At 37.7% G+C, this 67,226-nt stretch overlaps 2 protein-coding genes across 2 annotated transcripts; both read left to right on the forward strand.

The window, feature by feature from the left end:
• Nucleotides 1–4,281: 4,281 nt before the first annotated feature.
• On the forward strand, nucleotides 4,282–20,050 carry AMBN (ameloblastin). The gene is made up of 13 exons (XM_019025138.4): nucleotides 4,282–4,971; nucleotides 5,932–6,000; nucleotides 9,727–9,777; nucleotides 11,108–11,155; nucleotides 12,288–12,398; nucleotides 14,164–14,400; nucleotides 15,392–15,430; nucleotides 15,565–15,603; nucleotides 15,735–15,773; nucleotides 16,023–16,082; nucleotides 16,179–16,223; nucleotides 16,645–16,689; nucleotides 18,947–20,050. The coding sequence occupies exons 1-13, from the start codon at nucleotides 4,957–4,959 to the stop codon at nucleotides 19,490–19,492; spliced, it is 1,344 nt and encodes a 447-aa protein (XP_018880683.1). The 5' UTR covers nucleotides 4,282–4,956; the 3' UTR covers nucleotides 19,493–20,050.
• Nucleotides 20,051–41,473: 21,423 nt separating this feature from the next.
• Nucleotides 41,474–57,988, forward strand: ENAM (enamelin). The gene is made up of 8 exons (XM_019025629.4): nucleotides 41,474–41,527; nucleotides 43,612–43,680; nucleotides 43,791–43,835; nucleotides 44,588–44,629; nucleotides 46,242–46,502; nucleotides 47,766–47,828; nucleotides 49,739–49,792; nucleotides 53,949–57,988. The coding sequence occupies exons 1-8, from the start codon at nucleotides 41,474–41,476 to the stop codon at nucleotides 56,787–56,789; spliced, it is 3,429 nt and encodes a 1,142-aa protein (XP_018881174.3). The 3' UTR covers nucleotides 56,790–57,988.
• The last annotated feature ends 9,238 nt before the right edge of the window (nucleotides 57,989–67,226 follow it).

The raw sequence follows: 67,226 nt of genomic DNA on the forward strand, positions 1-67,226 counted from the left end.
ACATACAAAGTAAATATTAAAGATCTTTAATGAGCAAACTGTCATAATGAAGTGATGAATGACACATAGTTGGAATTCGGAGAAGGGAAAAATCACAGTGGAGTGGAAAGTAGGGGAAGGAGTCACAGAAGAGGTCAAATTTGACTGGGACTTTGCAAAACAAGTTGTAAACAGGCAAGAAAAAAGTCTAGACAAAACCCTCATGTTCATTGCAGTATTATTTACAAAAGCCAAGATATGGAAATGACCCAAATGTCCACCAACAGATAAATGGATGAAGAAAATGGGAAATATACATACAATGGAATATTATTCAGCCTTAGAAAGAAGAAAGTCCTGTCATTTGTGACAATGTGGATGAACCCAGAAGACATTATGCCAGGTGAAATAAGCCAGTCACAAAAGGACAGATACTGCATGATTCCACCTACATGAGGTATCTAAAATAGCCAGACTCACAGAAGCAAAGAATAGTGGTTGCCAGAGGCTGAGGGGAGGGAGAAATGGAGAATTGTTCTTCAATGAGTATAAAATTTCTGTTATGCAAGATGAATAAGTTCTAGAGATCTGCTGTACAATATGCCCATAGTTAACAATACTATATTGTGCACTTAAAAATCTGTTAAGAGGACAGATTTCTTGTTCAATGTTCTTACTACTTAATAAAAAAGCACACATACAAAAGAACACAACGAAATTTTTGGAGGTAATGCATATGTTTATTACCTTAGTTGTAATGCTGATATCAAGGGTATATGCATATGTCTAAACTCATCAAGATGTATACATTAAATATGTGCAATTATTGTATATCAATTATACCTCAATAAAGCTGAGAAAGTATTTTAATATGAAGCAGATTTTTAGCCTTCATATTTCATTTCCACAAGAATGATAATAACTCATGATCACTGAACATTTCCTGGCTACCAGCTAGTGTGCTAAGCACCTTATATTTCGTATTTAAATTAAATTAATGCTGACCTATGGTAGACCACATTTCACAGATAAAAATGTTATATGAGCTTGGGCACAGTGGCTCATGCCTGTAATCCCAGCACATTGGGAGGCCGAGGTGGGTGGATCACCTGAGGTCAGCAGTTCGTGACCAGCCAGGCCAACATGGTGAAACCTCGTCTCTACTAAAAATACAAAAAATTAGCTGGGCATGGTGGTGGATGCCTGTAATCTCAGCTACTCGACAGCCTGAGACAGAAGACTCACTTGAACCCAGGAGGTGAAGGTTGCAGTGAGCCAAGACTCCGTCTCTCTCTCTCTCTCTCTCTCTCTCTCTATATATATATATTAAAAATGTGTATATATATAAAACATGTATATATACACACATATATAAAATACATGTGTGTATATATACATATATAAAACATACTATATATACACATATATATAAAATATATACATATATACATATATAACATATATGTTATATATGTTATGTATGTATATGTTATATATTATGTATGTTATATATTATGTATATATACTCACATATATAAAATATGTGTGAGTATATATACATATATAAAATATACTATATATACACGTATATATAAAATATATATACATATATACATATATAACATATATACATATATACACATATATACATACATATATACTATATATAAAATATATGTGTGTGTATACATATATATAAAATATATGTATATATATAAAGTGAAAACATGGAGGCCAGGTGCAGTGGCTCATGCCTGTAATCCCAACACTTTGGGAGGCCAAGGTGGGCAGATCGCTTGAGGCTAGGAGTTACAGACCAGCCTGCCCAACATGGTGAAACCCTGTCTCTACTAAAAATACAAAAATTATCTGGGTGTGGCGGCGCGTGCCCTTAGTCCCAGCTACTCGGGAGGCTGAGGCATGAGAATTGCAGGAACCTGGGAAGCGGAGGTTGCAGTGAGCCAAGATCGTGCCACTGCATTCCAGCCTGGATGACAGAGTGAGACTCTGTCTCAAAAAAATTAAAAAAAAAAAACTACATGAAGATTATATAGTGGCTCACTCAATGTCATATGACCAGTGAGTATTACAGAGGGGATTTAAACAGCTGTGCTCTCAACCACTTTACTAACATATTCTGCCAGATCTTGTTGCTCTAAATTTTTCATTGTAACTTTTTCTATGGCCTATGTCTCTTCATGTGTCTCACATCTTTTGTCACTTTGAGATTTTTTTTATTTTGCTGTACTCCGGACACAAGTATTTTCTTATAACTGACTGACTCTCTGATTCTTCTTCATACAGGTATGGTCTTGGCCAACATAACATGGTTTCCATCAGCTATGGTAATTTCCTTATATCTATAATCACTGTCAGAAACTCATTCATACATTCATACTAATTTCCAGATTTCATTGTAATAGAAAAATTTTTTGTAGGATATATTAGTATTACATTTACCAACTTTCCCAGTAACATACATCCCATAAAATCTGACAAAAAACTGTTTATTAGCTGAAAAAATGAAACCAACTCCAACTGATTACAATCATTATTACAATATGAATGCACACTGTCTCATGCAAAGTGGGAAACAAGATTGGAAAGAGGAACTGAAATGTTCAATCGACTGTCTAGTTACAGAGGGTGAACTTTATGACAGCCTTAGAGATCCTTACATAGTTTTTGAGTGGGGCAGTGAAATGCCAAAACCAGTATTTTAGGAAGATCAGTCTAGTTAGTGTTGGTGTGCAGGATATTGGAGGAGAAATAAACTACCAGATAAACATCTGGAAGTTAATAAGCCAGAATGGAGTGTGACATTTAAAAAAGGAAGAAGCAACAGTGCGTATGATATATTGGATATTTGGCTCAAAAGCAAAGCAGAACATAAGAATCCTACCAAAACATCGTTATTAGTGTGTCATGATCACGCTTATAAACTTTACAAGACACACACATACACACTATTTGCCAGTTTTTTAGCCAACTAGGAAGCTCGTTCCTATGGATTCAGCATCAACTTCCACAGAGAAAATGTCCTCCATCAGGTCCCTCCTCTACCTCCTTGGAGCTTATGAACCTACCTGCCAGCACTCCTCCTCCTCCAGCACACACACACACACACACACACACACACACACACACACACAGTGTTCTTGTGGTCTCATATTTCATGTAGTTTCTCCTACCAAAAGGACAATCAACTCATTCATTCAGCACCCAATAAATGGCAGCTGCTGCATCTTCACCATCTCACCAATCTTTAAGACAACCTCAGGCTGGGCGTGGTGGCTCACGCCTGTAATCCCAGCACTTTGGGAGGCCAACGCAGGAGGATCACCTGAGGTCGGTAGTTTCAGACCAACCTGGCCAACATGGGGAAACCCTGTCTCTACTAAAAATACAAAAAAAGTTAGCCGGGCATGGTGGCGCAGGCCTGTAATCGTAGCTGCTCAGGAGGCTGAGGCAGTAGAGTCGCCTGAACCCAGGAGGCGGAGGTTGTAGTGAGCTGAGATCACACCACTGCACTCCAGCCTGGGCAACAGAGCGAGACTCCGTCTCAAAAAAAAAAAAAAAAAGACAAGCTTGTGGTCATTAATTATTATCCTTACATAACAGAAGAAGGAACTGGGGCTCAAAAGAGATTAAGGGACTGCATCAAGCACCAGAGACAGCATGCAAAAATAATACTTTTCATTTCAATAACATTTTGCTGTTTGCAAAACACATTCACATTCTTCATTTCTTTGCATCCTAAAGATAATTCTGGTATCAGTGGAACACAGAGGTTTTCAGGAGCAGCTTCTAAGATAACATTATTTGAAGCTGTTAGGCCTACATTTGGGTATAGATACAGCTTTCTCTCAAAATACCAGCTTCCTCAATGTTCCCTGTAATTGACAAGATCCCTACTTCCCTAAAGAGTGTACTGACTCATCCCTTCTTCAGAACTAATCTTAAATGCTTATCCCTACCATATCTGAAATCACAACTTTGGAAAGACAAGGATGGGCAGAGAAGTAACAAAAGCGGCTAATATTCAATCCACATCCAAGATATTATCTGTTCACGGAGAAAAACCAATCTGTGTTGACGTTAACCTTTTAAGTGATCGAAATATGTCTTATTAACCTGGCTTGATACTAATGCCTGGAAATGTGTCTATCTGAAGAGTGAACTGACACTTGTGCCCATTGATTTGGTTCATAGAGAATGTTCTGATTTACGTCCCCGTCCCCACAGATTTTTTTTAAAATGCACCAAACGTTTACCTGAAGTAAACCTGATTCTTGCAGAGGGTCCACCTGTAGTTTCTTACAAAAGCTTGGCTATCTCTAATCAATTATCTCCAGATATGAAAATATCTAGGACATTCAAGGAAGAAATCACACACATTAATTATCCATCTAACATTTTAGTGTTTTCTTTTAAACTCTGTGTGTGCTGGGGGGAAGGACAGTAGTTACTTTTACTACAACAAACAGGAGGGTGAAAATCTGAAGAATGGTAGCATTGGGTCACTAGCTTTATCTGCAGATAAAACCAGCACAAAACAGATAATGGCTTGTTTTGCACCTATTTTACATATATTTTCCCCAGCTCACCAAAATAATTGTCTTCAGAGCCTATGTCCGTTATTCCTTTACTGCCTTCCCTGCTATCAAGTTCTCTGAATAAGTACAGGGGCTGCAGTACAATTAAAAATAATGAGACCCTACTGGGCCAATGTCCCTGCATGCAATAAAAGGGTGTGGACTAATTGCAGGAGCAGAGATTCCCGCCCCCACTCCCCCCCGCCACCCCCCGCCATTTTGCTTCACTTTGATTGGTGGATTGACACTTTAAATAAAGGTTTCTAATCTTCCCTGAATGAGAAGTACAGAGCAAGTCCCACGCACAGTCCTGAAAAAAATTTTAATCTTCTTTTCTTAGAACTATCTTGGTTGGCATCATCAGGCCCTGAGAGCACAGTGCATGTCAGCATCTAAGGTAAAATGGGATTTTATGATTTCCATGTGTTTCCTGTAAATTCTTTTTTTCCTATCTCCAGACAGCTTTTATAAAGAGGATTTATCTTCATTTGTCACCAGTAGCTGAATTATTGCTTGTTGTAATCCATTAGCATGTCCCAGAGATGACATGCCTAACACCTATTCAACTAACAAAAAAAAAAAAAGACTTTTATCTATAGATTGTGATTTTTTTTACTATTTTTGATTATAGTGCCTAATTTTTTTTAATATTAGAAGATGAGTAAATTTCTAGGCTATTCAGATCTCTATTCATGTAAGAATAAAGAGCTTTTTGAATTTATAGAATAAATTTTAAAAGATAATTCATTTTAGGAAGAGGAAAGCTAAATTTGAGACATATTTTCCACTAACATCAAAGGAAATTAAGATAGCCAATTTACTCTCATTTGAAAAGAAAAATTTTGGCATGGTTACGTAGATTACCTAAACATGCAATGATGTACCCTCTATTCCTGCAAATAAAGGTTTGTTATAAAATGACTGTTAGTTGCATTATATTTCACATGCATTTCAAAATGTGTCCCAAAGGGTAAGCAAAGTATAAACTTCTGTGAATAATACCTTATAGACCAATATTTTACTTAGTGGGAAGGATTTTTAAATTCATAATTCACTTTATGAAATGAAATATATCACTTAAAGAATATCGATGGAGGTTGTTCCTACATACTTATTTAGGCTGTAGATCCATTTAAAACGTGCTTAGATATTTTTTAATTGCTTGTTAATTTATTTCAGAAACTACTACATACAAATCAGTTGTTTAGTAACATTTAGTTTTTGTTTTTGTTCTTCTAACCTTTATCCCGGTTGTTTTTGTAAGAGCAGAGACTCAGGCTCATTTTCAAAAATTGTCTTTTAACCATTCTGAATAAAAATTCATCTGATTTAATTCTCCAACTTAATTATGTTTTAGATTCCACTTTTCAAAATGAAGGACCTGATACTGATCCTATGCCTCCTGGAAATGAGTTTTGCAGTGCCGGTAAGTCAGTCTTTAGAGTGTATCCCACAAGAGGTTATTGATTGTCGAACTCCAAACAACACTGAAGGGATATGGACTGAGAGTCCACGCATAGACTCACTTGATTTAATCCAGTGGTTTAGTCCTGTTGAGTCAAAAGCCATAGTTGCTTAGATGTCAGTCTTGTAATCCAAAAGCGGTAAGGGATAGCCGGGTGCGGTGGCTCACGCCTGTAATCCCAGCACTTTGGGAGGCTGAGGCAGGCGGATGACCTGAGGTGAGGAGCTCGAGACCAGCCTAGCCAACATGGCGAAACCCTGTCTCTACTAAAAATACAAAAATTAGCCAGGCGTGGTGGTGGGCACCTGTAATCCCAGCTACTCGGGAGGCTGAGGCAGGAGAATTGCTTGAACCTGGGAGACGGAGGTTGCAGTAAGCCGAGATTGTGCCACTACACTCCAGCCTAGGCGACAGAGTGAGACTCCACTTTAAAAAAAAAAAAAAAAATCAGTAAGTGAAGTATGATATTTCTACTAAAAAGTTATTTAAAATAGTCCCAAGACAATTTCTAGATCTTATTCCACTCATTCAAAGTTAAAAGCTTAGATAGTCTCCACAATGCATGGCAAAATTTTATTATCAACTTATTGCTATCATTATAAAGTTGAAATGGAAAGAGGAAATTTCTTTGAAAAAAATACGTTTTCTTCATTTCAAAAAGAACTATCTCTAAATTTCTATGGTTACAAAACTCAGCTAGATAATTCCATTTAAAGCTAGTAATTAACTAGCAAATTTACCTTGTAAACATGAAATTGTGTGACTGAGAGCTGAAGTTTCATAAATCAAAACATATCATAGTGATGGGGCTAATTGTGTATTACAGTCCCACACCTGATCCATTCTAGTGTATATTGAAATGATCTCGTACAAACACAATCTTTTGAACACTGAACTACTCCAGCCAACAGCATGCAATTCTGTTATCACAAAAATTTTATTTGGCGGCTATATGCATTTAGCAAATATATTGAGCAGCTGCCATGCATCCAGTAAATAAGACATGGAAAAATGAAAGTAAATAAGACATGATCTCTTGTCTCCAGTAGCTCACAGTTGGCCTCAAATGAACTTTAGAATATTTTAATTCCTTGAAAGAAAAGGTTAGCTACTTGTTCTTCTTAAAGTGTTTTAGAGAAAGAGAATGGAAATGGAGAAAGAAGTTGAAAACTGATTATAATGATGAAAACCTTAATTCCACAAATAAAAATAGTCTCTGTTCCATCACGCAAGATGAATTTTAAATGAAAGAAAAATTGAGGGTGCCACCCTAGCTTACCTTTGTATGATACTGATGTTGGGATCAGCCTCAGTCATTCACTGTCAGTCTAACACATTGGCATTCTTTGAACCTATAATGATCCACACCTGAATCAATTGGGTCCACTCTGAGGAACAGAACAATTGCTTATTATTGCCAACTGATTTCCTGTCAAATCAGATGTTCTTCTCCTATTAATTCTGCATGGGAAATGTATCCCCTATCTGTATACATTCGTGTAAATATTCTTTAAGTCATGACTTAGAGCAGATGGAAAGCAAAGTACACTTTGTTCTGTGGTTCAATCCAGGATGTGTTATTTATGCACTGGCAAATAGTGGGGAAGAAGGTCCTGCTCTCAAGATTCCCCCAAATTCTCAACAAGCTAACCACCACATACACACATACATGCACAATCACTCTTCCTGTCTACACAGCTAACCTCTTTCCTACCCAGAGTATTTGCTACACATTTATAATGCCTTTCCCTCTATTCTTTTTTTTTTTTTTTAACAGTCTGGCTCTCTTGCCCAGGCTGGAGTGCAATGCTGAGATCTCAGCTCACTGCCACCTCCTCCTTCTGGGTTCAAGCGATTCTCCTGCCTCAGCCTCCCAAGTAGCTGGGATTACAGGCACGTGTCACCACGCCCAGCTAATTTTTGTATTTTTGTAGAGACGCGGTTTCGCCATGTTGGCCAGGCTGGTCTTAAATTCCTGACCTCATGATCTGCCCACCTCAGCCTCCCAAAGTTCCGGGATTAGTCTTGAGCCACCATGCCTGGCCCTTTCCCTCTATTCTTGTCCAAAACTGAATTATTTAAAGAAATTCTCACCATGACCCAGAAGGTGGGATTTTACTTACATGAAAAAGGTGGTGGGTGAAAAAGTAGGGGGTGTAATTCTTTAACTTCTTACTCATAAAGGAAAAATAATACTGATATATTTGGTAAACATTCCTTAAATCCTTGTGGTATAACTGAAGGAAAGACAGCATTACAACCCCTTGGTCTTAGAAAGTGAGAATATCCAAAGAACCAGAGACTCTCAAAATCCAATTTACTCTAATTCCTACTCTTCCATTCGCCATGTTTTCTACCGGTATTTGTGTAAAGTAATAAGGATTGGTTTCAAAAGAAAAATATCTTTAACAAAAAAACAAAAAACAAAAGGAAAAGGCTAGGCATGGTGACTCATGCCTATCATCCTGGAACTTTGGGAGGCCAAGGCAGGAGGATTACTTGAGCTCAGGAGTTTAAGACAAGCCTGGGCAACATAGTGAGACCCCCATCTCTATTTTTTAAAAAAGGAAGCCAGATGCAGTGGCTCACATCTGTAATCCCAGCACTTTGGGAGGCTAAGGTGGGCGGATCACTTGAGCTCAGGAGTTCAAGACAAGCCTGGCCAACATGGTGAAACTCCGTCTCTACCAAAAATACGAAAATTAGCCGGGCTTGGTGGTGCACACCTGTAATCCCAGCACTTTGGGAGGCTAAGGTGGGTGGATCACTTGAGCTCAGGAGTTCAAGACCAGCCTGGCCAACATGGTGAAACTCCGTCTCTACCAAAAATACGAAAATTAGCCGGGCTTGGTGGTGCACACCTGTAATCCCAGCTACTTGGGAGGAGAATCACTTGAACCCAGCAGGCAGAGGTTGCAGTGAGCCGAGATCACGGTACTGCACTCCAGCCTGGGTGACACAGTGAAACTTAGTCTCAAAAAAAAAAAAAAAAGGAAAATATCTTACATTTTAAAAAGCTAATTGTATAGATAGGTATATTTTTGAACAACTTTTAAGTGAACACATTAAGTATAATAGTCTTTTGTGCTAGAATGCTTTTAAGGAAAAAAAAACCTTTGATATGATCCCAAAGTATAGTAGGTTTACACATAAAATAATCTTTCACTAAAAATGATAGGGAATTTGCTGAAGCCCTTTGAATGGGAATCCAGTTAGATTTTTCATACGATTTTTCTGAATGTCATGATCCCATGCCATGTCTTGTAAACCAAAATCATGTTTGTCGAAAGCACATGAAAATTCAGCTTGGGTTTGTCCCCTTTACTTTTTTCTGTGGTAATTTTTTAAGAAAATAAAGTACTAGTAGTTTTCTATTTTGTTGCTTTATTCTATTTATCCTTGTGTGTAACTTTAAATCATATTTTGCTTTTAAAGCAATGAAGCATTAAGATGCAGACAAAGGATAGATAATGCAGGTGGGAGCAAAATTATCAAATACTATGTTGATTCTCCCAAATAACTTATGCTCTTCTTCATTCTGCCCAAGCACTCAAGTCATTTGCATAATAAACCAAAATGGTGGCCTCTCAGGTAGCCCATATGTACTGGAGCAATATCCTATGCCCAATGGGCATTGAAGGAAGTTTTGTACCAATAAGACTCAAAATAATTCTTATTTTCATTCAGTTCTTTCCTCAGCAATCTGGAACACCGGGTATGGCTAGTTTGAGCCTTGAGGTATGTATTGTCAGAATTTTTAACATATTAACTTTACATTGGTATATTTGTGATACAGGAGAAATATAATCGTGTGCTTCTCAGTTTTCCTAGCCAGAAGTTTGTGGCTGTTATTCTGAGGAGTGCTAGAAAAGTTATGACATTTACTAGAGCTTTGTCTTATAATTCTACTGCAGTTTTAAACTCTCAGGTGTTTTAAGTTTTAGAACATTGTTTCTATGCAAACCAAAGCAATATTAGTACTTAATGCCTTATATATAATATGCACATTAATAAAATTACTACATTAATTAAAATACATTGCTCTGTACTCACAAATAGTTTATTTTTAATCCTGCTCCTTATACTATCTTACATGATAAAGTTCTCATGAAAAAAATGTACCTGTACAAAATTTAATTTTTTGTAAGTCTGGTAAATAGCATTAACATTGTACTATGATACTTCCTGCATAAGTTGTACAGTGTATTTGTCTTATTGCAGTTCTCATGTAATATATATTCTGTTTAGAAAACTCCAGCAAAACAGAAATTTTGGTCATGTCAATGAAAAATATTGACAGTTATATATAGAAAGATATTTATAAGATTATAAATTTCTCACAAGGTCTTGTGAAATTTCCGTGTGTCATGGTAAGCTGGGGGCAGTCAACACCTATTTGAGCTAGACGCTTACTTCACATGGAAGCTAATTTCGCTGAGGGTTTTTTTCTCACTTTTTAGCTTAAACTCAATCCAAAGCATTCTAAATCTCTTCCCGTGAAAAAAGTGAAATTGGCATTCTGTTGAAATGGTAGCATTCTCGATAATCTATCCAGATACTTAACATTTCTTTCAATAGTTTTTATTTTTAATATTTTGAAAGATTTATTGTATGGGAAAGAGGTAGAAGTTTTATTTGTTTGTCTTGTTTGTTTGTTTCAAATTCCTCTTCTGGCTGAACTTGTAAAGGGCAAAGTAAATTAAATGGGGAGAAAGAGTCAATGAAGCAAAGTCCTCACAATTACATTTATATTTCAATGGAATGAGCTATTTTCCCATGTTTCAATGTAACCTCCACTTAAATGATACTTTTTCTCCTTTAATTAATGATAAACGCAACTGCATTATTTTAATAGCAATAATAATAACAATGGCAGAACCAAATTTAATATTTCCACCTTTCGGTGATGATTTGTGTCTACTTTCATTTTCTTAAATTGATTCACACCAAACTTTGTGTTGATAATGTCAAATATCACGAGAAATCCGTTGTGTCAAATATCACAAGAAATCCGTTGTGTCAAACACAGCATATGCGATAAACAGTAACCCACTTTTTTTCTTGATAGACAATGAGACAGTTGGGAAGTCTGCAGAGATTAAACACACTTTCTCAGGTAATCATATTTCTTATTGCAAGTATTCATGGTGGTGGTAGTGTTAATATTAGCAGCAGCATTATAATTCATCAAATTTATTTATGACTACACAATATACTAAAGATTGGAAGAACCAAGAAGTAAATGAGAGCCTAAAACAAAATAAGATACAGTGACAGGGAAAAACAAAAACAATATTGAATTTTATTTAGTTAAGAAAAGAATCTTTTCCTGCATTATTAATTTTATTATGTGGCACAAAACACAAGTGCTTTAAAAGCTAAATCTCAAACAAATTTATGCAAATATTGCAGACTAGCTCAAAATGAAATTTAAGTTCATTGAAAGGAAGAGTTCACCTATCCATTTGATTTACTTATTTTATTTTTATTTATTTATTTATTTATTTAGACAGAGTGTCGCTCTGTTGCCCAGGCTGAAGTGCAATGGCATGATCTCGGCTCACTGCAACCTCCATCTCCTGGGTTCAAGCAATTCTCCTGTCTCAGCCTGCCAAGTAGCTGGGATTACAGGCATCTGCCACCACGCCAGGCTAATTTTTGTATTTTTTAGTAGAGACGGGGTTTTGCCATGTTGCTAGGTTGATCTTGAATGCCTGACCCCAGGTGATCCACCCACCTCGGCCTCCCAAAGTGCTGGGATTAGAGGCGTGAGCTACCACGTCCAGCCATACCTATCCATTTTAAATTAACCAACATCACTTTTGCTTTTGCTATATTTATGCTATCTGTTGATTTTTTAGAAAATGAAAACCAGGCCAGGAGCGGTGGCTCACTCCTGTAATTCCAACATTTTGGGAGGCCAAGGTGGGCGGATCATGAGGTCAAGAGATCAAGACCATCCTGGCCAACATGGTGAAACCCCGTCTCTACTAAAAATACAGAAATTAGCTGGGCATGGTGGTGCGTGCCTGTAGACCCAGCTACTCAGGAGGCTGAGGCATGAGAATCGCTTGAACCTGGGAGGTGGAGGATGCAGTGAGCTGAGATTGCGCCACTGCACTCCAGCCTGGCGACAGAGCAAGATTCCATCTCAAAAAAAAAAGAAAAAGGAAAAAGAAAACCAAATATAACCAATGTTATATTTAACATTTAAATATAAGCATGTCTTTTTTTATCCATGTCTTTAGTATTCTAGATATGGCTTTGGAAAATCATTTAATTCTTTGTGGATGCACGGTCTCCTCCCACCACATTCCTCTCTTCCATGGATGAGGCCAAGAGAACATGAAACTCAACAGGTGAGTGAATAGCATCAATATGTTTGAAACCTCAGGCTTTAAAACCTTTTCTTACTTGCCTTCTTTAAGTTATGATATATTAGAAACAGCCAAGTCCTAGCATTAACAAAAAATTATTCTCATGCCAAATAAATCAAAGCCTATAACTGCTTTTAGCGCTTAAGAAATATTTTTAAATTTAAAACTATTTGCATATTTATTTAAAATAGGAAGATACAGCCTCCAAAATATGAGACCTATATTAAAGATATCAGTAAACAATCCTCGAAAATCAAAGCAGGCTACATCCTGGACAATTTTCATTTGAATCAAGATTTCCTAAATAATTACTCAAAGGCTAATTTCAAATGATGACAATAATCCTGGTTAAAATACCATAGCCAGGTGCGATGGCTGACGCCTGTAATCCCAGCACTTTGGGAGGCCAAAGTGGGTGGATCACTTGAGGTGAGGAGTTCAAGACCAGCCTGACCAACATGGTGAAACCATGTACTAAAAATACAAAAATTAGCCAGGCATGGTGGCAGGCACCTGTAATCTCAGCTACTCTCAGGAGGCTGAGGCAGGAGAATCGCTTGAACCCGGGAGGCAGAGGCTGCAGTGAGCCGAGATTGTGCCACTGCACTCCAGCCTGGGCACTAGAGTGAGACTCTGTCTCAAAAAAAATTAAGAAATTTAAAAAAAAAATCATGAACCCTACAGAAGTCAATAAATATATCAATCTGTTGACCATTATTGATTAGGTGCCTAATAAATACATAAACCAAATTGTGGTTTGGTAGTAAAAGCGAAGACATTTAAGAATGGCTCCAAGGATTGTGAAATTTCATATCTTATCTGATTCAGATAGGACAAGACAACATATTTCAAAGTGCTGAATTGTGAGATGTGAGTAATGAATACTGCGTGAGCTCAGAGAGGGGTGATGGCTGGAGAGGCAAAGCAGAGCCCCAAATTGTTGCGAGACTTCCTTGCTGGTCTGAGGAGTTTACAATCAATCTACAAACAATAGGGAGCCATTCACCACAAGTAATTTCTACAAGAAGCAACAAAACATGGTGATTTTAACGGGGAATTTTTTCGTTTAATATATGGACTCAGAACCAAGATTTAACAGGGAATTTTAGTTCCAGGCGGTCTTCCACAGCAGGAGCATTACCACGAGGTCACATTCAGTAGGACAATAAATTATGTTAATGGTGACTGTTTCTTCACTTAATTGTTTCCAAAGTGGACTCCATGATGCAAGAATTTGATTGGCATTTTAATTAATTACGCTTTATCTTTTCATTAACTCGAAAAATATATTAGGCAACCACCATGGGCCAGGCACTTGTTAGGAGCTATGTTATGTACACGAGCTATAAAGAAAAACAAAACATATCATTCTCTCTCCGTTGACTGGGGGACAAAGATTTATAACAAATAATTATCATCCAGTGAGAAAGTGGTAAAATAAAGATACAAATACATACAGACAGCTACGGGAACTTAGAGAAGGACATGACGCATCCTACCAGGAGGTTCATGTAGCTTCACCTTCGTGAGCAATGGTGGTCCCAAAGGAGGTAGGGGAGGCACACACAAGACCTCCCCAAACAACATTAACTCTAACTGGTGCTTGCTATGTAAACTCAACTTCACGGCAAGTCTCCTAGCCTCCCTTCCAGATAGAAAGCGCCCCAAGCCCCTTTGTTTAGAAATTCTAGGCACCGTCGTTTAATGAGCCATCCCTTCCTAACACTCTTTTCCAATTTCTCTGCAGTATGAATATTCTTTGCCTGTGCATCCCCCACCTCTCCCATCACAGCCATCCTTGAAGCCTCAACAGCCAGGACTGAAACCTTTTCTCCAGTCTGCTGCTGCAACCACCAACCAGGCCACAGCACTGAAAGAAGCACTTCAGCCTCCAATTCACCTGGGACAGCTGCCCTTGCAGGAAGGAGAACTGCCTCTGGTTCAGCAGCAGGTGGCACCATCAGATAAGCCACCAAAGCCTGAGGTACTTCCTTTCTCTTGAAGTCAGATCAGAATCACCAGCTAACCTAATAGAAGAAAATGAATTTGCAGGGCACTTTTAAATAATCGTAGCCTTCAGGCATAATACATGATATAAATATACTCTTAATCAGTCTTCCACATCTGAGATTTATTTTTTGAGTAAAACGTAAATATCCATTCCTATCTTTTGCCATCAGAGACAGGGCATGGATTCTAAAAGATCCTGTGCCTATAAAACTGGGTTTCTTAGTTGCAAAAGATGAAAACTCCCATAGGAAATAGAATAAAACCCCAGAGAAGTCCAGGTTTCCCATCACTGGTCTTTTTTGGTGTTGGAAAGACTGAAAAAAGTGACTGATCCCTCAGCATAACAAGTAGAATTTTGCATTATTATCTCTCTGACAAAGAGGTGACAACTATGCAAAAAGTATCTTGTAGTAATGTAGAGAAAAGTGTAATGGATTAAAAAAAAAATGAAGGTACCAAGTAACCAGTATGTTGTGGACATTTATCATTCCCCCATATCACCCTGCCTACAATCCTATAAAAATACATATTATCAGCCTTTTTAAAGAAAGGAAGACAGATTTTGAGAAGTTACAAAATTTGCCCAGGAGTACACAAAAATTAAGTGGCAGAGCCAGGGTTCAAACCAACCAGGTATGTTCCAGTTCCAAAATTCATTACTTTCTAATTTGCAAGAGATAGCAAAGCCATGATAGATGTGCCACATCTCCCTGCAGGTACATTTGAGTAATGTTAGTAAAAGACCATTGCAAACTCTTGGGTCATACCTCCCAAAACACTAAAAGAAAGTAAAATAATGAAACTCATTTTAATTGCTTTATTGTAATTGTAAACAAGATAAGGATGTGATCAGTTCACTTTGTCTATTTTTTTATTTTTAATGTCACTTTGTCTATTTTTTATTTTACTGTTGTCTGTTTTGTTTATTTTTTGACTGATAATTTTAATATTTATCTGTGATATAGCTCCCAGGAGTAGATTTTGCTGATCCACAAGGTCCATCAGTAAGTACAGATCTCAATGAGACACTTTCTGTATTTTATTTTTTAATTTTTATTGTTCACTGTTTTATTTTTATTTGTATTTAACTACTTTGTTCATTTTTTACTGATAATTTTAATATTTATCTGTAATATAGCTCCCAGGAATGGATTTTCCTGATCCACAAGGTCCATCAGTAAGTACAGATCTCAGTGAGACACTTCTATTTTTTATTTTTATTTTTATTTGTTCACTTTATCTTTTATTTGCATTTATCTATTTTGTTCATTTTTTGACTGATAATTTTAATATTTATCTTTAATATAGCTCCCAGGATTGGATTTTGCTCATCCACAAGGTTCAACAGTAAGTACAGATCTCAATGAGACACTGTCTTGCAAAAACTGTCTCTATATTTCAAAAAATAAGAGTGAATTATTTCGTTGTCCCATTTATCCATGAATATGAAGTATAATGGGTTCCTTTGTTTTCTTAAATATTAAATACTTATTTTCTATACTAATCCATCTGAAAATGTGTTTCATATACCTCAAAAATTACTGTTATGGGGACGTGCCTGTGAGAATTACTTATTCTGTTTTCTACCATTTAAAGATTTTCCAAATAGCCCGTTTGATTTCTCACGGACCAATGCCACAAAATAAACAATCTCCAGTAAGTTTTTTTTTTAATACCACGTCTGTTTGCAATTTACTTAAAAGTTTTTCCATTGGAAAATGCATTTTGTGATAATGATTGTATTTTATTTAGCTTTATCCAGGAATGTTGTACGTGCCTTTTGGAGCAAATCAATTGGTAAGTCCATATTCTATAAAAAGTATTGTTTTTAATTAAATTTTATCTTAAGAGCTAAAATTCAAAAATCTAGGTTTCACACAAGAGATTCCAAATAAACATTCTCTGAACACCCACATTAGTACTGAAATATTAAGGAGGCAAACTTCCTATTTAGATAATCTTGGCCAGACACACACACACACACACATGCACACGCACACACACGCACACACACGCACACAAGGGTATTAAAGAAAAAACAAATTTTAGATCTGAATTATCCGAGTTGACTACATTTATTCCATAGTGACTCACCTCTCCACTTTGCCACAGCATTAATATTAAGGTTTAAGTGAAAACTAAATAACTTTTAACTTTGTCTTGAGTAGATAAGAAGGTAGCTGGTTCGTAATTTGACACAATATTTCTTTTTGAACAGAATGCCCCTGCCAGACTTGGCATCATGAGTTCAGAAGAAGTGGCAGTGAGTAATGTCTTCTAACTCTTCTTAAAATAGTGGCCAGGGAAGAACAGTCACTTATGACTGGCTGCAAGAGACGTCTGCCATGAATGTAGCCAAATGAGCATGGGACTCAGATTTTTCCACTCCAAAAACTAAGCTTAATTCTGAAGCAATATCCAAAGATTTCATCATGTTTCCTATGTAATCTTTCATTTCTGGGTGATGACTATTCTTGAGCATAGAGTTTTGCCCCATTGCTTATAGATGAACAGAGGAGAAAACTCCCCTTGAAAGGCCGTCATTGAACTATAAACACTTCAAACCAAAAAGATACATGTGGTTCATACAGAGTTCTTGTTCTTTCTGGGACCATTTAACCCCTCAAAACATCAAATTCAACAGCATTACAAGTAATTCAGACCTCAAAATTGAAAGATCAAAAAGCAAAAGAAAACCAAGTTTAAAATGTGATTATTATAAATGTCAATGTGCCTTGCCAATGAGCATATACTCTTATTATGTTATCATTATCCATGCAAGTTTAAGATTTGAGATCAATAAAGTCATACAACTTGACTTTTTCCCTAAGAAAATTTTTGTCTGTTACATCTGTTAGAGCACAAGGCAAGACAAAACAAAAGCTATATTGAATTAACAAATCACTGTCAACTACAGATCCTATCAAGTTAACACACACACATATTATCTGTGAAAGAAAAATTACATCTCAGTATTTTTGTGTGCCTTCCATGTGCCACACACACAGGAAAATACTGTAAACAAGACAAGGTAAGATTCTCGTTTTTGGCTGGGCGCAGTGGCTCATGCCTATAATCCCAGCACTTTGGGAGGCCGAAGCGGGTGGATCACCTGAGATCAGGAGTTTGAGACCAGCCTGGCCAACATGGTAAAACCCCATCTCCACTAAAAATACAAAAATCAGCCAGGTTTAGTGGTGCGAGCCTGTAGTCGCAGCTACTCAGGAGGCTGAGGCAGGAGAATCACTCGAAACTGGGAGGCAGAGGTTTCAACGAGCTGAGATCACGCCACTGCACTCCAGCCTGGGCAACAGAGCAAGACCCTGCCTTAAAAAAAAAAAAAAGAGTCTTGTTTTCAAGGAACTTACAGTCTAATGAATGGAAAAGATAGGTACAAGGGCAGATATCTAATGTCAAAATCATGGGGTAAAAGTAATAACAATTTTATTAGAGAGAAAGAGTCAGAGAGGAAGGGCAGTTAGCCCAGTCCAGGGATTCACAGTATCATCCCTGGAGGAGATGATGTGAAAGCTGAGAGAGAATGAAGAGTCAGGAGAAAGGAAAAGGAAAGAGTATTGTATCTATATAGCACCAATACAAGTGGCTGGAAGTTCAAAATTCAAGTAAGTGTTAATTGCCATCACATAATATTAATTATTTCTATTCTGCCTCATTCCCAAAAGATTTTGCAGAGCTTATGAAAAACACACAATAAATATAACAAAAAAATTGAAAGTAAGATTTAAAATGAGTCATAATTTCAAGAAAATCAGAATACAGATATGCAAGTCACACAGTCCTGCTCAATTGCTACAAGCAGCCTAAGATTTTGGACCCCATATTTCTGGCAGCAAAGGTAGAAAAAGAAACATGGTCAGTTCTGGTATTCTATTTGTCCACAAGAAGAAAATATTTTAGTTACTCCAGGGAAGTCAAATTTTTTTCTTAAACTTTGTGCTTTAAAAAAATTAAAGTCTTAGCTGGGTGCAGTGTCTCACCTCTGTAATCCCAGCTACTAGGGAGGCTGAGGCAAGAAGATCACTTGAGCCTAGGAGTTCTAGACCAGCAGCCTGGGCCGTATAATGAGACCCCTAAAAGAAAAAAAAGTACATGGAACTTCATTTGGGGGACAATGAAAAATGCCATTGACAAGATTCTCCCTCAACAAATGCAGTTATGAATTTCAGTTCTTATTTGTTTTGTGATGGTAGTACTCATTTCAACTGCTTGTTTTCTTAAAATTAAATTCAAACTCACCTTTGCCTCAAGTCTTGCTTCTGCCCTGTTATCTCCCTTTTGTGGAGATCATGCCGAGATCCACCCAGGTAAGTGCAGAATCCTCTTCATTATGTTTCAAAGCCAGTTTAGTGAGAAATGAGCTTACACAAAGCTATCAATCAGCCAACTTCCTATTCTCTGCCAGTTTTTTAGAGATCCTTGGTGAATGTGAGCAGGTATAGCTGCATGGTATAGTTAATAGCATGTGATGATGGCATCTTTGAAGAATGTTTTTTTTCCAGGGCGGGAGAGAAGACCCAATGGCCTATGGAGCCATGTTTCCAGGATTTGGAGGCATGAGGCCCGGCTTTGAGGGAATGCCCCACAACCCAGCTATGGGCGGTGACTTCACTCTGGAATTTGACTCCCCAGTGGCTGCCACCAAAGGCCCTGAGAACGAAGAAGGAGGTGCACAAGGCTCCCCTATGCCGGAGGCCAACCCAGACAATCCAGAAAACCCAGCTTTCCTTACAGAGCTAGAACCTGCTCCCCATGCAGGGCTCCTTGCTCTCCCTAAGGATGACATTCCCGGCCTGCCAAGGAGCCCTTCAGGGAAGATGAAGGGACTCCCCAGCGTCACCCCAGCAGCTGCTGACCCACTGATGACCCCTGAATTAGCTGATGTTTATAGGACCTACGATGCTGACATGACCACATCCGTGGATTTCCAGGAAGAAGCAACCATGGATACCACGATGGCCCCAAACTCTCTGCAAACATCCATGCCAGGAAACAAAGCCCAGGAGCCCGAGATGATGCATGACGCGTGGCATTTCCAAGAGCCCTGACAGCTCTAAGATATTAGCTACTTTCTGTATGCACAAGCTTCCCAGCTTTGTCCCCACAGTGTACCTTTTTGCTAAAACACTTATTACCCTTCTGCAGCAAAGGCATTAAAAGCGCTAAGCATATATTAATAAACGCAAGTGGCTAGAAATAGTGTAGGTCCACTTCTTGCTTTCAATGTCTTGTTGAAATAAAATGTGTCAATTGTCTCTGTGATTTAGAAACACTATTAATAACATCAGAGCAAGGGTCTAAGGGTCTCAGCATTTGATCATCACTTTCTCTTAGCTGTCTTAAGCATTATAGAATTTCTCTTACCAGCATGACACTATTATATTCAGGAAACATGGCACTGCTCTTTTCTCTAAGCAAAGGCAAATATCCTCATAATTCTAAGCTAATTCATTTAAACTTTATTAAATGGGGATTGGTGGAAAACTCCTGACTGATATTACTGGGTTTGGTATAATTTAATTTAAAATTCTCATTTATAGAGTATTTTATTTAATCTAGTATAAAAAATCTAGCCTATTTTAAATAAAGAATTTTTCTCACTGAAATTATCAGGAATTGTATGCTTATTATTTATATAGATTTAAATGGTTCAAGAAAAGCATACTCATCCTCTACCTTTGCTTCTCTTTAATTCATTGTATTCAATTCATTCATTCTTTCATCAGAATTTTACTGAATATTCATGTCCTGGGTGCAGTGCAAGGTATCAGAGATACAGTCCCTTCCTTCAAAGCTTACAATGGACTTGACTGACAAGTAGACAATCAGCATAACAAAACCCTAGACCAAGCTCAATTACTTTACATATATTATCCCACAACAATACTGTAAAATAGATACACTCAACCCCACAGCACATGTGAAAGGTGCTATGAAAAGGCCAAGCACAGGGTGCCCCTGGAGCCACAGAGAAGAGGTGCCTAACCCAGCCTGAGGGTCATCGGAGAGTCTAGGAGGAATCAGACAAGTTTTCTCAGAACAGTTTCTAGAAACGGTTTCAAGAGCAAGAGCCCTCACTCTCCAAGAGGAAGAAACAGAAAAAGAGCCATGTGGGTGTCATGTGAGAATTAGCTCATTCCTGTGAAATATAATGTGGGAAAGGGGGATGCAGGAAATGACCCTCGCTTGTCACCAGGGCTAGGTTGTATCGAGCAGAGCTATACACCAAAATTAAAGGGCTCCCAGCCCAGATCTGGTCACTGCTACAAAGTAGCCTCCTACCCCCTTCTCTTCACCTTCTCCTAAGTGGCCCAACCCAGGTCTTCGACTCCATGAAACTCAAACTTCTCTACATCCATTGATGGAGATTCCGTAGATGCAACCCACAAAAAAGAGCCCTGAGATGCCTCCCAACCTGGGGTACTTTAGGAGCCTTACCAGGAGCGTGTAGCCGCCACCTATTGTCTCCCTCTCTTTAAGCAGGGTTCTGCTCATCCTCACTCCATCAACTGCAGCTGAAAGAGAGATACAGAAGAAAAATTTCAGTTTGCCTCCCCTAGTGTCCCTGGCAAAGGTGCGAGGGTAGGAGAATGACCTCCATAGTAGCCAACAGATACCCGCTGAGATCTATCTTAGCATCGCAGACAGTTTCCTAAAAAACAGTATGGTACAATACATATAAACGGATCTGGGTTCAAACTTTGGTATCACATCTTATTATCCATGTGACTTTCGATGTGAAACTTAATCTCTCTGTGCCTGTGTTTTCATTTCTATAATGGGGCTACGACCTAGCATGGAGAGTTGTTATGAGAATGAAATGAGATAAAGCTCACAGATGAAACTGCTGAATCATAGCAGTTTTCTTCTTTTCCAACTGATCGTTTTGGTAAAGAGTATTCAGCAAAACAGCAGCAGCAGCAACAGTGGAAGAGTGGAATTGTTCCCATTATCTGATGAATTTGTGTTTTTCCATTAACACTCCAACCATTGCCCTGCTGGTCCTTCTTTGCAATTCAGAGCATGCTTTTGTGAGACACACATGCTGGTTTCCCCAGTGAATCTTGCCACAGCAGGGGCTCAAAGTTAGTCTCTCTTACTGATCATCTGGACACTTAATAACGGTAATAGCAGCCAGGCGTGGTGGCTCACACCTGTAGTCCCACAATTTGGGAGGCCGAGGCAGGCGGATCACCTGAGGTCAGGAATTTGAGACCAGCCTGACCAATATGATGAAGCCCCATCTGTACTAAAAGTACAAAAATTAGCCAGGTGTGCTGGCATGTGCCTGTAATCCCAGCTACTCAGGAGGCTGAGACAGGAGAATCGCTTGAACCCAGGAGGCGGAGGTTGCAGTGAGCTGAGATCACGCCACTGCACTCCAGCCTGGGCAACAAGAGCAAAACTCCATCTCAAAAAATAACAATAATAATAATAATGGTAATAGCCAGATCAACTTTGCAGGGGAGACAACATGTTGTTGAGTCGTTGAATAACATCTATCCCTGCCACTATTGTCACTTCAAATGCTGGACCATTGGGCAAACACCAAGGTGGCCAGGGAAAGAGGCTAAATGTCACTCTCAGAAGAAGCCATATTGATTATTGAGAATTTCCTCTACTTTGGTTTTCTTCTACCAGGCATTTACATGAGAAAAAAAAAAATCTTCACACTGTGTCCCATTCTGAGAAGACTGTCCAGATAACCTGTCTTCTAGACCCTCCTTATCACCGATCTTTCAATTTTATTCTTTCCAAGTCCCTGACCAGGTGACCCATCTGGTACTAACCCTGAGTCAGTGTAGATCTGTATCACAAGCCGTCGTCTCCTTCTACACAAAATAGATAACCAGAAATTCCATTTAAAGTTCTGCTCATTGAGTGGGGTTGTAGTACATTGATTGTCTACTTTCTGCTGATGCCAGAATACCATACAGAAATCCATGAGCCAGGAACATACTCATCAAGAGGAAGTATATGGAAGTCTAAACCACTTACTGGTGCAATCTAACTGAGCCCTCCAGACCTGCCGGAGCCTGATATCATATATATTTCCATTTAAAATAAAATGCTGTTATGTTCCATTTTATGGTTCAGTTGATCATATATCACACAGTTCAAGATGGGCAACTCACATAACAATCATTTGGCATCCCATAGTCAGGCATATTGTGTCTACTGGAATCCAGTAGCAAGGCAAAAACTACTTTTTCACAAAGAAACCCCTAAGGTTCTGTGCTATTATTCTCCTATCGGGGCTTGCCACGAGTCTCATACAGCTGCAGACACTTCCAACACATTTGAGTCTTCTGGGTCATAATGCCCAAGTAACAAGGATGGACCCCTTTCATGTTCTGTCTACTCAAAATGTCCAGCCTTCTGAGTTATACAATATGTGTTATACTTGACCTTCAAAACACAAAGAAGTCCAACAAGAATTGTGCTTCTTTCTTTTTGTAAGGTGGTACAAGATGCAACAACTTGGAAACAACTTTAGCTATCCCAATATGTCTCAGGCTACTACACCCCTAGAAATGTTGTTAGCACCATTAATGTTTTGGTGTTTATCTTCTACCCTCTGGCTTGCTACCTCATGTTAATCCAATCCTGTTGCATTGTGTCTTCAATGTACTGGATGGGCATGATGTTCTATGGAATATAAAGAAGATCCAGTACCCTCAGGACTGTTAGGCTAGATTGCAGGAGAGTTGACATAGTCCTAGGGCAAGAGAGTATAAATTTACATTGTTCCTGTTTTTTAAAAGCAAATTACTTCTGATGTTTCTTACTGATTAGAACAGAAAGAAACAGCTACCAGATCACTAGCTATATACTAGGTGCCATGGGCTATGCTGATTTGCTCCAATAAAGTTATCACGTCTGGAAATACATTTGCAACTGGCATCATCACCTGATTAAGATTGCAACAATCCACTGTAATTCCTCATGACCCATTTAGCTTTTCCACCAGCCGGACAGGTGAGTTAAATGGGGAGGTGGTAGGACACCTTTTCTGTATCTTCCAAGTTTTCTATCGTAATGCTAATCTCTGCGATTCTCCCTACAAGACTTGCTATCTTGTTGGGAGTAAGGAAGAAGGTGTACAGTTCCAGGGGCTTCCTTATACTTGGCTCTTCCTACTATAACTTTTATTCCATTGGTATAAGAATCATTGTGGGATTATTATATATATCTATTCCTGGGCTGGATGCAGTGGCTCACGCTTGTAATCCCAGCACTTTGAGAGGATGAGGCAGGCAGGTTGCTTGAGCCCAGGAGTTAGAGACCAGCCTGGGCAACATGGTGAAACCCCTTCTCTACAAAAAAATACAAAAATTAGCCAGGCATGGTGGTGCCTGCCTGTGGTCTCAGCTACTTGGGAGGCTGAGGTAGGAGGATAATTTGAGCCCAGGATGTGGAGGTTGCAGTGAGCTGTGATCACGCCATTGCACTCCAGCTTGGGTGACAGAGTGAGATCCTGTCTCAAAAAACAAAAATAAAAATAAATTTTAAAAAAGGCCGGGTGCAGTGGCTTACACCTGTAATCCCAGCACTTTGGGAGACCAAGGCAGGTGGATCACTTGAGGTGAGGAGTTTGAGACCAGCTTGGCCAACATAGTGAAACCCATCTCTACTATAAATACAAAAATTAGCTGGGTGTGGTGGTGGGTGCCTGTAATCCCAGCTACTCAGGAGGCTGAGGCAGTAGAATTGCCTGAACCCAGGAGGTGGAGGTTGCAGTGAGCCGAGATAGCGCCACTGCACTCCAGCCTGGGTGACAGAGCAAGACTCCATCTCAAAAAAAAAAAAAAAAAAAAAAATCTGTTTCTCATCTTACTTCTATAAGCTTTAACCAGTAAACTATGAAGCTTTTAAGGTTCAGAACCACTTCCTAATAACCCCCCATCTTACACATTCTCCCTACTTAATTGCCTCAGGTCCCTCTGATAGTGGCTTAGGGAAACTATCGTGGTATACAATTTGGCCACATTTCAAGGTGCTTCCTCATAGGAACCTGATGTCCCCTCAGTTGAGGGGCTTTAGGTCTGGAAACTAGATAAGAAACTATACATCCCACCACAGCGATTTGAGTTAGGCTCAGTGAATGTAGAATTTTTTTTTTTTTTTGTCTTTTTATGTCAAGCAGCACCTTTATGTCAAGCGGAAAGTGGACAATCAATGTAGGACAGGATGTCTATCTATTTTTTCCTATAGACCTGTGATGAAGCACCCATCATACAGAACCCTATTGGTCAAAACATGCTGCTTAGCATTCCATCCTGTGGCTTATTGGTCATTGCATCCTTGTCTCTGAAAGTTAAGCACCACCCCCTGGCTTCTGTCTACTATTTCAGACTCCTATTTTTCCCATTGAAATTCAAAAGCAGCATCCGTCATTATCATATCTGGTCCACAGAGAAAAACTACAGTCTTCGTTTCTTAATGCCTTAGTGAAGAAAGTGTTGTCTGGGCTCTTCTGAGTAGAAAAGGGTGAAGAGTGAATCTAGAGGAGTAAATGCAGTACAGTCAGCCCTCCATATCCGGGGGTTTTTCATCTGTGGATTCAACCAACTGCAAATGAAAAATGTCATTGGATCTACAATGAACATGTACAGACTGTTTTTCTTGTCATTATTCTCTAAACAATACAGTGTTAAAACTATTCACAGAGAATTTACATTGTATTAAGTATCATAAGAAATCTAGAGTTGACTTAAAGTATTTGGGAGTATGTACATAGGATATATGCAAATACTATTTCATTTTATATAAAGGACTCGAGCATCCTCAGATTTTGGTATCCTCAGGGAGGTCCTGGCAATCCCCCACAGATACCAAGGTATGACTGTACATCCATTATGCCAATGTGTCAGGTGTGGCACACCTACCATTGGTGTAAAGACAGTAATCTTTATGTAGTAAATAACCTTTTTAAAATTTACCTCATGTGATGCTGGTTTTCCATTTACAGACGCACAAAACAGATTTCTTTTAAAATAGATTTTCTTAAGTGATGAGATTTAAGAAAAAATATTAAGTAAATAGAACAGGTTGTGATTGGATATGGCAATAATCATAAAGACACAGTCCATAAATGACTATGTACATCAATGAACTTTGGGAAAACATTGATTGATTTAATTCAACCTCCTCATTTATGGGTGAGGAGACTAAAAGTCCAGAAGAGTAACGTCTTTTTTGAAGTTTTGGCTGCTATTGGAGGCGGAAGAACCCAAGCCTCTGGATTTCCCATTTGTCACTCGTCCACACAGATCCTCCACAGCACTGAAGTATTCTTTTGAGAACCTAATGAAAGCTGTGAATTATTATTCCCAAAAACGTAAATGGAAACAACACATAAAATTCTGCCTACAATGTCAGCGATTACTCAGACAGCCTAAAGTTCATTCACGGACCTAAAGTTAAGAAACCCTCATCTAATCATTTAAATACCCACCAATGTGGAGTGTTATACAAGATGAAGCAAATATATAAACTGACCCAGGCTAAGTGTCTGAATTTTTCTAGAACTCAATAACATTGTCTTTGGGAAAATGAGTCTTAAACGCATAAAAGCTTTGAACTTCTAAGTGTGTTTCTCTTCCTTCCAAAACTTCTCAGTACTAAAAAAGTTGACTTCTATAGACAGTATGTGGCTACCAGTCAAGTGACATCAACAGACAGACTGCTGCATTTTACAAAGAGAAAGATCAAACCAGAAGTTTAGATGATTTCTTTCTTCCATAAACATTAGAGACTGGGGGTAAAGTAGAAACAGCAGCAACCACACTTCACAGAAGCCAGACGTTAGAAACACAAATTCCCAGCTTTGAGGAATGATTATTATAAAGCTGTTTGTCATAATAACGTTTGCTGATGCCTTCAGCTGTCTCCCTGCACTTTCATCTTTCCCCAGGGTTCAGCAGCTTTCCAGCTGGAGACCCGCCTAACAACCGGTTTGATAATTACTTAAAGATAAGCTCCAGCAAGCACAGAGAAGGAAATGACCGTGGGCTTTTCAGAGTGAATGTGGATTTGCATTCTAATTTATTCACAAACTAGAAATGTATGGGTGTTATTTAAAGATGTGTTTTGGAAAAACTGACATAAAAAAGATCAACCCTGAAGTTATATGTCTAGCACGCTTTGGGTATCATTTCAATGTGACTGTCTAGGGCTGTGCTGCCTCCAAGAAGCAAGGAGGACAGTTTCCCAGAAGACAGAAGCTTCAGCACTTCCATGGGTGGCTACTGTTATTCCTCCTCCTCAGGAAAAATGAAAGAAAGAAATCCTGGTAGAGACTATCTCACTGTCTTGGATCTCTAGGGCTTTCTTTCATATCCGCCCAATGCCCAACTATGCCAAGTCAGCTACTTCCAAGCCAAGTTTATGAAATGTAGCTTTCCCTTTAACAGCAGATTCTAGAAGACATAGCTTTTGCCTCCGTTTAGCAGTTTTGGAACTGTCAGTGCCAAGTGTATATATTGTTGTGAAAGATCCCATCCTGGTTCTAAGAGTTGTTACCTGTCCCAGTTTCCTGGAGAATACATTTGTTCAATAACGATTGAAGTGAACACACGTACCAAGCACTGTTCCAGGCATTAGGAAAACAGTAAACAAAACACCAGATCTAGTGTTCCATGTCAGGTCATAATAAGCCCTATAAAGAAACTAAACTGAATGAAGTAAGAGAGGGAGAAGGGATGTTGGGAGGGTCAAGAAGAGTGCTCTGGGGAAGTGACATTTGAATGCAAAGATTTCAAAACTGAGAAGTTGAGATGAACTGCCAAACACACACATTAAAAAAAAAAAAAACACTGCATGCTGAGGAAGCTAAATAACTTACTCTTTGGCTCAGAGGGGAATATGAGACCCATAATTAGAAGACAGCCTGATGCCTCCTTGACTGAAACATTTCCAGTCCAGTATTCTGTACTACTTTCTGCCACATTCTGAAGCACCTTCCTAGTCATGGTGTTAAACAGGTGGGGGCGTCAGTTCAGAGCCAGTGTCAATGAAATAAAAATAAAACAAAATTAATTAATTAATTAAATAAACAGGTGGGTGGGGGGAACATGTAAATTAACCTGCATTCCATGCCTGGTTTCATTAGAACTTGAAAACATCTCTTCTTATGCAAGTGCCAAACAGCAATATAGCATGGCAGTTTAAATCCCAATTCTGCCCTTTCTTGCTTGTGACCCTGTTACTTAATCTCTCTGTGCCACAGCTTCTTTATCTGAAAAGAAGACAAAAATAATAATAATAGAACCCAACACTCAGGGTTAAGAGAAGTAATAAAATTCAACATGTAAAATTTACAACAGTGACTCACACATTTTAAGAGCTCAGTAAATACTAGGCATTATTGTGCTTTTTAGGCTACTGATGTATATAATATCAACTGTCATTACAATTATTAAAAAATTAATTATTTGTATAATATTTGTTTAAAATCTGCCTCCCTGCTAGCCTATAAGCTCTGTGATGGCAGAGATGACATTTGTCTTACTTCAGTATCTCTAGACCGCAGAACAGTGCCTGACACAGAATGTGAGCTAATAAATATTTACTAAATGAGTTAATGAACTAAAAATGGATAATTTCCATAGTCATGGAAAAGAAAGCAAAGATGATGAAAATTTTGCCAATAAAAACCTCCAACGCACACTGACTTAATGAGGCTTTAATCTAGAATTTACTGCTTGTTGTCATAAGAGAGAGCTTTACGTAAGCAGTAGCCTAACTTTACTTTGTATAACCAGCTGTGTGTACATGCTCTCCTACTACTTATTGTCCATAACCACTTATCATAAGAACCAAAGTTAGTTAAGCTGTTGTGATTGTGATTGATCTTCATTCATTCAGCTAACACATTTTGGGTACCCACTAGGCCCTGGCACTGTATGGCACTGTACTAGCCGCTAGAGACAAAGTGATACCATGATGAGGAAACCTAGACACTGTGGTAAATGTTACCACCAGAAAAAGGACATGCAGAGGACAGAAAAGCTGACTCCGCTGGGAAAGAACGGGGAAGTTTCACAAGAGGAGGGGATTTTTGAGCTGGCTCATAAAAAATATAGGGGACTATTCCAAGTGGAAGAAGTAAAGGGAATTCTAGGCTCAATAAACCACACATGCCGATGGACAAATATGTAGAAAGATCCAGAGAATCGGGAGAGGGGAAACAGAACACTATGACAAGAGTATCAGCATGTCAGGGAAAAATATGTGGTGCTATTTTGGGGAAAATAGGAGGAGGCCGATGGTGACTTGCACGCCAAGCTCAGAAAGTTGCATTTTGTTCCGTAGTTCCCAGGGAACCACCAAGGGTGTTACAGGATTACTACTGGTTTGGGGAAAATTAATCCTGATAATCCTGATGGTACATGGAGGACTGGAGGGTGTACTTGGATGAGCCACAGCTAGAGTTATGAATCCAGTTAGGGCTGTCTCTATCCTCTGTGTCTTTGTTCTTGTCTCTGTCTTCTCTATCTCCCTGACTGTATGTGTGTGTGTATCACACTCTCATTCTTGCTATCTCACTCTCCTTCTCTCTCTCTCTCTGCTTCTCCCTCTATTATCACCTGGTGTACTGAGTCTCAAACATAGAATGTGATATTTCCTGGGAATTTCTGGTGTAGTGAAATGAACAATAAATTGAAAGTCAACGTCCCCACGAACCTTAATCAGTGGTGCATACCCTAGAAAAATTAACTAATCTCTCTAGGCCTTTACTTCCTTATCTACACAATAAAAGGAGTGAGTTACCAGGTTTTATTTAATTCCACAAATATTTACTGAGCACCTGCTGTGCTCTAGGTGCTAGGGATACTGTAGTGAACAAAATAGACAAAACTCCCTGCCTTTATGGAGCTTATGTTGCAGTGGAAGAAGACAGACAACAAAATTTAAGCTAGGAAAATATGTGTTAATTGATGATGAGTGAAATGGAGAAAAATAAAGTAGGAAAAGAGATTTAAAAAGATGATGAAGCTATAATTTTCATGAGGTAAGCCCTCTCTGAGAAGGTAGATTTGAGTGAAGACATGGAGGAGGCAAGGGAATGAGCCATACAGACTTTGAGAAAAAGTATTCCAGACAAAGGGCACAGCCAGTGCAAACGTCTTGAGGCAGCTGTATGCCTGGTATGATCCAAAGTAACAAGGCCCATGTGATTGTAACAGAAGAGGGATGGAGAGTAGTAGGAGCTGGACATCAGAGAGGTGAGATCAGATTCCACAGGGTCTTGTGGGTACTGTAAGGACTGGCTCTAACACAGGCTGAGACAAGGAGCCACCAGAGAAGGGTCATGATCTGACTTATGTTTTTAGAATATCACTGGCTGGGGGTTTGAGAATAAACTGAAGAGGGCAAGAAGCAGAGGAACCAGGAAGGTGGTAAGATTGAACCACAGTGCATGGAGATGTGCAAAGCGAGCTGATCTTGAAGGCAGAGCTAACAGGATTGCCCAGGAATGACAGAAGAAAGGAGTCAAGGATGCTCTCAAGGTTTGAAGTCTGTGGAACTGAAAGGACAGACACGGCTCTTTACATGACCCTTACATTTTCTTCTGACTCTGAGATTCTACAATTTGGAGAAGGTTTTTCTCTTTCTTTTTGGTGAAATCTTCCACTCATTTAGAAACTAGTTCTTAAAAAACAAAATGTAGCTGGGCTCAGTGGGTCACACCTGTAATCCCAGTACTTTGGGAGGCTGACGCAGGTGGATCACTTGAGGTCAAGGGTTCAAGACCAGTCCGTGCAACATGGGGAAACCCTGTCTCTACTAAAAATACAAATATTAGCCAGGCTTAGTGGTGTGTGCCTGTAATCCTAGCTACTCAGGAGACTGAGGCAGGAGATTGCTTGAACCTGGGAGGTGGAGGTTGCAGTGAGTCGAGATAAAAAAAAAAAAAAACTAAAAGTATATGTCACCTCTTTTAAATTATTTTCTCTCCTCAGATAGCTTTACAATAAAGGAAAGTCTATGACAAAAACCTTAAGAAAAAACACTGAAAAAATGTGCCTTTGTTTAAAAACCTAATCTTTTCCAGTTACTTATCTTTTGAATACTAAATTGTGTTCCATTCCACATTTCTCGTGGATAAGGCAGTTATTGAATTTTTGGTGAGCTCAGAATGATCCCATTACCAGAGGAAGCAGATGAACTGAGAGGGGCCCAAGCCCAGAAACAGGGAAACTGCCAGCCGGCTGCAGCACTCTACGGTCAAGCAGTGATCCTTGTGCTGGTGCTTGCTTAGCCCTGTGCTTAAGGTATTGTATAACAAGTGGAAAGCAGAGATAGACAGATTTTGGTACAAATCCATGCTCCATGGATCCTAAGCCCACATTTGTTACCTCATCACCCTGAGCCTCAGTTTCCACATGTGTTAAATATCTATTGCAAGGAAAAAGAGAATGTATCTGAAGTATGAAAACTTGGAGTCTAAGGATACATTCATCTAACATCCTGAGGGGGACCTTATGAGGTCCACTCCCTGTGAATGGATTAACTGAGGTGATGACTGGTGGCTCATATAGTTTGGCTCTGTGTCCCCACCCAAATCTCATCTTGAATTGTACTCCCACAATTCCCATGTGTTGTGGAAAGGACCTGGTGGGAGATAATTGAATCGTGGGGGCAGTTTCCCCCATACTGTTCTCGTGATGGTGAATAAGTCTCACCAGATATAATGATTTTGTTTTATCAAGGGTTTCTGCTTTTGCGTCTTCCTTATTCTCTTTTGGCCTGCGGCCATCCATGAAAAATGAGACTTGCTCCTCCTTGCCTTCCGCCATGATTATGAGGCTTCCCCAGCCTCATGGAACTGTAAGTCCAATTAAACCTCTTTCTTTTGTAAATTGCCCAGTCTCGGGTATGTCTTTATCAGAAAATGGAATAATACAGTAAATTAATACCAGTAGAGTGGGTCATTGCTGAAAAGATACCCGAAAATGTGGTAGCGAGTTTCGAACTTGGTAACAGGCAGAGGTTGGAACTGTTTGGAGGGCTCAGAAGAAAACAGGAAAATGTGGGAAAGTTTGGAACTTCCTAAAGACTTGTTAAATGGCTTTGTGCAAAATGCTGACAGTGATAGGGACAATAAGGTCCAGGCTGAGGTGGTCTCAGATGAGATTTTGAACTCTGGATTTTTTAGTTAATGATAAAATTAGTTAAGACTTTGGGGGACTGTTGGGAAGGCATGATTGGTTTTGAAATATGAGGACATGAGATTTGGCAGGGGCCGAGGCAGAATGATATGGTTTGGCTGTGTCCTCACCCAAATCTCATCTTGAATTATACTCCCATAATTCCCAGGTATTGTGGGAGGGACCTGGTGGGAGATAATTGAATCATGGGGGCAATTTCCCCCATACTTTTCTGGTGGTAGTGAATAAGTCTCACCATGTCTGATGGTTTTATCAGAGGTTTCTGCTTTTGCATCTTCATTATTCTCTATTTGTCTCTTGCCATCCATGAAAGACAAGACTAGTTCCTCCTTGCCTTCCGCCATGATTGTGAGGCTTCCCCAGCTTCGTGGAACTGTAAGTCCAATTAAACTTCTTTCTTTTGTAAATTGCCCAGTCTTAGGTATGTCTTTATCAGCAGCGTGAAAATGAAATAATACAGTGGCGAAAGGACCCACGAGATGCAAAAGCTATAAACTGAGGGTTGCTCCCAGTATATGTGGGCCTGTTTAAGAAGAGGAGCTTGAAATGTATGCACTGTTTGAATGTAGATGTGTCAGTGTAGGTGCTAACATTTCTGGAAAAAATAATTAGATGATGTCTGGTAGGAGATGATGTAATTGACTCAACAAGCTTCAACGTACTCAATTATCTAGTCTGCTGTAACTATTTATTTAAAAGTTGATTCATCCGGCCCAGCACACATTTCATTTCCAATACCAAGAGAGTACTTTCTTGATTTCGAGACAAGCAGGGCTTTTTTTTTCTACTTTCCATGCAATTGGACTTTCAAAAAATCATAATTTATGTCAGTCTTCAGAACTGAAACTTCTCAAGCCCATTTCATTTACGTTCATACCACACTTGATTTTTACAAAAAAGAACTTTATAGAATATTTGTCCTGCTATCCTGATACCTGGAAAAACATAGATATTGTATATGTCTACACTATTGACAGTGAAGTATCCTCATGCGGATCTGAGTTCAAATTCCTATTCTACCTTTTAGCTTTGAACAACTTATTTAACTTCATTAAGATTCTATTTTTTCAATGGCAAAATGTCGGTGGGGGATCATAGTACCTATCCCACAGGGTTTCTGTGAATTTTACATAAGTCTTCTAAGCACTTAGCACAGTGCCTACCACATAGTGAATGAAGTTATTTTTGTTATGCATTCCAAGGTTCTTTTCTACAAGACAATAGTAATGAGGAAGGGTTTATTGTCACTGTTTTATTTGATTTTACTTTATTAATTAAGTTATATTATTAATATGTATATACATATATACATATTAATAATATAAATTATGTTATTAATATATATTAATATATATTAATATGATATATATCATATTAATATATATTAATATGATATGTATTGATATTAATATATATTAATATAATGTATTGATATTAATATATATTAATATGGTATGTATTAATATTAATATATATTAATATGATATGTATTAATATTAATATATATTAATATAATGTATTAATATTAATATATATTAATATAATGTATTAATATTAATATATATTAATTAATGTATTAATATTAATATATATTAATATAATGTATTAATATTAATATATATTAATTAATATAGGTAATTAATATATATTAATATAATGTATTGATATTAATATATATTAATTAATATATGTAATTAATATATGTGATTAATTAATATATAAATATATAATAATATTATTAATATATAAATATATAATATATAATATATTTATACGTATAAATATATAATACATAATATATTTATACGTATAAATATATAATATATAATATATTTATACGTATAAATATATAATATATAATATATTTATACGTATAAATATATAATATATAATATATTTATACGTATAAATATATAATATATAATATATTTATATATTAATACATAACATATAATATATAATATATTTATATATTAATATATAATATATATAAATATATAAATAATATTATATAATATTTTGTATAATATTTATATTATATATTATAATATTTATATTATATTATACATTATATTATATATTATAATATTTATATTATATTATACATTATATTATATATTATATTTATATTATATTATACATTATATTATATATTATATTTATATTATATTATACATTATATTATATATTATATTTATATTATATTATATATTATATTATATATTATATTTATATTTATATTATATATTATATATTATACATATTATATATTATACATATATAATATATATTATATAAAATATATTATATTATATAATATATATTATATATATTATATTATATATTATGTATCATATATGATATATTATAATATATAATAATATAATATATATTATATAATATGTATATAATATTTATATATTATATACATATTATAATATGTAATATTATATTCATATTATATAATATATATTACAATATATAATATAATAAATAATATATAATATAATACATATTATAATATATTATATAATATATAATATAATACATATTATATATTATATAATATGTAATATATATTATATAATATATAGTTATATATTATATAATATATAGTAATATATTATATAATAAATAATATATAGTAATATATTATATAATAAATAATATATATTATATAATAAATAATATATATTATATAATAAATAATATATATTATATAATAAATAATATATATTATATAATAAATAATATATATTATATAATAAATAATATATATTATATAATAAATAATATATATTATATAATAAATAATATATATTATATAATAAATAATATATATTATATAATAAATAATATATATTATATAATAAATAATATATATTATATAATAAATAATATATATTATATAATAAATAATATATATTATATAATAAATAATATATATTATATAATAAATAATATATAGTAATATATTATATATTACATAATATATATTATTTATTATATAATATATAAATAACATTTATTATATAATATATAATAATTATAATATATTAATATTATATGATATATTATATATAATATATTATTATATTATATATAATTATATATAATAATATATATTATATATTATATATTATATGATATTTATTATATAATATTATACGACATTTATTATATAACATATATTTGTTATATAATATTATATATTTATTATACGATATTTATTATATAATATTATACGATATTTATTATATAAGATAAGATATTTGTTATATAATGTTATATGATATTTTTATTATATAATATTTATATTTATTTAATATTTATATTTAATATTTATATTTATATTATATAATGTTTATATTATATAATATTTATTATATATTATATAACATATATAATATATGTTGTATATCATATAATTAACGTATTATATATTAATAATTATATAATATAATTTAATTATTATATTATATTATATTATAACATAATTATAATTATATGAATTATTATGTATATACATATATAATATAAATTATACTTATAATAATATAAATTATATTATTATGTATATACATAATATAAATTATATTAATATGTATATATGTAGATACATATATGTATTATATAATTTATATTATGTATATATAAATAACTTTACATATGCATGTATTACATATATATATACATATCCCTTCTCAAAACATTTTTTAGATAGTTCACAGCAAGAAATAGTAATAAGGTTAGGATAGTTAGGAGGTAGGCCCAAGCAGAAAGTTCACAGACAGGCTTAATATAGGGTCAGAGACAGAGTCGCCATGAAACTGATGAAGCACAGAATTTTTCCACTCCCTAGGAGGGGCCCAGACAATATGTTCATGTGACCATGAGTTTTTGTAAAATTTTCCCACAAGTGATTAAGACTCGTCTCTTTCTACTCCCATGTTCCCTTCATCACACTTCTGTCAAATCAAATGATATTGGGATACCCATGGGTATTTTGAGGAAATTAAGATGGGGAGAGACTTAGTTTGGGTTTAGTGGGATGTATTTATGCAATTCACAGTCAACTTCTATATATAGTTAAAATATTGCTGGCCCTCCTCATCTAGGAACAGCTTCCAGAAATATTTCTACCTCCCATGCCTAACTTTCAATGCCTACTCATTCAGCATGCAACCCGAAGGTGCAGGATCAGGGCTCATATTTCCATATGAATGTGTCCATTGAAGCTGGCACTAGAAACGTATGTGGTAGAGGGAAAGTAAGGCTTGAAATGTATAGAATCAGATGTTATTATGGCGGTGCATCAGGCAGTTAGGAAAAATATTAAGTTGCTTTTCTGGATTTTGTGATATTTGTACTATTTGTCACCTTTTTAAAATCTGAAATTTGTTACAATTTATTGTGGTATGAAAACAAATATTAAGACTGTACTTTCAGGGATCCTTTCTATAGTTCATCAAAACAAATATTTTCACTTGTACCTAATTTTGTGTTCATTTTCTTAAAGAGATCCCTTAAAATCTAATTAGCTTTGGCTTCATATAACCTGGATCCTCTGTTAATTAGGAATCAAATTTAGCTCTGAGCTTCCTAGTAACCAGAGTGACAGGAAAACACAGAATGTTACATACTTCTTTTTATGGCAAAGGAGGAAATAAACCATAAAATTGTTGTAAGAAATGTAATGAGATATAATGTATTATTTCCATGATAAGATGACACCTAACCCATCTGAAACACTTACTGGGTCAGGCACTGTTGTAAGCACAGTGTATACATTATTTAGTATTTCCAACCCCAATGCCTGTTTTCTTAACCATTGGGTTTTGTTTTCTTAACCATTGGATTTTATTTTCTTCTCAAGGTGACGAGAGAAAGAAGCTGATCTTGAGTACATATAAGAGAGTTCTTACTGCTAGAAGCCCAGGAAATAAACACCACCTCTGAGGGTTATCCAAATATTAATAAATCACCACCCGACAATAGTTACTCACTGACTTCACTGAGCAACTTTCTTATTAGTAGACAAAAAGTAGAATTTAAATTAAATTAAATCTGACAAACACTGTGATCTAGTTTCCTTTTTTTCTTTTTCTTTTCTTTTTCCTTTTTTTTTTTTTTTTTTTTTTTTAAGATGGAGTTTCGCTCTTGATGCCCAGGCTGGAGTGCAATGATGCAACCTCGGCTCCCTGCAACCTCCATCTCCCGGGTTCAAGTGATTCTCCTGACTCAGCCTCCAGAATAGCTGGGATTACAGGCACCCGCCACCACACCTGACTAATTTTTTTGTATTTTTAGTAGAGATGGGGTTTCACCATGTTGGCCAGGTTGGTCTCAAACTCCTGACCTCAGGTGATCCACCTGCCTCAGCCTCCCAAAGTGCTGGGATTACAGGCATGAGCCACCATGCCCGGCCTAGTTTCCTTTTTTCTATACTCTATGAAGATGCTCAGTTTTTCTTTGGGAGGCTTTTTGTTTGCTGTCTTTTTTTAATGAATGAGTAAGCACAATGATGTGAAACATTCTTCAGAAATCTTTAGGAAATGTGACAGTGGGCAGTAATAAAACAACTATTGAGAAAGCTCTAATGATAATAATAGGTAACATTTATCTATTTATTTATAATATTTAGTTGAAGTATATATTAAGAACTTTAAGTTATCTCATTAAATTCCTTTTTTTTTTTTGAGACGGAGTCTTGCTCTGTCGCCCAGGCTGGAGTGCAATGGCGCCATCTCAGCTCACTGCAACCTCTGACTCCCTGATTCAAGCAATTCTCCTGCCTCAGCTTCCCAAGTAGCTGGGATTACAGGCACGTGCCACCAAGCCCAGCTAATTTTTGTATTTTTAGTAGAGACTGGGTTTCACCATGTTGGCCAGGATGGTCTCGATCTCCTGACCTCATGATCTGCCTAACAAACCCATGAAAAGAATGTTGTCTCCCATTTACAAATGAGGAACTGAGGTTTAAAGAGGTTAAGTCATTTGACCAAAATTCTAAAACAAGTAAGTTGTAGGAATCAGAATTTGAACCCACCACTGAGTTCTAGCTCAGAAAATTTGCTATCCTAATATTCTGTGCAGGATGGGTGGGCACCCAAATCAGGGCTTGCATGAAGAGAAAGCTCAGGAATTGTTTATGGAATAAAGCATTATCAACCCTTTAATTTGTGAGGAATTAAACTGCACCTCCTCTTCTCTTCTGATAGAAAGATCGCTCGCATTTATAGCCTGAGAACAGGCTATAGGAATGAATGGTTTCAGAAAGAATTCAAGGTTGTGGATGCTTAGACACTATTTGGCACCAGTAATGGATCCCTAAGACACTACTTTGTCTCAGGTGCTTCATTCAGTGATCCTGCAGTGTTGGAGTGTTCTGTTAATAATAATCCACAGAACTTTACCTTCATAGTTGTACTTAGAGGATCTATTTGCTCTGAGAACTATGAGAACTATGGCTGCATTTATTGTTCTTAAATCCTTAGTAAATCATTATAAGGTGTAATGTGGAACAATGAAGTACCTTTGTGTATTGATCAGTCAGTCACTGATAGTCGGCTACTAGGAGCCAGGCATTTCACTTTTTTTTTTGAGACAGGGTCTCTCTCTGCCTCACCCAGGCTGGAGGGCAGTGGTGCGATCATAGCTCACTGCAACCTTGACCTCCTGGGCTCCTTGAGGAGCCCTCTTGTCCTCCCATCTCAGCCTCCCGAGTAGCTGGGACTACAGGCACACACCACTGTGCCTGGTTAGTATATTTTTTTGTAGAGATGGAGTCCCACTTTGTGGCTCAAGCTATATTTATTACTTCATTCATTTCTTAGAGGAAACTTATGAGGAAGGTAATATTGCCCTCATTTTACTGAACAGGAAATTGAACAGCTGGATAATTTGTGGAAGGTTTAAACTTAGATCTGGCAATTCCAAAACCCAGCCTCTTTCCCTCACATCTAGAGTATGAAATCAAAAGACTTTTCTGCTCCTGCTGGCTTAAAATCTAGAGCAATGAGGGGATCTTAAAGAGTGGAGGCAAAGGAAGAAGTTCACAGGCCCCCTGGAGAATATGGGTTCTTTTTCAGGGGGAGGAAAAAAATGGTACATTTACACACAAATGCACAAATTCTTATATGCAATTTCTTAGGTTTCAGCTCCCAGGTTAACACATCTTATTTTAAGACTGAGAAGGGTAATGTAGAGACAAAAATCAAAGAGATACATTAAAAAAAAAAATGTAAGCCAAATCATAAACATGTTTCACAAACAGTTGTAATTGTCTGAAGGGAAAAATAATTTACAAAATAAATAGAGATAAAGTAAAGGGGGAAAAACTCATAAAGGACTGATTTCAAAACACTTTATAGGCTGGGCGCAGTGGCTCATGCCTGTAATCCCAGCTACATGAGAGGCTGAGGCAGGAGAATCACTTGAACCCAGGAGACAGAGGTTTCAGTGAGCCAAGATCATGCCACTGCACTCCAGCCTGGGTGACAGAGCCAGACTCTGTCTCAAAAAAAAAAAAAAAAAAAAAAATTATAAAGTTTGAGCTTTTTTTTTTTTCCTTTAAACGAAAGGAAATTTGGTAATTCTCCCAATCCAATCCAACACTACTAAGAATTCACTCATTCAATAGCTTGGCTGGATTTTAGAAACATGAATTATTTCATGACAACTAACCACCCTTGTGGCCAAGAGAACAAGGGTAAATAGAGGAAAGTGATCAAAAGTGAGGTTTAGTGGCAACTCCCAACAACCTATATGGGTAAGGCCAAAATCAAAAATTACCCTCTACATGAATGGGCACAGGATAGGCCAGGTCATCCAGCATCAGAACTCCCATTTCACTTCCAAGAACACACTGTAGGTCACTGTCCCGTAAGTGTCCTACCATTTGCAAATTCATCTCAATGTGCACACAATATGATAAATACTACTCAGTTTCTACAAAATCAGACAAAGGCAAGCAGGTACTTGAAGCAGATTTAACTTTGCACATCTTGGATACACATAGAGTTAAAAGATAGTCCTAGCTTCATTTAAAGTCAAATATTCTAGCACATTTTTATTATTTGTGGCACGAAATATGTGGAGCAGGGAGGCACTAAGAAATACAATGTTATTTGGCCCAAAAGGAATGACACAGCACTTCTCTGTCCTTGGAAGAACAGCACCATGGGCAACCACTGGATTAACTTATATACACAATCATACCAAGTAGGAACAGGTTTTGCCATCAAATTCATTCATTCTTGGTTTTTAAATCCCAACATTAAAATAAGCAAACATTGCCACAACAGATGTTTTCTCTTGTGAAGCCATAAGAGAACAGGAGAATCCAAGTTAAGCAAAGATAGCAAAGCTTGCTCTTGTCAATTAAAAGTGCAATTGGCCCATCTATTTGAAAGTGAAATCTTTATTATGGAAAGTCAGATTTCAGGAAAAAAATCCATAACATACCTGCTTCAGTGAATTACTCAGGTCCTATTTTCATTAATTTGTATTATCATGATAGCTGAGAGTTCATTTGCCATTGTACCCAACTCATCTAAACTTCTGAAACCCCAGTGACTGGATTATATTTGACTTCAAAAAGAACACTATGTCCTGCTAGCCTTATGTAATACAAAGTAAATCAAGTCACTGAGTTTTCATCCATGGATATAACATTCCAGTTCATTTTAATTACATATAAAATGTATATTAAGTAAATATATATATATTAGCCTGCCTTTTGATGAAGGCAACTGACTTATGACAATAGCATAGAGTTAATATTCGCCTTTGTTCCTGAAATATCTTTGTTATAAACATAGTTTCTATACCTTGAAAGCCAAATTCACCAAGGGAAGCATCTTCTAAATCTTACTGCTGTAAGCTCATTTTCCTGGACTGTTATTATACGTAATAAGAGACTTGACTTGACAGCTCCTATAATAACACATTCTAAATTTTAAATTCGATGTGTGTTTTTTACCTTAAACTCTTGTGATGGCAAAACCATTTTCCTCAAAGCTGATTGGTTATGCAGGTCTACAACATTGCTTAAATGGAACCTTGCTGTGCCAAGCTGTCTGACAAGGAGGAATCTTTTTATTTTGAGCCTTTTTGATACTGAACATGATATCTGAGTGAAGAATTTTTGTTTTATTATTAAGAAATAAATGTATCTTGCTTCTTGAGATCTCCCTGGCTTCAGCAATTTGTAGTTATTTCCACTATAGACCATTAAGAATATATTTCAAAGGCAAGCTAACAAAGTTCAAGTAAAAATTATTTTTTATATATTACAGCTTCTAATTGGCATTGGGTGAGTATTAGAGATTATCAACATAAATTACATATAGTGTCAAATAATGAATTTAATTCATAGATGTTGGTTAATTCTCCTTATTGCATTCCTTCTTGTTGGTTGTATAATCATTGTATGCAGACTAATCTTCTGATAAAACTTTAAACTCCTTGGTTTATTTGGTGTATTTGTTTTTCTTGTAAGTTTTTTCCAGCCTTCTTAGACCTCCTTTACTACTGTGACTTTGTACATTTCCCCATAGTGAAGTCTAGTTTTGTCAACGTCGCCCTAGAAGTATCTCAAAATACAGTGCCTGTGTCATTTCCTCTCTGATTTAGCTTTCATCCTACTTTTAAAGCAACAGAAGATTAAACTTGATTTTGTGGCCCCCTAATACAGGTATGACTGGATAAAATAATTAACATGCCATGTGCTGCCTTAGAACTGAAGCTTTGCTATTCATTTCATTTATTTGTTGCATTTCTATATTTTAGTTTCTTCTCAGGCTAAAGCTGTATTTTTCTTAAAGGCTTATAAAAATTTTGCTGAAAAAAATGTTGGTGCTTCGGTGCAGGCTTGGAACCTCTTTTCCTAAACTAGATAACTTGGTGAGTACTTTCGTTTATTTTTGCCAATACATACAGGTTCTCAAACTAGATACTGTCAGAAATACACTTGAGAGGGCCAAACACTACTGAAATGTATCAGAAGACCCAAAGAGCATCTGCTTTCACAGATGGAATGGAAGAACTTACACAGTCATTGTACTTTGTGGCAATCATTATGAGTGTTACTTTCAACTCAAAAAATAACTAATTATAGACTTTAATCACTAACTTTTAGAGATGGAAGGGATCTCAGTCATCCAACATAATATATTAATTTTACAAAAGAGAAAATGAGTTTTCTATTTGCAAATATAAAGGCTACATATATTATCAAGAATCACTGTGACAGCTACTAGAGAGATGAGATGAATGATTAAGCAAGGCAGAAATTAACCATCCAAAAGCACCCTTAAATCTTGGCCATAATCTTAGAAACATTTAGCAAAGAAAGCTTTCACCAGTATTCTCTTTATTAGTTTCCACATATTGTTGTAACCTGTACTAAACACTCTAGATTCAGCTGTTATTTTCATTCTCTATGATGTTCTAACTCTGAAAATCTTTAAATAGTAGGAAAGGTATTTACATACTACTGCTTCCTTTGTTTAATTACATTCTGCCAATTTTTCTAATGTATGAAAGATAACTGATTACACCCACAATTTAGGAAAATGTCCATTATAAAAATGCTAAAGCGTCATTTATGTTGCTCCTATAGGAAGTAAACAGAAGGGTGAGCATTGGCTCCAATTATGCTAGATAGATTTTATGTCCAGAAAAGGAAGAAAGAATGAAAGGAATGAACATCTGGGTGTCTACATGTTGGTTACTCTGCTAGGAAATGGGCTATACCTGATATACGATGAAAATGAATCATTCTGATTAAAACCTTTTATTTTCCTCTATTGTATATGCAAATAGAAGTTTTCTTAAGAAATTACCCAAGTAAATGTTTCAGAATAAACCTTGTTCCAAGATGTAAATACGATACTTAATTTTACAAGTCTTTCATAATTAACTAGAGTGGGATAAATGAATGAACCCCGTTAAAAACAATCTCCAAACTTCATACATAAGTCTATATGTTTAGTCAAGGTATCTAATAAAGAGATAAATTTACTATTCTGCCTATTTCCTATTTCTTCCTATTTTCCTAACCATCTTAGAGCATAAGTGATTTTTTTTTTTTTGAGACAGAGTCTCACTCTGTCACCCAGGCTGGAGTGCAATGGCACGATCTTGGCTCACTGCAACCTCCTCCTCCTGGGTTCAAGCGATTCTCCTGCCTCAGCCTCCCAAGTGGCTGGTATTACAGGTGTGAGACACCACACCTGGCTAATTTTTGTATTTTTAGTAGAGACAAGGTTTCACCATGTTGGCTCAGCTGGTCTCGAGCTCCTGTCCTCAGGGGATCCGCCCACCTCAGCCTCCCAAAGTGCTGGGATTAAGGCGTGAGCCACCGCGCCTGGCCACATAAGTGATTTTTAAAGGAAGTGATGATAATGATAATAATAATAATAGGAACAATAGAGGAAACCAGGAAAAAAATAAGATTCTGCATATTCCAGTTTACTTAGTCTCTATATAACAGAATATTATCTATAACATCTTAGAAAGTAGCACAAAGTTTTGATTTTGGAGTGTGCCCTCCTTGAAACTGAGATTATTCTGTACAATGAATGTAGTTGGACATCACTATTTCTTTATAAATCAACTAGTAACTAGAAACTCAAACCCATTAATATTCCTATTTGGGGGATAACCTCCTAATTTCTAATTTTCACATTCTGGTGCTATGAAATCTCTCTCTTTCTCTATCTCTCTGTCTCTCTCTCTTTCCCTGTCTCTCTCTCTCACGCACACACTCTTATATTTCCTTTTAATCTGACTCTTTTGGCAGCTTGAAAAGTACCAGATGATAACTATCTAATAGTTTCTTGACATAAAATAAAACTGGCAGCAGGGGCCCCATCCATTTCCATACTCTCCTTGACAGACAAGTAGGCTAGTACTTAGATAAGTGCAGAGTGCCCTAAGCATACTTATTTCACAGACCAAAAATAAAAATCAATTTTTTATTCTAGGTACCAAAAGGAAAAATGAAGATTCTCCTGGTCTTTCTAGGGCTTCTTGGTAATTCTGTTGCTATGCCAGTGAGTATTTTTTAAATGTTAGCTCTTCTCTTTGTGTTCTGTTAGGAACAATTGTTGAGCTTATTGCAACTGATGTTCTGCATTTGTCACTGACATTCTCTTACTTCCAGATGCACATGCCCCGAATGCCTGGATTTAGCAGTAAAAGTGAGGAGGTATGTATGTTCAGTCTCAGAGGAGAAGTTATCCAGAGTCCTATCCTACACATTTACTAAAAAGGAGAATATTGGAAAATTGTCTGATATATAATATTTCTTATGAAAAAGGTAAAAAGAGGGAGATTTGAAAGTCTTAAACTCTCAAATCGAGGCAAAGTAGTAATTTCCCCAGCCATCAGCCTACCTATGTACTTCAGTGTTCCTTTTCAAGGTAGATGTGGATTTGTGTTAAAATCTAGTTGATGTTACCTTATCTGCTAAGTTTTTTAGCTAGCAAAAGTGACCAATTGTACCAAGGGTTATTAGAAGGTAGATGCTTAAAAATAGAAATACCTTTCACGTGACTCATATCCCAGATCATTAATCAAATTCAATACATATCAGAAAGATGAATCATCTTGTCACATAATTCTCATGTTCTCAAATCCTGAACTCAAAAAGAACAGAACATTCAAAAACTTTACAGTAGATCAGACTTTTATTTTCTATGATTCTCTGTTGATTCTTCTCAAAATAAAATTCTGACTTAAAAGTTAAAGTGCCTGAGAAGCTTCTTTAATTGTATACTTTCTTAAAATTCAAGCATAAGTAGGAAAAGGTAATATGACTGTTATGCATTAAAATCAGAAATTTTTACACTGGGAAGTTCTAAGGTTAAAAAAAGAAATTTTACTTATTTCTTACGATTTGTGCATTGATTTAATAAAAGTTTCACTTTGTATCACATTAATGGATTCTTTTGGTTGCAGATGATGCGGTATAATCAATTCAACTTTATGAACGGCCCACATGTAAGTTTTTCTTTATGTTATTTCTGATGATTTCTTGTTTATCTAGATAACTCTGTTATAAAGTTTGCCTTAGTCAATAGAGACACCAATCCACATGTTTTAAGTATAATGTAATCATTACAAAAGTTTCAAGGTGGAAAAATTATTGCCCCTATCCTCTCACACCAAATTTTCTTCTTATTCATTACTATTGTTCTTTCATGTAAATCAAAATAATTATTAATTAGAAATGTTATTTATTTGAGACTGAGTCTCAAATGTATAGTCAAGAAAAGATGGTTCTGGAAAATATCACATAAGATGTCACGAATAATGACAATAAAAATAACATAGTATTGGTGGGGGGGTAAGTTTTACTTGGATTATCTTGAAAGATAACACTACAGTTATGAAGCAAGTTTTATGTTATTTAAATAAATATAGGTTATTCTTGTCACTGTATGCTAATTGTCAGAACAGACAAATCAAGTATCAGGTGGTTCTTTGGCACAATTTTTCTGATAAAAGTATATGTTAGCACAATAACACTACACATCACTTTTGATTTCCATGGAATGATCATGAGGGCCATTTTGAGGGGAAAATCAAGGACTACATCCATTTTTGTGTAACCGTTTTTATCCAAGTCATTCTCTTTTAAAGCTCTTTGCCTAAAATAATCATTGTAAAATTCCTCTTCCTCGACTTTTGATTGGCTCAACTTTTTCATACCCTTGTTTTTAGTTTTAGTGACTTTGCCTGTGATTTGAAATTTTTACCAACTTAGTTGTCATGAAATCCTGTGTCTTAGTGCAATGTTTGCAATTTTGAATTTCATCAATCCACAAAGCGTGGATACATCATCTAATATAGCAAGAGACTAGTTAATGAAGACTGGGGATAGAGACAGGTGTTAAACCAGGGAGGAAATATTTGAATGAGAACTGATGTTGCAAGACTGATCATTCATAAATTATCATAAATTTAGAAATCAGCATTTTTATAAATTATCATAAATTTATAAATTAACATTTTTAGATTATAACTACTTTTGCTTCCCTGCCCAACTTTGTAATTGTGGTGATTCTGATAACAAAAATGGATTTAATGAGGATCCACCTGTAACCAAGAACCATAGACACCATATAAGTGTGTTTACACAGACTGGATTTTTATCCTCTCTTTTCCTTTTTTTCTTGTTTTTTATTTTTTGTTTACAGTCTCACTTCCTTTATCTTATTTTTGTTTTTTCTCTTCTTCATCCAGCCTTATAACAAATCACATGGGTTCTGAATACGACATTAAATCTTCTGTAACCTGACTTGTATACTTCTGACCTGAGTTAGGGTTTCAGAGTTAGAAAATCATCAGTCAAATTCTTAAACTGAGATTTCCCACCTAATTCTGCCTTTTGGTTTGTTTTGGTTGTTTGGCTTTCTAGAAGATGGAAGTTCATTCTGTAAGACAATGTGTAAGGAAATTCTAACTAAAGATCTGGAAGCTTCCATAGTTAAGTCAAGTTCCATAGGACTTTTAAGCTCTTTGGCTGAGTTTTAGAGGCTGACATTAGAGGATGGAGACAGCCTGAATCACAGCTCTATTATGATTTCACTATTATTTGCTACCCTTTCAGATGGCACACCTGGGGCCCTTCTTTGGAAACGGTCTCCCTCAGCAATTTCCACAGTACCAGATGCCCATGTGGCCTCAGCCACCACCCAACACATGGCATCCACGGAAATCCTCAGCACCCAAACGTCATAACAAGACTGATCAGACCCAAGAAACCCAGAAACCCAACCAGACTCAGTCAAAAAAGCCACCACAAAAGCGGCCTTTGAAGCAGCCATCACATAATCAACCTCAGCCCGAAGAGGAAGCTCAACCCCCTCAGGTGAGACTTGCACAGAAAAATTCCATATCTGTAAACGGCCTCGGAGAGATTTGGAGGGCCATGCCACCCCCATATACACACTTCAATACAGGTACTCTGTTGCAATACCAATGTTTGTTTTGACATGCATCCAAAACTGCATGGCAAGTCGACTCCAATCTTGTTTGGTTGAAATTACCCAAATACTGTTGCCTTTTAAAAGCTCCTTTTAAATTACAGAGACAACATGGTGTAATAATATGAGCACTAATCTAACAGTCGAGAATCAAAGGTTCAAGTCCTATGCCTGGTCCTTATTAGTTGTATGCTATTGAACAAGTTACTTCACCTTTCTAGGTTCCAGTTTCCCCATGAGTAAACTAAATGGTTTCCAAGTTTCATCCAAATCTGTGCTTTGATGCTCTAAAATATTGCTCTTAAATTAACATTGCTTCCAGTACTAGTATGACATAAGGTAAGAAGATGTGCAAATGGTTTCTCAAGATCTCATCCAGTGTGGAGGGAGCTTCGAAAATACTGGCTTTTAGGCCGGGCGTGGTGGCTCATACCTGTAATCCCAACACTTTGGGAGGCCAAGGTAGGTGGATCACCTGAGGTCAGGAGTTCAAGACCAGCCTGGCCAACATGGTGAAACCCTGTCTCTACTAAAAATACAAAAAGTAGCTGGGCTTGGTGGTGCGTGCCTGTAATCCCAGCTATTCAGGAGGCTGAGGCAGAAGAATCGCTTGAACCCAGGAGGTGGAGGTTGCAATGAGCCAAGATCACGCCACTGCACTCCAGCCTGGGCAACAGAGCAAGACTCTGTCTCAAAAAAATAAAAAGAAAATACTGGCTTTTGGTCAGTTAACACTTATTATCAGACACTATTACAGACATAGGGAGTACAAAATTGAATGAAAAGACACTCCTGGATTGGAATCCTGGCTTCAGTGATTTACGAGCAATGAGATTTTGGGCAAGTGACCAAACTTCTCTGAACTTCATGTTCTTAGTAAAATGGGAATAGTAATAGTTTATATCTTCTATGGTTATATGAGGATGAAATGAGTTTAACAATATAAAATGCTCAGCACAGAGCCTGGAATGTGTGTCCAATAATACTAATTGTTATTATCATTATCGTCTTTGCCCTATAAAAAACACAGAGTTTAATGCAAAGGGAGATGTAGACTCCCAAGTTTCAATTGTATTTAGTTAGTTTCCTTCATTTTTTTATGTATTCTTTTCAATACCACATCACTCTGATTCTTTCTTTCTCTCTAGGCATTCCCACCATTTGGAAATGGGCTATTCCCCTATCAACAACCACCATGGCAAATTCCACAGGTGAGAAATTTTTTTTTCTTTACACTGTAAGTGAAAAATAATATTAGTATGTTATAATTTAAATTAATATAAATTCATACATTCTAATGGAATACCATATACCAATCAGTAGATGGTATGAAACAAAACCAGCGCATCAGTAATCATGCAGAAAAAGAATAGAGAATTTTTTGAATTTCATACTCAGACAAATTGGTGACATAAATACAACCTAAATCACCAAACAGATACTAATAACTTAGCTAATAAATTAATTTTAAAAGGTTGCACTACTCCATTACTATTTCCCCACATCCTTAAGAAATTTTTAAAAAACACACAAATTATCTTCATTTAATGTAATGGGGAAACTGGGACACAGGACAAAATGGAGTTTGAAAACCACAGGGTGAGCTATGATTAGACATTTTCATCCTATCTTACTGTTTCTAGCCACAGATATATCATTATAAAGAATCTTGGGGCTGGGCAAGGTGGCTCACGTCTGTAATCCCAGCACTTTGGGAGGCCGAGGTGGGTGATCACTTGAGGTCAGGAGCTCAAAACCAGCCTGGCCAACATGGTGAAATCCCGTCTCTACTAAAAATACAAAAATTTGCCAGGCATGGTGCTGCATGCCTGTAATCCCAGCACTTTGGGAAGCCGAGGCATGCAGATCACCTGAGGTCAGGAGTTCGAGACCAGCCTGACCAACAAGGTGAAACCCCGTCTCTACTAAAAATACAAAAATTAGCTGGGCGTAATGGCAGGCACCTGTAATCCCAGATATTCAGGAAGCTGAGGCAGGAGACTCACTTGAACCCAGGAAGCAGAGGTTGCAGTGAGCCGAGATCGTGCCATTGCACTCCAGCCTAGGTGACAGAGCGAGACTCCGTCTCAAAAAAAAAAAAAAAAAAAAAAAAAAAGATCTTGCAAAATATTATTTACAAGAAGCCTCAAAGTATCTTAAACGTTTAAAATCACTAAAATAAAAAATAATATTGAAATTGCATCATAGGCATTAAAAATACGAATGGCAAAATAAACTTTTTGAACTAAAGAAATGTTAAAGGCCAGTTGCTGCTAAACAAACAAAACAACAGGAAATATTTGTTGACTGTTCATTCAGCTATGACATAGGTTTTCCTTGTCTACAACTCTATTACCAAGAAGGCTTTTTATCAGTGAGGAACAATTCATTTTAAGGAGTAAGAGTTCCTTACATTTTTCCTCCTTAAAAGAGTGACTTCCTTTTACTGGCTATGCTGAACTAAGGAAATTAAGGCAGTACAAGGTAAAGATTTTAAAAACAGATAAACATGATTCTCATGCTGAAGTAACTATTAATCTCATCTACATAAAACTTGAGAAGCAGAAACTCGGCCTCCAAGTTTGATTAGGAGAATTAACTTTAGTCAAATAAAAATATCATAGTAATAATTCAAGGATTGTCAGTTTGGAGTTTGTCCCCCTAAACATGAAGCCACATTCTAAAAATAACATCGTTACTTAATCTCTATTATTAGATGTTCTAATATGGATACTTGGATTCTAACAGCACTCAAATTTCTCTCTCTCACCCTCTCTCTGTATGTGTGTGCATGGTGTGTGTTTGTTGGGGGTTGTGGAGGGTATGTTTTTGAGTGTTAGAGGTGGTAAGGAGGATTGCTAACAGATGCAGCCATACAGAGTATTTTAAGTAGGATAATCTAGGATCCAGCTGAAGCCTTTGTATTTACCAGTATTCACTGTTAGATCATAATTCTTAGCAGCTGGACTGTGAGAGCTAATAACTCAAACGCTAAAAGCTCAGAGTACTAACTGAGCTCAATCATTGACTTGAGCTATTTTTAGACACCCTGAGTCTTACAAACAAATGGCGGCATCGAACGTGGTTTTCTCCTGTGTTCACTGTGTTTTTCACTTCTCAGAGGTTACCACCACCAGGTTATGGACGCCCACCAATCAGCAATGAAGAAGGGGGGGTAAGTACAAGTAAAACTACATTCTCCACTAGAAATTACAATCCATTCGCCCCTGCTTTTTTATCCACATCTAATAAGAAAGTTAAAATCCAACACATGAACCTGTAGCTCAAGCTTCCGTGATTTTTAGAAAATAAAAAAGTGAAACAAATCAAGCCAGTGGTCCAAAGATTGATGCTGGACTCCAGACAGTGATAAACAGAGAAAGAAGTAAGAGTTTCTTAGAATGTTATCCTCAAGAGGAAATTAAGTGATCTCTAACTTCCTGATTATATTAATACAAATAAATTGAAGCCAAGAAAAGATCAATTACTACTCAATTTCACTTTTAAGTTACTGGATAAACTGAACCCAGAACCCAAGTCTTCTGTTACTCTGCTCAATGGCCTTTTTACTATACAACACTAGGAGAAGAACCAAATGTATATCACAGAGTGATATACTCTTAATATTCCAGCTCTATGTCATCTAAAAAGTCATTTTAGTGATTGTGGCATAGCACCCCACCCCCCTGGAGCTTACTTCTTTTTCCCTAAATATGTGATATGTCCTCAGTGAACTGTGGTAACTTAATAGCTTGACTGGAGAGTGGGCGACAGATTGTTCTTTTTTTTTTTTTTTTTGAGACAGGTGGGAGATCACTTGAGCCTTGGGGGTGGAGGTTGCAGTGAGCCATAGCACCACTGCACTCCAGCCTGGGTGACAGAGCGAGACTATCTCAAACAAAAGAGAGGTTGGCATTACCTGCTCTAAGAGGTCCCTTTCAGCTTTAAGATTATGTATATATACATTTTGTAAGTAAGTCTTTTCATCTCCCACAGTCTATTATTAGCATGGCAGCCAGAGTGACCCTGTGAAAACAATAGTCTCATCTTGTTGCTCCTCTGCTCAGTCCCTGCAATGACTGCCAATTTCTTATCTTTCTTTTCTTTCTTTCTTTTTTTTTTTTTGTAAGACAGAGTCTCGCTCTGTCATCCAGGCTGGAGTGCAGTGGCACGATCTCGGCTCACTGCAACCTCCACCTTCTGGATTCAAGCAATTCAATTCTCATACCTCAGCCTCCCAAGTAGCTGAGATTACAGGTGTGTGCCATCACACCTGGCTAATCTTTGTATTTTTTTAGAGATGGGATTTCACCATGTTGACCAGACTAGTATCGAACTCCTGGCCTCAAGTGATCCAGCCACCTCAGCCTCCCAAAGTGCTGGGATTACAGGCATGAGCCACTGCAACTGGCAGAGATTGTTCTTAAAATAACATTGAAGATTACTGTGTCAGTAATGGTATAAGGCGCTCTCAAATATGTCATGAAATAACCCCAAATAAAAATGATTCAGATAATTGTATGCAACCTAGAAAGTGGCACTTCTAATTTTCATATGAGTAACATAAGAAAGGAAGCAGAAAGATCCAGGCAGTTATCATAGGCTTTAAGAAGCTTTTATTTAGGCCAGGCACGGGTGGCTCACGCCTGCAATCCCAGCACTTTGGGAGGCTGAGGCAGGTGGATCACTTGAGGTAAGGAGTTTGAGACCAGCCTGGCCAAGATGGTGAAATCCCATCTCTACTAAGAATACAAAAATCAGCCGTGTGTGGTGGTGCTGGCCTGTAATCCCAGCTACTGTGGAGCCTGAGGCAGAAGAATCGCTTGAACCCAGGAGGGGAAGGTTGCAGTGAGCTGAGATCACATCATTGCACTCTAGCCTAGGCGACAGAGCGAGACTCAGTCTCAAAAAACAAAAAAGGAAAGAAATCTGAATTTAGATAGGCACAATGGCTCACACCTGTAATCCCAACACTTTGGGAGGCTGAGACAGGAGGATCACTTAAGGCCAGGATTTCAAGACCAGCCTGGGCAACATAGGGAGAATAAAATAAATGTTAGGTGAACGTGGTGTCATGCACCTGTGGTCCCAGCTACTCAGGAGGCTGAAGTGGGAGGATCGCTTTAGCCTGGGAATTCAAGGCTGCAGTGAACCCTGATCTTGCCACTGCACTCCAGCCTGGGCAACAAAGAAAAACCCTGTCTCAAAAACTAAGATGTCTGTATTCTACCTCTTGAGGGCACTACCTGATTTCCTGCATGATCTTGGGAGATATTTCCTTGCCTGTCTTTCTCATCTCCATCCACAAATCGGGATTAAAATACTTTTCTTTATATTGCATTTGTTTTAAAAAGAAAAATCAAATGATCTAAATGCCACACAAATGTCTAACAAACATACTGACTGAGTTCGTGATGATTAAATCATTCATTAAATGAATATTTATTAAGAACATCCCACTCTCCTCGGTACTGGAAAACAAGGATGAGAAGCATAATGTTTTCATTCAAAACCTTCACATGGGAGAATTAAATGGAAGAATCCCAGGAAAATAGGAAACTGAAATTCAGTGGGATAATTGTGATGACAGAAATCTGTACTGCTGTGGACTCCTAGGAATAGGACCTAATTCTGCCCATGGAAGTCAAGACACAGAAGGTAGAAGTCAAACTGAGCTCTGAAGGATGAGTCAAATTTGCCAGGAGGAATAAATGTGTCGATGGAAGAAGTTTCAATATGAATAAGCCATGTGCAAAGGCACTGAAACATAAAAAGAATAGAGAACCCAGAGAATTCAGCGTAGTTGTGATTTGCAACTGCATAAAGTGCAAGGGGGAGGAAATGAGGCTGAATGTAATAGTCATAGCCCAGATTATTATAAAAAATTGTATTATTATTATATAATATATAACACTTATTAGGCACTTACTAAGTACCAGGCACTGAGCTGTACTTATTTTGTCTCATTTGGCCCTCATGACAACCTATGAGGTAGACGTTATTTTATTATCATCTCCATATTACAAATGAATAAACCAAGGTTGGCCCAGAGTCATAGTACTAATACTGGTGGAATGGGGATTTTAATGCACATCTGTCTAGAGCCCCACTGTTTAGCAGCATGTTGTACTGCTTTGATGTTATGTTAAGGGATTTAGAGTTTATTTTGTAAAGGAGAACTTTAAATACAAATTTAAAGAGGAAAGGGGCCAAATTTCCATATACCCACTCTCAGCCTCTAATACTCTGATGGCAGTGCAGAAGCAAGATTAAAGGAAAGTAAGACTGCATCCAGAGTAGCCAGTAAGAAAACTACTGTAACAGTTCGGGGGTACTGTGGATTAAGGAAGTGGGAACAAGGATGAAAGTTTAGATTTTATAGGACCTGATTATTAATAGTCTGAAGTACTAAGAGAGAGCAGAAACTTAAGAAACTGTACAGATAGTGGTGAATGTTGCTTAAATATAGAACATCGGAGGAGGAGATTTCGCGGGAGATGAGCCCAGTTCTGGGTGCATTCAGTTGGAGGTACTCATGAAATCTTTAGTGGAGATGTTCTGCTGCCTCAACCTTGGGTGAGAGTGTTGTGGGTTAGAATTATGCCTTTGGGAGTTGTTAGCAATCTATGCCTATTAAAAGCATGGGCTGATGCAATAGAATTCTTTTTTCTTTCTTTCTTTCTTTTATTTTTTTTTATTTTATTTATTTATTTTTTTTTTTTTTTTTGAGATGGAGTCTCGCTGTTGCCAGGCTGGAATGCAGTGACACGATCTGGGCTCACTGCAACCTCCACCTCCTGGGTTCAGGCGATTCTCCTGCCTCAGCCTCCTGAGTAACTGGGACTACAGGTGCGTGCACCACCATGCCCAGCTAATTTTTGTATTTTTAGTAAAGACGGGGTTTCACCATGTTGGCCAGGATTGTCTCGAACTCCTGACCTCGTGATCCACCTGTCTCGGCCTCCAAAAGTGCTGGGATTACAGGCACAATAGAATTCTTAAAAGAGGTATGTAAAAACAGAACAGAAAAATTAGGAGGATGGAGGATGAAATCATTAAAAACAAAACAGAAAAACAAACAAAAACCCTCAGATGTATAAGGCCTAAAAAGAGAAAGCTGAGCAGTGGTCAGAAAAAAATACCAGGAGAGAGAACCAGAAAGTATGGTCATGGAAACCAAGGAAGAATCAAATTTCAAGAAAAAAAGTAAAGCTAATGATGTTAAAAGAAACATGTGGCTGATAAGATTTCCCTGTTATACTAAAAAATTCCAAACAACACCATGGTGGGAAACGAAGGGCAATTATTGATTTCCATTTTCTTTCCTACAGAATCCTTACTTTGGATATTTTGGATATCATGGCTTTGGGGGTCGCCCTCCTTATTATTCAGAAGAAATGTTTGAACAAGATTTTGAAAAACCCAAAGAAGAAGATCCTCCTAAAGCAGAAAGTCCAGGCACAGAACCCACAGCTAATTCAACAGTCACTGAGACGAATTCTACCCAACCAAATCCTAAAGGGAGTCAGGGAGGAAATGACACCAGCCCCACAGGAAACAGTACCCCAGGACTAAACACTGGGAACAACCCTCCAGTTCAAAATGGGATTGGCCCACTCCCTGCAGTCAACGCTTCAGGCCAGGGAGGGCCAGGAAGTCAAATCCCATGGAGACCAAGTCAGCCAAATATTCATGAAAATCATCCATATCCTAATATAAGAAATTTTCCTTCAGGAACACAGTGGTATTTCACTGGTACTGTCATGGGGCACAGACAGAATAGGCCTTTTTACAGAAATCAACAAGTTCAAAGGGGTCCTCGGTGGAACTCCTTTGCTTGGGAAGGTAAACAAGTAGCTCGTCCAGGAAATCCAGTTTATCACAAAGCTTACCCTCCTACTTCAAGAGGCAATTATCCCAATTATGCAGGAAATCCAGCAAATCTCAGAAGAAAGCCTCAGGGGCCAAATAAACACCCTGTAGGAACTACTGTTGCCCCACTGGGTCCCAAACCTGGCCCTGTTGTTCGCAATGAAAAAATCCAAAATCCAAGGGAGAAGCCCCTGGGTCCAAAAGAACAAATAATAGTTCCTACAAAGAATCCAACCAGCCCCTGGAGAAACTCTCAACAGTATGAAGTTAATAAATCAAATTATAAACTGCCTCACTCTGAGGGTTATATGCCAGTCCCAAATTTTAATTCTGTTGATCAACATGAAAACTCCTATTACCCAAGAGGAGATTCCAGAAAAGTCCCAAATTCTGATGGACAAACCCAAAGCCAGAATTTGCCCAAAGGGATTGTTTTAGGGTCAAGAAGGATGCCATATGAATCAGAAACTAATCAGCCAGAATTAAAGCACAGCTCATATCAGCCTGCTGTATACCCTGAGGAAATCCCTTCTCCTGCAAAAGAACATTTTCCTGCTGGAAGAAATACTTGGGACCACCAAGAAATCTCTCCACCTTTTAAGGAAGATCCAGGGAGGCAAGAAGAACATTTACCCCATCCTTCCCATGGTTCTAGAGGAAGTGTTTTCTACCCTGAATATAACCCATATGATCCCAGGGAAAACTCACCATACCTTAGAGGCAATACATGGGATGAGAGAGATGATTCTCCCAATACTATGGGGCAAAAAGAAAGTCCACTCTACCCCATAAATACCCCAGACCAGAAGGAGACAGTCCCTTATAATGAAGAGGACCCAGTTGATCCAACTGGAGATGAAGTCTTTCCTGGACAAAATAGATGGGGTGAAGAGTTGAGCTTCAAAGGAGGCCCAACAGTTAGGCACTATGAAGGTGAACAATATACCTCAAATCAGCCAAAGGAATATCTTCCCTATTCTTTAGATAATCCATCAAAACCAAGGGAGGATTTTTATTATAGTGAATTTTACCCATGGAGCCCGGATGAGAATTTTCCATCATATAATACAGCTCCTACTATGCCACCACCTATAGAGAGCAGGGGTTACTATGTTAATAATGCTGCTGGACCAGAAGAAAGCACTCTATTTCCTTCACGGAATTCCTGGGACCACAGGATACAAGCCCAAGGGCAGAGAGAAAGAAGGCCGTATTTTAACAGAAAGATCTGGGATCAGGCAACACATTTACAAAAAGCCCCAGCTAGGCCACCAGACCAGAAAGGTAACCAGCCCTATTACAGTAACACCCCAGCTGGGCTTCAGAAAAATCCAATATGGCATGAAGGTGAGAATTTGAACTATGGCATGCAAATAACTAGGACGAATTCTCCAGAGAGAGAACATTCATCTTTCCCTAACTTCATGCCACCAAGTTACCCATCAGGTCAAAAAGAAGCACATTTATTTCACCTAAGCCAGAGAGGCTCTTGCTGTGCTGGTAGCTCCACAGGGCCCAAGGACAATCCACTAGCTCTACAAGACTACACTCCATCCTATGGTCTTGCACCTGGGGAGAACCAAGACACCAGTCCTCTGTATACAGACGGTAGTCATACCAAGCAGACAAGAGATATCATCTCCCCAACAAGCATCCTACCAGGCCAAAGAAACAGCTCAGAGAAGAGGGAAAGCCAAAACCCTTTTAGAGATGATGTGTCCACTCTGAGGAGGAACACACCATGTTCTATAAAGAATCAACTGGGCCAAAAGGAAATTATGCCCTTTCCTGAAGCCAGTTCCCTTCAATCAAAGAATACACCTTGTCTCAAAAATGATCTTGGAGGAGATGGGAACAACATTCTGGAACAAGTTTTTGAAGACAACCAGCTCAATGAAAGAACTGTTGACCTTACTCCTGAGCAGCTTGTTATTGGTACACCTGATGAAGGCTCCAATCCAGAAGGCATCCAAAGTCAAGTCCAAGAAAATGAGAGTGAGAGGCAACAGCAAAGACCATCTAACATTCTGCATTTGCCATGCTTTGGCTCCAAATTAGCAAAGCATCACTCTTCCACCACCGGAACTCCATCTAGCGATGGAAGGCAAAGCCCATTTGATGGGGATTCAATTACGCCTACTGAAAATCCTAACACATTGGTTGAGTTAGCTACTGAGGAACAATTTAAGAGTATAAATGTAGACCCACTTGATGCAGATGAACACAGTCCATTTGAATTCCTTCAAAGAGGGACCAATGTACAGGACCAGGTACAAGACTGCTTACTACTTCAGGCCTAGGGGTTATTCAACCAAGCATTCTTGGGGAAAGAGAAATCACTGACATTCTATACCAATGGTTCCCAAAATTTTTTCCCCAAGACTTAATTAAGTGTCTGACTGTCTTGGTGATCCTTAAGTTTTCTCCCCTCTCAGCAATAGGAGTAGCGACCCAGGTGGAGCTGAGATTAGGCCTCTGGGGATCACCAGATCTAGCACTTTCACAGATTAGTGCAGACCTTAAAAAAGCAAGAAGGCCATGACCATCCCTGCCTCGAAACTTGGAAGTCACTTGTCTGAGTTAGTTTCCTTTTGCTTGATGACTTCTTTTGCTCTCAAAGTTCCATACTTGCAAAATTGGTTTTTCAAGACTGAAAGGCAGATTAACTTTCCATTCTACTTATGGAGATCCACACATCAGTATAGTCCTGATGCACTGTATGTTTTTTGCTTGTGTTGATCTTGTCAGGTTTTTTTCCTACTCAATATTCTCTTCAAGCATTTTTTTCTTCCACTGCCACTCTCTTTACCTTTATCATTTCTTTTTCTTAGCTTTCTTCCTTCTTTTCTCTCTCCCTCAACCATTCTGTATTTAGCTTTCTATTCCTCATCTTTTTCTCTCTGTATATCACTTCTTACATATTAAGTTAGCTATTTTAACCATTACTAGTCTCTTCTTTATGTCTACCTCCTCCATTATGTCTTCCTCTCTTCCAACCTATCTGTTCTGTCTCCCAATGTACCACTTATCAACTAATCCCTCTCCTCTCTGATTCCTTTCTTCCCTTCAATTTATCTTTTTCCCTGTTACACCATTTTCATCTTAAGACTGCATGTCACTCTCCTCCTTTTTGTATCCACTCTCCAAATCGTACCCTAAATTTTTCTTGACCCAGCTTAACCATCATTACAGAATATATTTTGGAAACGGTAGACACTGATAGCTACTTTGTTTTTAGTTATCTTAGGGTCTCTACCAAGTAGACACAGTTCAGTTAGAGAGACGTATTTAAGGAGAAGGGAAGGCAGGATACCCAGAACTAGCAGCCTAGGGAAAAGGCTTAGGAAGATGGAGAATGAGGAACTGAAGAAACTGCCGCTCTGAGACTGCACATCCAGGAAAAAAGACTAGGACTTGCCACACACTGCCAATTCATAATCCGCAGGATCTGTAGAAGACATTTTGGGAAACACTGTCTTAAATAAAAACTCAATGTTTAGTTGTTTGTTTTTTTTTTACTAGTTCAGCATAAGGGATTCTACCAGTATGTGCTACTACTAACATTCTTCATGTCCATGCAGAATTACTTACAGACACTCTTTCTTGGTATCTTGAATAAACTGTGTAAATTATTTTGAAAAGTGGATATTTCTATATGCCTTGCTTATAATACATCAGGGATTATTATTCTTATTAATAACATGTTGGCCTATTATCTGGATATCCCTTGCCTAGAGCAGGAAAAAAGTCTCAGAATTACCTAAAAACATACTTTATAACTTTAAGAGATTTCTTAGGATACATTTTCAGGGGCAGATTTCATAACAAGATCTCAAAAATTTGGGGAAACACAACGTTGAAAACTTCCTAAGAAAAGGAATCTTGCCCTTGAATCTTCTGAAGTACCTAGCACAGTGTCTTCAACATAGAAGGTACCCAATAAATATATATCAATTCATTTTTTAATGACTTTCAACACTCCCATGAAAACACCGTAGTCTGCTTTTCCTGAAAGGTGACTGTCTAGGATGCTGAATGAGCCACCACTCCGTAGCTTTATATATTCAGCAACATTTCCATCATAGAATTTCAGCGTTAGAAGGGATCTTAGAGGTAGATTATCCAGGCCATCCCCTACTGCTTACATTCCCCTCCCCCTGGCCAGTTTTATATTTTAATCACACATTGAAAAATTCATTAACTTATTCTGTATAAAACTGTCTTTTAAGAATTATCCTTTCAAAATAAAAATGTTATTGTTTCACTAGTTTATTTTTCCAAATGATTTTTTTGAAATCTCAATATGAGTACTTTCATTACAAGATACTCACTTCACATTTCACCAAAATGCATGGGTTCACATAATTGTTCTGGCAGATATGTTGACATATCTGAATTTATGAGACACTGATACTTAAACTACCATCTGAGAACGCTGCAATGTAAAATGTAAAAAGTACAGTGTGACACTTCCAAACTGTCTTGAGCATAAGTAAATATTTTTTCTAAAATTGTATAGTGTGACCAAAAGAACACACATTTTGAATTTGAAAACACACAGTGAAAAGAAGGGAAAACGTCTCTCCAGAAAATAACTGTTTTCTTTTTTTTTTTTTTTTTTTTTGGTTTTTGTTTTGAGACAGAGTCTTGCTCTGTTGCCCAGGCTGGAGTGCAGTGGCGCCATCTCAGCTCACTGCAACCTCCACCTCCTGAGTTGAAACCATTCTCGTGCCTCAGCCTCCCAAGCAGCTGAGATTACAAATGTGTGCCACCAGGCATGGCTAATTCTTGTATTTTTAATAGAGACAGGGTTTCACCATGTTGGTCAGGCTGGTCTCGAACTCCTGACCTCAAGTGATCCATCCACCTCGGCCTCCCAAAGTGCTGGGATTATAGGCGTGAGCACTGTGGCCAGCCCAGAAAACTCTTGATGTCATCAGCACAGGTATGCATTTGCAAGCCTGGATACCAGATATGAGTTCCTTACAGTAAAGAAATCAATTATTCTGTATGCTCTTGCTAAGTTATTGATAAAGCTTTTAAAGTCTGCTCTAAAGTTAAGGTGCACGCGGTGGATATGGGAGGCTCTAAAAGTAACCCTCTTGTCTTAGCATCCGAACCCTACCGCTACTACTACACTTCTGTGATGAGTTCCTACATCTAGTGGTCATCTGCTGATTCTAAACTAGCTGGATATAGTCTATGATGTCTTTAGTTGATAAGGTAAAGAAGAAGAAAAAAATGTGAGGATTATAAACACAAGAGATAATCCAGCAAGGTTGACACACATCTGCTTTATATGCACAGCCTACAATAAACTTCTCTAGAGGATGGTTGGGCATTAATCCAGGTGCCTGGGGGAAATCTTGCATTTCCTCACCTGACACAGGAAGCAAAGTAGGATGACAAAATGTAGAGCCAAGCCAGACCTCCATAAACAGCCTAGTAGCCATTAGCATGGAGAGTCTTCTCTGACTTTTTGGAGCACCTAAACATGTAGATAACATGTTTCACTTCGGTCACTCACATCAGCATCTTAACTTTATACACCTTTAAAGAAAACGCAGAAGTAATGACCTTTGAGTTATCTGTATTATTAACATTACTCAGACGTATATCTGACCACTCGTTTCCTCTTCCCTCATTTACCCCAGTCGCCTTCAATCATGACCTTAAGGAAACTGAAAAAGATTCATCTTGACCTCAGGAAACCAAACTTCATTTCTAATAACTAAAAAAGAAACCAGAAACGTTGGACTTAAAAAATCAACAGCTCTGTCCCAACTGCCCAATCAAAAGTTGGAAGAAAACTTCACTCGATGGAAAATAAACGTTCACCATTTCACAATAAAATATAGCATTAGGTTTTGTCCACATGCACTTCCGTATGGCTCCACCTCACCCCTAGTCCAATAACATCAGCCACTGAAACTTTTCTTCTTGCTTTGAATTTACAGTCAATTAGATTTAGAAATAGGATTCAACTGGTAACAAGCAAAATTCCATGCTGGCAGAGGAAAAATTTTCAAATGAAGAGGCAAAGAGGAAGCTGATCTGTAATTTGACAAAGATATAATTGTGAAATAGATAAAGCTATTCTCAGGATCCCTTCACATCCCAGGCAAGGTCCTGTGCTCTCATGATGCCCCGATTTCATCCACCTGAGCACCCAGCAACTTCCGTTTCTGTGCCTCATCAGAGCTTGACCAGTAATTACCTCTGAGCTTATCCAAATAACCTTATCTCATTCCTTTCTGCACTATATAAAGCTTTACTCCTATTGCTGATGAATATAATTTTTATCTGGCTGATGCTGAATGTGCTTAGTTGGCTTTACTCTTTTTTTTTTTTTTTTTTTTCTTTTTTTGAGACAGGCTGGAGTGCAGTGGCACGATCTGGGCTAATTGCAACCTCCACCTCCTGGATTCAGGCGATTCTCCTGCTTCAGCCTCCCAAGTAGCTGGGACTACACGCACCACCACACCCAGCTAATTTTTGTATTTTTAGTAGAGAGGGGGTTTCACCATGTTGGCCAGGAGGGTCTCGATCTCTTGACCACGTGATCCGCCCGCCTCGGCCCCCCAAAGTGCTGGGATTACAGGTATGAGCCACCGCGACTGGCCGACTTTACTCTTTTTTGTTTGTTTGTTTGTTTCGTTTTGTTTTTGAGACGGAGTTTCGCTCTTGATGCCCAGGCTGGAGTGCAGTGGCGGGATCTCGGCTCACCGCAACCTCTGCTTCCCGGGTTCAAGCGATTCTCCTGCCTCAGCCTCTCGAGTAGCTGGGATTACAGGCATGGGCCAACACACCCAACTAATTTTGTATTTTTAGTAAAGACAGAGTTTCTCCATGTTGGTCAGGCTGGTCTCCAACTCCCGACCTCAGGCGATCGACCCATCTAGGCCTCCCAAAGTGCTGGGATTACAGGCGTGAGCCACCGCACCCGGCCGCCAGCTTTACTCTTATTGCTAATAAATATAATCTTTATCTGGCTGATGCTAAGTATGCTTACTTGGGCAAATGGCTAACTTGTCAAGAACTGCGCAGAAGGAAAACATTTCTCACCAATGGTACTTATTTATGCCTGCCTTTTAAAAATGTCACCCACTTAATTCAAATTAAAAAGAGAAGGCAAAAAGTGCAAGCATTATAATAGACTTATGACAGGTTAATGAATTGGTCGCACTAACCTCAAAATGCCACATTAGCTTTAAGAAAATATTACAGTATTTGCTGTGGTTTAACTCAGTAAAAATATTTTTTTCTCAGCTGGGTGCAGTGGCTCACTCGTGTAATCCCAGCACTTTGGGAGGCCGAGGCGGGTGGATCACCTGAGGTCAGGAGTTTGAGACAAGCCTGGCCAACATGGTGAAACCACGTCTCTACTAAAAATACTAAAAAATTAGCCAGGTATGGTGGCCGGCCCCTGTAATCCCAGCTACTTGGGAGGCTGAGGCAGGAGAATCGCTTGAACCCGGGAGGCAGAGATTGCAGTGAGCCAAGATCACGCCATTGCACTCCAGCCTGGGCGACAGAGTGAGACTCCATTTCAAAAAAAAAAAAAAAAAAGAAAGAAAGAGAGAGAGAGAGGAAAGAAAGAAAGAAAGAAAGAAAGAAAGAAAGAAAGAAAGAAAGAAAGAAAGAAAGAAAGAAAAAGAAAACAAAATTTTGTTCAGAGAAGACCTTGTCAGTCCCATCCCTCATCTGTTAAACCACATTGGCAGGTGCCTCTGGATTCAGGCTGTTTTCTGACAGTGTTGCATGCCATGCCAGCATTATTCCAGTTTTAATGTGTATATGATTGTGAACTGTGTTAAAATGCAGATGTTGATTCAGAGGCTCTGGAGCAGAGCCCACCATTCTGTGGTATTAACATGCTCCCAGGTGGTAGTGATTCAACCAATCGGTGTACAAAGTGGCAAAGTGGTAAGGGTGGCAAAGTGGTAGGCTGCTCCCTCTAAATAAGTGGCAACTTCACACTCACCAGGGAAGGAACAGAAAGGTCTTGACCAATGAAAAAACTATCACCAATTTGAGGGGATGTGTATAAATTAAGCATATAAGTGAAAGATTCAAGACAGAAAGAGAAACAGGAGCAGGCTGATCCTGTCTCTATTCTGACATTTGTGTTATGCTTCTTCCTCTTTCATTGCTTGGCTCATGTAGTTCTAGAAGGTTCTATTCTCCATCAGGAAAGGCCCCATTCAGTTAACATCTCCTCCAAGATTACCCCAGTCCTAACAAGCCAGCTTCCCTGAAGGCTCACAGTACATGATCTTTAATATTTATTTATTTGAGACAGTCTTGCTTTGTTGCCCAGGCTGGAGTGCAGTGATGCGATCTTAGCTCGCTGCAACTTCCGCCTCCCTAGTTCAAGCAATTCTCATGCCTCAGCCTCCTGAGTAGCTAGGATTACAGACGTGGGCCACTACACCCAGCTAATTTTTGTATTTTTAGTAGAGCAGGGGTTTCGTCATGTTGGCCAGGCTGTTCTTGAACTCCTGGCCTCAAGTGATCCACCCACCTCAACCTCCCCATGTGCTGGGATTACAGTTGTAAGCCACCATGCCCAGCCAATCTTTAATATTTAATCACAAATGTGTCTTATACTGTGTGCTAATTTTTTCCTGTGTTAGTTTTGCCTATAGAAGAAATAGGAAAACTGAAAAAGTGAGACCCAGTTCTTCTTCTTATGTGGCCCTCATAGCACTGTGCTGAGTACAGAGTAGATTCTAAGTAAACACCACTCTCTTTATCTTATGCAAATGAATAAATATTTAGAATTTCACCAAAATTAATATTAATGTATTAATTAACTGATATTAAAAGTTTAATAATGATTAACACTTTTCTAATTATAAAATATACAGTCTTTGTAGAATATTTGGAACATTCTATACTAAAAAGTAAAAGGAAACAAAAAAATAACATTTTGGCCTATTTCCCTCAAGTCTTTTCCCATGTATGTGTAGGGAATTTTCTTTTTTTTTTTTCTTTTTTGAGAGGGAGTCTCTCTCTGTCGCCCAGGCTGGAGTGCGGTGGCACAATCTCGGCTCACTGCAAGCTCCGCCTCCGGGGTTCTGGCCATTCTCCTGCCTCAGCCTCCCGAGTAGCTGGGACTACAGGCGCCGGCCATCACGCCCGGCTATTTTTTTGTATTTTTAGTACAGATGGGATTTTACCATGTTAGCCGGGATGATCTCGATCTCCTGACCTTGTGATCCACCCGCCTCGGCCTCCCAAAGTGCTGGGATTACAGGCATGAGCCACCAAATCCAGCCTGGAATTTTCTTAAAGTCACTCCTTTATGCAAAATCCTACATTTTCCTCTTCACTTTGTATATCAATTTCCATAAATTTTAAAACACATGATATTTCACTTCAGTTGTATGTAAAATATTTTGAAGTATACCTATATTACCATTCCCTTGATGATGGACTTAAAGTTTCCTATGAATTTTCACTATTATAAATCACATTGTAATAGATATCTCTATCTCTCTTTGTCTGTATTTCTGGTTATTTCCTCAGAAGTGGAATTACCGAGGAAGATGGTTTGAAGGATGTTTAGACAGGATAACATACTGACTGAGAGCTTTGGCTTTGGAGTCTGACAGTCTTGGAGCTAATCATCAGTTCTCCAAATACCTGAAAAACATTAGGCAGGTTACTTCATCACCCTCACAGCTCAGTTTTACCATTTGTAAAGTGAAGACAGTACTTGTTTTATGCAATGTTAGGAGAATTAAATGAAACAACGCGTGTTAAAAACGTATATTCATTGTATTTTGTAACTCAACCACTAGATGGAAGTGGAGGTTTATAATTATAAAGTAGTGGCTCTCCTGTAATTTCCAGCCTCAGTAGCACCTGGGGAATTTGTGGGCCCTGCAATGTCTCCAGCTGCATCTCTGAGCTACTTGATCAGTATCTCTGAGGTGGAGCTCAGCAATCTACTTTAATGAGCCCTCCAGGTAATTCTCATACACTCTAAAGTTTGAAAAATCACTGATCCTGCCGGGCGCAGTGGCTCATGCCTGTAATCCCAGCACTTTGGGAGGCCAAGGCAGGCAGATCACTTGAGGTCGGGAGTTTGAGACCAGCCTGACCAACATGGAGAAACCCCGTCTTCTACTAAAAATACAAAAAATTAGCCAGGCGTTGTGGCGCATGCCTGAAATCCCAGCTACTTGGGAGGCTGAGGCAGGGGAATCGTTTGAACCCAGGAGGCAGAGGTTGCGGCAAGCCAAGATTGCACCATTGCACTTCAGCCTGGGCAACGAGAGCAAAACTCCGTCTGAAAAAAAATAAATAAATAAACCCAGAAAATCACTGACCCAATATATATTCACATATATTTACATTCTTTTCTTATTTGTTGTTTAGGCAGGGAGAAGAGCCAAAGAAAATTAACACATAATAACAACTGTAAATTATGGATTGTTGCTAATTGCTACCACAGTGGTAATAAGTGATATGCAGACACAGCATGCATCCTTATTTTTATAAAAATCTATGTACTTATTTTGCTCCCATTTTTCAAATGAGGAAGCAATCTTTGAATTAACTTGGCCAATGTTACAGTATGTATTTCAATATAGACCATGGATTTATCCACTAGACTATACTGCTGCCCCAAAGCCAAGACCTGGAAATCCCATTAAAGGGCTTTATTCTTATTGCTGATTAATATAATTTTCATCTGGCTGCTGCTGAGTGTGCTTACCTGAGCAAATGGCTAACTTGTCAAGAACTATGCAGAAGAAAAACATTTCTCACCAATTGTACCTATTTATGCCTGTCTTTTTAAAATGTCATCCATTTAATTCAAATTAAAAAGAGGGGGCAAAAAGTGCAAAACTTATAATAGACTTATGACAGGTCAATGAATCGGTCACATTAACCTCAAAATATCACATGAGGTTTAAGAAAATGTTACAGTGGACATAATGATTCTCTAAGAGCCTCAATTGATGTTTGTTAAGACTATAGCAGAGTGATTCAGACTTTTCATTGCCATTTACTAGATAAGTGAACCACTCAAATGGCTAATTATCCACTTAGTTGGTTTTCTCATTTATAATATGAAATACCCAAAAAGTTATTGTAAGGATAAAATGAGATGACATAGATAAATCATTTGGTACTTGAAGAATGCTATCATCGTTATCATCACTAAATCAGATAGATCATAATTAGTATTGTGTTAATTTGGACCCTGCAGAATTGCAAGATGAGATTAGTGGGTGCAAGAGATTTATTAGGAAAACATCTGTAAGGGAAAATGGGAAGGGAGCCGAAGAAGGCTGAGTCTTCGGATCCTGATGCAGGTCTTACCCATGTGGAGCAAAGAGGATAGGAAGGATGACTGGACAGATAATGTCTGGAGGTGCAGTGCTAAGAAATTTTCAGCAAAGATAAAAAGGAGTCCCCAAGTCAGTGCCCCATCAGAAGAGTCCTGTGTCTCCCAGGAACTGACCTGTCTTAGTGTCCCTTGCACAAACACAGTGGATCTCAGAACTATAGGTCAATTACATTCCTTGCAGAGAACTGAGAGGCTCCTTTCATGGCCACCACATCTTACATTGATTCCTTAGTGTGCCCCTCTAAATGTTCCACTAATACCAGCAAATGTTTGAATACAACTTAAAGGCTTTAATCTATCCTCAATAACTCTCATTTAAGAGTCACCAGCTACTCCAGATTTATATTGAATGAGTTAATATTTATAAAGCACTTACATTGGTACCTAGCACATAGTAAGTACTAAATTGTTACTAGTATGGTAGTATCAGAGTTTAACTGAACTTCTGAAAGAAGGAAGACTTGTGGGACTACGAATTGCAGTCTTCTTCCAGCTAGCATTTAATGAGGTAATAATGCTGGAATAGGGGTCTTTCCTATAAGGATCTGCAATGTGGATCTACAAAACTTCTTCTACTGGGTACACCGAGAAACTAAGGCAAAGATGAGGAGAAAGTAAGTGGTCTCTTCAGAAGCAGTCTCCCATGAATTCTCATAGCACTTTGGAAGCTATTTCTTTGCCTTCAGCAGGCTCTGCCAAATAATAATTATTTATGTGTATGTCTTATCTCTTCAGCTAAGCTACACTCATGTTCATTCATTCAACAAATATGTATTGAGTACTTCCATGTGCCAGACACTGTTCCAGATGGTGAGGAAACATCAATGGGCAAAAGTGCGTGCCTTCGTGGAGATTACACTCTAGTGAGGGGAGACAGACCATAAACATGACACATAAGTAAATTACACAGTCTGCTAGAGGGAGATAAGTACTTGGGGGGAAGTAGACTAAGATAAAGAAATGGGGTTTGAAATATTTAAAAAGTAGTCAGGGTGGTTCTCACAGAGAAGATGACACCTAAGCACAGTTCTGGGGAGTGAGCAGTGATAGTGACTTTCTCAAGGGTGCTTACCATAACTTCACCACCACAGACCAATCCTGTGCATTTGGTTAATATTTAATAAATGTTTACTGACTAAATGAAATTCAAAGACTTGGCTAAAACCACACTCTAGATTAAAGATCAGTCAAGAATGGATGTATCTTTAATACACCAAAACTGGGGTTTCTACTGAAGCACCAGTGTCCTATGCATATCCCTAAAGAAACACTGAATAATCGGTGGAAGTCATTAAAAATGACTATTACCAGAACAATTCCTTTTCAAGAAACCAACTCTTACTAATCATCTTCCCACTGTTTTAAATTCAGA

The sequence above is a fragment of the Gorilla gorilla genome, chromosome 3 (assembly GCF_029281585.2).
Source record: "Gorilla gorilla gorilla isolate KB3781 chromosome 3, NHGRI_mGorGor1-v2.1_pri, whole genome shotgun sequence".
NCBI lineage: Eukaryota > Metazoa > Chordata > Mammalia > Primates > Hominidae > Gorilla > Gorilla gorilla.

What these genes read in the sequence shown, in the direction of transcription:
- AMBN (XM_019025138.4), top strand. An exon ending in AAATGAGTTTTGCAGTGCCG is followed by an intron (nt 6,001 to 9,726) that starts GTAAGTCAGTCT and finishes ATTTTCATTCAG; the next exon opens with TTCTTTCCTCAGCAATCTGG. An exon ending in CTGATCCACAAGGTCCATCA is followed by an intron (nt 15,604 to 15,734) that starts GTAAGTACAGAT and finishes TCTTTAATATAG; the next exon opens with CTCCCAGGATTGGATTTTGC.
- ENAM (XM_019025629.4), top strand. Translation starts at nt 41,474, where the DNA reads ATGTTGGTGCTTCGGTGCAGGCTTGGAACCTCTTTTCCTAAACTAGAT. An exon ending in AGGAAGCTCAACCCCCTCAG is followed by an intron (nt 46,503 to 47,765) that starts GTGAGACTTGCA and finishes CTTTCTCTCTAG; the next exon opens with GCATTCCCACCATTTGGAAA. An exon ending in TCAGCAATGAAGAAGGGGGG is followed by an intron (nt 49,793 to 53,948) that starts GTAAGTACAAGT and finishes TCTTTCCTACAG; the next exon opens with AATCCTTACTTTGGATATTT.